Source organism: Peromyscus californicus, unplaced genomic scaffold (assembly GCF_007827085.1).
Source record: "Peromyscus californicus insignis strain IS unplaced genomic scaffold, ASM782708v3 Scaffold_3__1_contigs__length_106647218, whole genome shotgun sequence".
Taxonomy (NCBI): Eukaryota; Metazoa; Chordata; class Mammalia; order Rodentia; family Cricetidae; genus Peromyscus; species Peromyscus californicus.
The window spans coordinates 59954921-60026589 of record NW_026294551.1 but is presented as its reverse complement, the minus strand read 5'-3'; the positions used below and the strand labels follow the sequence as shown (position 1 = coordinate 60026589).

At 47.5% G+C, this 71669-nt stretch overlaps 1 protein-coding gene across 1 annotated transcript; it reads left to right on the top strand.

Annotated features, from left to right (window-relative positions):
• Nucleotides 1-16303: 16303 nt before the first annotated feature.
• Cdrt4 (CMT1A duplicated region transcript 4) lies at nt 16304-64668 on the top strand. Its single transcript, XM_052758220.1, has 3 exons — nt 16304-16422; nt 63074-63142; nt 64121-64668. Exons 1-3 carry the CDS (start codon nt 16304-16306, stop codon nt 64623-64625), a joined length of 693 nt encoding a protein of 230 aa, XP_052614180.1. The 3' UTR covers nt 64626-64668.
• The last annotated feature ends 7001 nt before the right edge of the window (nt 64669-71669 follow it).

Below are 71669 nucleotides of genomic sequence, written 5' to 3'. Positions count from 1 at the left end.
GGGACTCTAAGGCATTGATGAACAGACTCTCCTGGCTTTGCATGTAGTCATTTTTTTCCTGGGACATAGAGAGAAAAATGAAGACTCTAGTTGAAATTTTCCTGTGCTCGGCTGGCACCAAGGTCCCACAGCCACTTATAAAATTCCTGTGTCCCACCTGGTCCTGTAACTGCTCAGACCCAAGTAAACACACAGAGGCTTATATTAATTAAAACTGCTCGGTCATTAGCTCAGGCTTACCACTGACTAGCTTTTACACTTAAACTCAGCCCATTTCTGTTCATCTGTATGTTGCCATGTTTTCTGTGGCTTTACCTGTGTGCCATTATGTGCTACTCCCTAGACTGCGTGCTACTCCCTGGACTGCGGGCTACTCCCTGGACTGTGGGCTGGCGTCTCCTGACTCAGCCTTCCTCTTCCCAGAATTCTCCTCTTCTGCTGGCCCTGCCTGTACTTCCTGCCTGGCTACTGGCCAATCAGCATTTTATTTATCAACCAATCAGAGCAACACATATTCACAGTGTACAGAAAGACATCCACATCAGAAGAGTGTGCACACTTGCTCTGGCCTCTTCATCCATTCATAAGGGCCCAATCTCATAACCTAACTACCTCCAAAGCCCCATTCCAAACATCAGAAGTACTTGTTCCAGTGCCCATCAGAAAGGTACTGTTACTGTTCTTAAGGTTTTTTTTTTGTTTTGTTTTTTAAATGAGAAAGATGGATCTCAAGAAAGACAGTACTTCAAATTCCACATAGTCCCTTCGGGGGCCAGACAACAAGTCTCCTGAGGATAAGCAGAGGTTTTTGTGGTTCCTGTGAATCCGTCCACTGCCCCCAGTGTGTGGCTCTGGCCCAAATTAGACTAGGCACTTCCATAGAAGGTGCTGTGGGTTCTGCCCTGGTGCCCTTACAACTGGAGAATCGCTTCCACCAAAGGATGAAGCCTGGAGTTGAAACGCAGACAGACAGGTCCACAATGGCTGAGCTGTGTGGGCTTTAGCTCTGCAAATCTGCTCTTTTGACAAAGCTGGTGCTCTCCTGGCATAGCACAGCTCAGCAGTGAGAGCTGGCCCTGGGGCGGCTCTGCAGGGAGAGCTGGATCCATGGTGACTCTGCACACCATGGCTGGCTCCTTGCTGGCCGGAAGACACGCAGTTGCCCTCCCCAGCTGGCAGCTGTTCTTCTTCCAACTGAGTGGTTTCTAACTTAGCTGTGGGTAGAGGTGAGGGGTTGTGTCTATTCCTTCCTGTGAGAAGTTTTAGAAACATATGTAGTCTTCATTTCTCTCAGCTTTATTCTGTTGTTTGATCAGTTTGTTCCTCCAATCGTATCCATGCCCATTTCTCTAAGAGTTTGGATGTCCACTTGTGGGGGCTTCATGTACTGCTGCTGCTTTGAATAACCCCCGCCCCAGGACTTCCTAACGCAGGAGTGAGCTGATGGTTTCTCATCCTTACCAAAGACAAGATGGAGAAATTGAGGATGTAAAGAATTGAAGTTGGACTGTCTTAAAACTATTCTATATTAATTCCATTTTTGAAAAATCTCATCAAAGGATATAGTGTGTTGGTTAGGAGTATGGCACTTAAGTGTGGTTCTAGGATGGGAGGACTTGATGGGAGCCATTCAGGTAGCAGGACGGAAGTATGGTCCTTGCAATAACACCACTAAAATTGTTCTGGTAACATTTATTGTACAGTTACGATTCCAAGGTATAGTATATGTTTCTCTCATTTTTTCACACAATCCTGTTATCATCCCCACCTGACAGTTGAGGAGAGGGACCCAAGAGGTTTACCAGCTGTGAGCTATGGCATCCAGATGCCATGCATCCACTTCTCCCAGCTCCTGGAACTGGGGTCATGTGTGAAGGGTTATGACCTCTACTGACCTTACTTTTGCTCTGAAAAATATTCCTTTCTAATCTCTGAAAGTTCCTGTCCTTGGGTCACATCCTAAAATGGGTGAAGTAGAACCTTCTGTCTTTCTTGCCTCCCCTAATCTTCTCTAGGGCTCACTCCAGCCCTTCTGGGGGGGGGGGGGGGGCAATGGCTTTGCATAATTTATCGTTATTTCTGTCTTCAACACAAATCTGCTCAGATGATTTCCTTCTCCCCGAGTCAACGAATGATAACAACATAAGGCATTCATGTTCTGTCTGATGAGGGAACACCACTGGCCAGCAGGTAGCAGTAGGCAATGTTGGGGGCCATTGAAGGTGCTAGCATCATTCCAGTCACAAAAGCTGTCCCCAAGAGCCTGCCCCACCCTACCTTCACTCTCAGTTAAGCATGTGAAGAAATTAAGGCGCAAAGAGAGAGAGAGAGGTTCATTAACTGTGACTGTCAGTTCTTTGGAAATCTGGAGCAAAATTCTAGTTTTGGATCTTCTGTCCGGAAATCACACATAGGGATAAATAACTTGAAGTTGGCTCCCACCCTGGGAGTGCTCAGATTCTTGGCTCACAGTGATACCAGGGGCTTGGAACATTCCAAAGGAAACAAAAGCAAGACAAATAAAGAAACAAAGAGCTGTGAACATCAGACTGAAAGTGATTGGATGAGGGTGACCGCAAGCTACCCGAGCGAGGATTGGTGGCTACCCTGGTTAAAGGGCCCCAAAAGAAACACGCAGGTTCCCTGGCGTGACTGTGCCTACAGGCTACCCTGCTGTGAGGCCTCTACCGCTGCTTTGAGAGATGGACCAAAGTGACTCACACTTCCTGAGAAGTGTCTTATCTCCGCCAGACAGACATCTGTGCCTTCCTTGACCAAGAAGTCACCCATGCAGGACCACTCCCTCTTCGCCAGCTCTGTGGCTCTTTCATTGCCCCCTAGGGTGGGTCCCAAGAACAGTCTTTGGGACTGTTCTTCAGCAAAGAAGGAAGGAGCTTGCTGACTGTCTTTCTGGGATTTCTGTTTCTTTTGCTTTCTTGTATTGCCCCTCAGAAGCTGCCGACAGAGCAGGAGGAACTGACTAATTCTCCTCAGGAACTTCTTACCTTCAGGAGGAATGACGCCACCACTCTACCAACCACATTTTGCTAAAGGGGGGTAAGAGCTTTAATAAAGATGTACCCTCCTGGTTAGAGGGCCGTTGGTGGCTTGAGATTGCTTGAGATCGTCTTTATGGATGGGTTCCAGGGATAGGCTTTGCCCCCAGGGAGACAGCAGGGTGGGTACAAATCACGTGCAAGCTGTCCCTGGGCTGAATCACTTCTACTTGACTCAGATAGAGGCTCATGACACACGGGCTTCTTGAGAGAGCACGTGGGAAGAGACTAGTATGGGAGATAAACAATCCCATCTGAGTTTGCTTGTTGATGGTGGTGGGGACCATGGAGTTTTGTTGCCTGACACAACATGATACAGTCATCAGAATGGATGTGTGAGCGTGTTGAATGCCACACAGAGAAGGCACTGTTGCTACATGTAAGGGGCTCACAGTCTGGTATTGGAGGCAGACATCTGACAAGTGTTGCTGTGGTGACTGCGGCAGGGACTTTAAGGGTGTAAATAAAGTTCTGTTGAAACTTGAGACGTTGACTGAGATCAGAGGGGCTTCACAGACAGGTGGCAAGTCAAGCTGGCTTCTGAAGCAAGAGGAGGATTTCTGCTGTCAGGGAAGGGAAAGGATTCTGGGAGCTTGAGCTGGGGAGCATGCAATGACTTCTGAACTGCCCGGAGTCCCGTTTGATGAGGGCGGCGTCCTTAAGACATGTTCCATGGAACTCTAGGCCTTGGAGATGAGCCATTATAAAGGGATCTTGGGTCAAATTTTTCAGAGTTTGCCTCCTTTGTGGCTTTCTTAGAGTTGTGTGATTCATGGAAGCTTATTGAAGGCCATTATTGAAACAAAGAAAACAAGACAAAACCATTTAGCCATTTTAAAGGGAGATACTCCCTCTCTTTGCGTCAGAAAAGATCTTTCAATTCCGGGAACCAGAGCTTGGTTGGATTCCTTTTGGCCTAGGGCAGGACACAGAGAAGGGAAAAGAGCATGATTTCTGAAAGACCAAGCCTGCTCAAGGAGTCTCATCCTGAAGGTGATTGGAGCCGTGGTGGGACCTCTGCCTGACTCATAAAACATTTTTTTTTTTCTAGTACATAAGTAAAATATTTTAACATTAGGAGGAAGAAAGAATAAAAAAGCCTCAGAAAAGAAATCCGAGCTTTCCTACTGAGCAGGGCACAGAGGTATTCTTCAACCACAATGTATGCAGGTATCATAGAGTGTGTTCTGGGGGCCACGCCTACTCTAGGCACACTAAGTACAGCTGATACCAACTCCCACTCACCTTCAACTTACCATCTAATTGTGGACACAGACTATGAATGGACAAAATGAATACGTCCTCGGCAGAGTAAGTAACGAGGAGAAGGCAGAGAAGCATACAGGGCGAGAATAATGGGGGGTGTGCCTCCCTGCAGGTACGGGCTACCTGGACAAGGGACTGGACGGGTTTGGGACAAGGACCTGAGGGAGGCAACAGAGTGAAATCTGCATAGAAAAAGAAATAACACATGCAAAGGGCCAAGTGTGGGCAAGGAGAGATGTGGACCATGCACACTAGAGACATGGCAGAGGGGAGATGTGGACTATGTGCACTAGAGACACGGCAGAGGGGAGATGTGGACTGTGTGCACTAGAGACACGGCAGAGGAGAGATGTGGACCGTGCACACTAGAGACACGGCAGAGGGGAGCTGTGGACTGTGTGCACACTAGAGACACAGCAGAGGAGAGATGTGGACCATGCACACTAGAGACATGGCAGAGGGGAGCTGTGGACTGTGTGCACTAGAGACACGGCAGAGGAGAGATGTGGACTGTGCACACTAGAGACACGGCAGAGGAGAGATGTGGACCATGCACACTAGAGACATGGCAGAGGGGAGCTGTGGACTGTGTGCACACTAGAGACACAGCAGAGGAGAGATGTGGACCATGCACACTAGAGACATGGCAGAGGGGAGATGTGGACTGTGTGCACACTAGAGACATGGCAGAGGGGAGCTGTGGACTGTGCACTAGAGACACGGCAGAGGGGAGATGTGGACTGTGTGCACTAGAGACACGGCAGAGGAGAGATGTGGACTGTGCACTAGAGACACGGCAGAGGAGAGATGTGGACTGTGCACTAGAGACACGACAGAGGGGAGATGTGGACCGTGTGCACACTAGAGACACGGCAGAGGAGAGATGTGGACTGTGTGCACTAGAGACACAGCTGAGGAGAGATGTGGACCGTGCACACTAGAGACACAGCAGAGGAGAGATGTGGACTGTGCACTAGAGACACGGCAGAGGAGAGATGTGGACCGTGTGCACACTAGAGACACGGCAGAGGAGAGATGTGGACCGTGCACACTAGAGACACGGCAGAGGAGAGATGTGGACTGTGCACTAGAGACACGGCAGAGGGGAGATGTGGACCATGTGCACTAGAGACACGGCAGAGGAGAGATGTGGACCATGCACACTAGAGACATGGCAGAGGAGAGATGTGGACTGTGCACACTAGAGACATGGCAGAGGGGAGATGTGGACTGTGCACTAGAGACACGGCAGAGGAGAGATGTGGACTGTGCACACTAGAGACACAGCAGAGGGGAGATGTGGACTGTGTGCACACTAGAGAAACGGCAGAGGAGAGATGTGGACCATGCACACTAGAGACACGGCAGAGGAGAGATGTGGACTGTGTGCACTAGAGACACGGCAGAGGAGAGATGTGGACCATGCACACTAGAGACATGGCAGAGGAGAGATGTGGACTGTGCACACTAGAGACACGGCAGAGGAGAGATGTGGACTGTGCACTAGAGACACGGCAGAGGAGAGATGTGGACTGTGCACACTAGAGACACAGCAGAGGGGAGATGTGAACTGCGTGCACACTAGAGAAACGGCAGAGGAGAGATGTGGACCATGCACACTAGAGACACGGCAGAGGAGAGATGTGGACTGTGTGCACTAGAGACACGGCAGAGGAGAGATGTGGACTGTGCACACTTGAGACACAGCAGAGGAGAGATGTGAACCGTGCACACTAGAAACACGGCAGAGGGGAGCTGTGGACTGTGTGCACTAGAGACACGGCAGAGGAGAGATGTGGACTGTGCACACTAGAGAAACGGCAGAGGAGAGATGTGGACTGTGCACTAGAGACACGGCACAGGAGAGATGTGGACCATGCACACTAGAGACACGGCAGAGGAGAGATGTGGACTGTGCACACTAGAGACACGGCAGAGGGGAGATGTGGACTGTGCACTAGAGACACGGCAGAGGGGAGATGTGGACTGTGCACTAGAGACACGGCAGAGGAGAGATGTGGACTGTGTGCACTACAGACATGGCAGAGGGGAGATGTGGACTGTGCACACTAGAGACACGGCAGAGGGGAGATGTGGACTGTGTGCACACTAGAGAAACGGCAGAGGAGAGATGTGGACTGTGTGCATTAGAGACACGGCAGAGGAGAGATGTGGACCGTGCACACTAGAAACACGGCAGAGGAGAGATGTGGACTGTGCACACTAGAGACACGGCAGAGGAGAGATGTGGACTGTGTGCACTAGAGACACGGCAGAGGGGAGATGTGGACTGTGCACACTAGAGACACGGCAGAGGAGAGATGTGGACTGTGCACACTAGAGACATGGCAGAGGAGAGATGTGGACTGTGCACACTAGAGACACGGCAGAGGGGAGCTGTGGACTGTGTGCACACTAGAGACACGGCAGAGGGGAGATGTGGACTGTGTGCACTAGAGACACGGCAGAGGAGAGATGTGGACCATGCACACTAGAGACACGGCAGAGGAGAGATGTGGACTGTGCACTAGAGACACGGCAGAGGGGAGATGTGGACCGTGCACACTAGAGACACGGCAGAGGAGAGATGTGGACTGTGCACTAGAGACACGGCAGAGGGGAGATGTGGACCGTGCACACTAGAGACATGGCAGAGGGGAGCTGTGGACTGTGTGCACACTAGAGACACGGCAGAGGAGAGATGTGGACTGTGCACTAGAGACACGGCAGAGGAGAGATGTGGACCATGCACACTAGAGACACGGCAGAGGAGAGATGTGGACTGTGCACACTAGAGACATGGCAGAGGAGAGATGTGGACTGTGTGCACACTAGAGACACGGCAGAGGGGAGCTGTGGACTGTGTGCACTAGAGACACGGCAGAGGAGAGATGTGGACTGTGCACTAGAGACACGGCAGAGGGGAGATGTGGACTGTGTGCACTAGAGACACGGCAGAGGGGAGATGTGGACTGTGTGCACTAGAGACACGGCAGAGGGGAGATGTGGACTGTGCACTAGAGACACGGCAGAGGAGAGATGTGGACCGTGTGCACTAGAGACACGGCAGAGGAGAGATGTGGACCGTGCACACTAGAGACATGGCAGAGGAGAGATGTGGACCATGCACACTAGAGACATGGCAGAGGAGAGATGTGGACTGTGCACACTAGAGACACGGCAGAGGGGAGATGTGGACTGTTCCCATAGGCATTATATCGAGGGGACAGTGGTGGCTGGAATAGCTGAGGAGGATTGGATGAGTAGAAATGTGTAGTGGTATTGTGTTCCCCAAAATATTGTGCACCCTAATAAACTTATCTGGGGTCAGAGACAGAACAGCCACTAGATACAGAAGCTAGAAAATGGTGGCACTCACACCTTTAATCCTAGCACTCCAGAGGCAGAGATCCATCCGGATCTCTGTGAGTTTAAAGTCACACTGGAAACAGCCAGGCATGGTGACTCACACCTTTAATCCCAGGAAGTGAGCCTTTAATCCCAGAAAACAGAAAGGTATATAAGGTGCAAGGACCAGGAACTAGAGCTGGTTAAGCTTTTAGGCTTCTAGCAGCAGTTCAGCTGAGATCCATTCAGATGAGGACACAGAGGCTTTCAGTCTGAGGAAACAGGATCAGCTGAGGAACTGTCGAGGTGAGGTAGCTGTGGCTTGTTCTGCTTCTCTGATCTTCCAGCGTTCACCCCAATACCTGGCTCCAGGTTTGATTTTATTAACAAGAACTTTTAAGACTCATGCTACAGAAATGAAATACCAGTGAGATACTATGGTGATATTTTATTTGTGCTGAAATGTGATTTTCTTTGTATGTTAATAAACAAAGTTTCCTGGCGATTAGAGGTAAAAGTGAGCAGAAGTCCGGCAGTGGTGGCACACGCCCTTAATCCGATCACATGGCAGGCAGAGTCTCTGTGTGGTCAAGGACACAGCCAAGCGTGGTGACCCGAGTCTTTAATCCCAGTACCAACCATAGAGACCAGGAGGTCTGTATAGACAGGCAGTGACGAGGAAGTCATGTGGCTGGGCTTAGAGCCAATGAGAAGGCAGAACAGGAAAGCAATAAAAAGACAGGTCACACAGGGAGAAGCTTCTCTCAGGGGAAGGAAGGCAGCGAGTGGTAAGATAAGGTGGTCTTGGCTCCTCGCTAGTGCTCTGATCTCTTGGGCTTTTAACTCTGTAGTTGGCTCTGTGTTTCTTATTTACTAAGACCATTTAGAATTTCATCTACAAGATCCTGCGGGCAGGATGGGGCTTTTCAGGAGCAGGCTTTTGTTTATCTGATAGAGGATGCTGTGGCAATGCTTTTACATGGCTAAAGGGAGATAGAATTCATGCGCCACCGAATGTACTCATGCAAATTTCTCCAACCAGTGGTTTGTATGGAATTCATGGGGTTGTGCAGTCATCTGGAATGTAATTTTAGAAATGTCACCCCTCAGCAATCGTTGTCTCTCCTTCTATCCCTTCCCCAGCCCTTGACATTAGCAGTCTGCCATCTGTCCCTGATGGTTTACCTGTTCTGGCCATCTCACATAAATGTCGTGAATGTTGTATACTATGGTATGGGGTCTTTGGTTACTGGTTTCTTTCATAGCAGGTTGACAAGTTCAGGTTTCTTTTTTTCTTTTTCGAGACAGGGTTTCTCTGTGTAGCTTTGGCACCTTTCCTGGAACTTGCTCTGTAGACCAGGCTGGCCTCGAACTCACAGAGATCCACCAGCCTCTGCCTCCCAAGTGCTGGGATTAAAGGCATGAGCCACCACCGCCCAGCTGACAAGTTCAGGTTTCAAGCATGTTGTAAAGGATCTACGCTTTACTTTTAGAGCTTAAAAAATTCCACTGTATGATGTACCATAGCTAGGATTTTTTTCCATGGTGACCTCTGAGCAGAGAAGCAATGGGACCTGACTTTGGTGGGAACACTGTGGCTTCTTCATGGAGAATGGACTGAGCTGAGCAAGTGTGGAACCAGGGAAACTGACCAGGAGGAGGAGGAGGAATGTGGTTGGGGGTAATGAGCTTGGAGCCAGGCGATGGTGTTGGAAGTGATATGGAAATGGTAAGGGGTGGCACTGTCAAATGCTCCAGGGCTCAGTCTTGAGATTTTTTTTTCCTCTCTATTACATTTACTTCTTAGGTTATATTAGTTTCCCAGAGTTGTTTTGTTTTGTATGTGTGTGCATGCATGTGTGTGTGTCTGTGTAAAATGTATGCTTGTGTGTGCACAGATGCATGTGTGTGCAGACTAGGGGTTGATGTTGGGTGTCTTCTGTCAGTTTAGTTTAGTTTTAAAAAATAATTATTTGGTTTTATTTTATGTATGAGTGTCTTGCCTGTATGTCTGTGCACCACAAACATGCAGTGCCTGTGGAAACCAGAAGACGGTGTTCAATCCTCCAGGAACCAGAGTTAAAGAAGGTTGTAAGCCTCCACATCAGTGCTGGGAATCAAACCCAGGACCTCTGGAAGAGCAGACAGTGCTCATAACTGCTGAGTCACCTCTCCAGCCTCCTCTATCATTTTATCATCCGCTCTCTTAAGATGGGGTCTCTCTCTGAACCTGGAGTTCACTGACTTGGCAAAATTAGCTTGCCTGCTAGCTCCAGGTATCCCCCTGTCTCTGCCTCTCCAGTTCTAAGATTATAGGTATGTGTCACCTCTTCTGCCTTTTTGCTGGACTGCCGGGAATCCGAACTCAGATCCTCATGCCTGCACAGCAGCTGCTTTGCCAACTGAGCCTTCTCCCAGGCCAGTCTCCTCTTGTTATAAATACGATCTGGAATGGAACACTCGCCTTCCCCTCCTGTAAACCCATGTGCTGAAATCCTAGTGCCCAGGGGGATTAGAACGAGACCTTCGAGGGGGAGTAATTTGGTCACCAGAGTGGAGCACTCAAGAACGGAATTAGCAGGGTTAGGAGAGGGACCTCAGCGGGTTTCCTTCCCTGTTTTACCATGTGAAGGTGCAATAAGGAGCCAGCAGTCTGTCACCCAGGGAAGGGTTTCCACGAGAGTCATACTGTCACCCTGATGTCATGTATTCTATAGCTTTGAGACGTTCATTTCTGTTATTTATAAATCACCCAATTCATAGCTTTTCACTTATCACAGACTAGGACCTTGCTGTGGACCAGGGTACTTAAGTTTTTCCCACTCATGACCACTTTCAACCTGAGAAAATTTTGTGTAACCTAGGGTGTATAGATATGTAGAAGCAAACATTTATTGATAAGAAATCATAAATAAATATATTTGAACCCAATTGTTTGCCATAATTTTACCATTTATTAAAGATGAAAATAAATTTGCATACTAATGAGATGTATGCACTTATTTATTTTTACATAGAGAATTCAGTCTTGGTTGAATAGAACCACAGGACACAAAGCACCTTCAACACTTTTCTGAGCTAGTCAATATTTTAATTTGACAGTTGTCAAAGCCGAGGATGCTGCTTCATGTAAATACACAGCACAAAATGGCAGAAGCAGGTTTAGGGTCATTTAAAAAATTGTTGGGCATTCTCTCCTTATTTCAAGTCAAAATTCATTTAATGTTTTTTTTTTTGAATGAAACTCAAAACAGTAGTGACTCAAACAGTCTTTATTTTTACAAGTAATAAATTTATTGAGAGTCAAGCAAGTACACAAAATTTTATTCAATACTTTGGATTCCAGGACTAGCATTCTGGTAAAACTGGGACAGCAGAGGATGGATGTGAGGGTTTCTCTGAAGTGGGAGAAAGTGATCCAGGTTGAGAGATGCAGGGCGTTTACCCACCAACCCCACAGCTCCCCAGAGTTTTCTTGAGTTCGAGCAGCAGGAAATATTAGAAGGATTTAGATTGTGGAGATAAACAGATAGAAAATAAAGGATAACCTCAAGAGGGCCTGGAACCTATTTCAACTGGCCCTGACTGTCTGCGCTAGGGTATTTATAGAGACGCCAAGGGGTGGAGCAAAAGACCTCCCCACAGCACAGCCAAGTGCAGACCATCTCAGACACCTGCACTCAGGCCCGTGGTCCAATCATCCTCTCTATGCGGACCTGCTCAGTAAAACCACGAGGAACCTGAAAACGGGCTCCCACAGAGAGATACTGTTTCACTCTGTACATCTTGTCTTCAGGTGAACTTGAGCCTAGACTCCTAGAGGCTACCTTGTAGTGCAGCTCTCCATCAGCAGAGCTAACTTGACCTGGCTCATCTTCCTTGCACATCCCTCCTCTCACAGAGTTCTTGGCTGTTTAAGCTCACTCACTTTTAGCTCCCCACTCCTCAAATCTGTCATTTCTATGATCAGTAAGAGAATGGATAAACAAGCATTGATATAGCCACATGGTATGTTTCTCAACGATAAAAAGAAATACACCAGAAATACAGGAAGATCTAGAAATATCTTAAGAACTTGTTAATCAGAAGAGGCCCTTTTGAAAAGGTTTCCATACAATTTTTCCAACTATGTGACTGTGGTGGTTTGAAAGAAAATGGCCCCCAAAGGGAGTGGCACTATTAGAAGGTGTGGCCTTGTTGGAGGAAATGTGTCACTGTGGGGGTGGGCTTTGCGGTCTCTTTTGCTCAAGCTTCCCTCAGTGTGACTGTCAGTCGACTTCCTGTTGCCTGCAAGATGCAGCACTCTCAGCTCCAGTACCACATCTACCTGCACGCCGCCATGCTCCCCCCCATGATGATAATGGACTGAACCTCTGAAATGGTAAGCAAGCCACCCTGATTAAATGTTTTCTTTATAAGAGTTGCCATGGTCATGGTGTCTCTTCACAGCAATAGAAACCCTAACTAGGACAGTGACATTGTGGAAACGACAAAACTGTAGGGACAAGAAATATCAGTGAGTTGAGAGAAAGGGAGGAATGGATAAATGAAAAGCAGGTAATTATAGAGTAGTGAAATTATTTTGTATGGTGCTGTAATGGGAGGTGTGTGCCATCATGTATTGTCAAAACCCATAGTACTCAGGGATTTCACAGAGTGAGCCCTATAATAACCAGTGTTCTCTAAAGGAACAGAACTGATAGAATGGATATATATGGTTTATTAGAGTGGCTTACAGGCTGCCCAGAGGATTCATGGCAAGCTGCTGGTCTTCCATTATGTTGGAATCCCGAAGAAGCTGGTTCTAATATCAGCAAAGGAATGCTGCGGCAATCGGACAGATGAAGTTGCCAGCAAGAGTGAGAGCAAGCAGGCAAAGAAGAAAGTTTTCTTCTTCCATGCCCTTTTATCTGGGCTGCCTGCCAGAAGGTGCCAAACACGTTTAGGGTGGGTCTCTCTGCTTCAAATAGTCTGGTCAAGAAAATCCCTCGGGCTGGAGAGATGGCTCAGAGGTTAAGAGCACTGACTGCTCTTCCAGAAGTCTGGAGTTCAATTCCCAGCAACCACATGATGGCTCACAACCATCTGTAATGGGATCTGGTGCCCTCTTCTGGCCTGCAGTCATACATACTGTATACATAACAAATAAATAAATCTTAAAAAAAAAGTTGAAAAAGAAAAGAAAATCCCTCATAGTTATGGCCAGCAGATGCCATCAAGTTGACAGCCAATAGCAGTCATTACAAGCCCCTGTGTAAATTATTCACCGTAAGTGATAATAATACAACATTAGTCATTTGTAACAAATGTTACAAACTTGTGGACGACATTAATGGGAACCAGTAAGAGATGAGGTATGAAGGAACTCTGGACCTCTCAATCTTTCTATAAAACTAAAACTGCATTTTAAAAAAAGCCTATTACTTTAAAAAGATTTCTCCAACACATCAATACACCCTTGTTCTTCTTCCAGGATGCCCTTCTCAGTCAGTGGCTCCACTAAGTATCCAATGATGCAAGTCCAAAATCCAGGCTTTGACTTTGCTGCCTCCTCGTGCTCAACTCTGAAGCTAATGAACAAGCAAGAGCTGTTGCTTTGCCCTTCTAAGCAACACTGTAATCTTTCTCTGTCTCCACATCCTCCACCACCATCCAGGTGACCATCCCCTGTCATGGACCACCACAATGACCTTGTCAACCTGCTTCCCCCCTTGTTTTCCTCCATGCTGTATCCACTGGGGCTCTAAAACACAGACATGAGTGCATCATCCATTGCTTAAAACCTGTGATGCATTTCCTGTTGCTCCTAGGATGAGAACACAGCTATTCAAGTGGCGTGCCTTCATGATCTGTCTCACCGCCCTCTCCAGGCTCATTCCCACCATGTTGCTGTGGAATATTCCTTTACACTGTGTGAATAATATAAGTCACTGTGATTGGTTTAATAAAGAAGTTGACTCACCAATAGCTGAACAGGTTAAGGTTAGGCGGGAAAGCCAAACTGAGAATGCTGGGAGAAAGAAAGGCAGAGCTGGGGAGTTGCCAGCAGGCTCAGAGGGAAGCAAGATAGTCATGGCATACTGAGAAAAGGTACCAAGCCATGTGGCAAATCATAGATAAGAAATATGGGTTAATTTAAAATGTGAGAGTTAGCTAGTAACAAGCCTGAGCTATTGGCTGAACTTTTTCTTTTGTTTTTTCAAGACAGGGTTTCTCTGTGTAGTTTTGGTGCCTGTGCTGGATCTCGCTCTGTAGACCAGGCTGGCCTTGAACTCACAGAGAGCTGCCTGCCTCTGTCTCCCAAGTGCTGGGATTAAAGGCGTGTGTCACCGATGCCCAGCTTGGCTGAGCATTTATGATTACTATTGAGCCTCTGAGTGGTTGCTTGGGAGCAACTGGGGGTCTACACACTACCCTTATGTGTCTCATGCCTTTTGGGGTCTTACTGTCTTTACCATTGACGACTGTGCATTCTATTCCTTCTGGAAAGGTTCCCATTCCTTTTCCTCTACTCAACCCCCTAAGTTTTGACGTAGCAGTCACTTCCTCAGAGGACTCTTCTTTGACTTTCCCGACGGGCTCAAATCTCCACATTTGGGCTTCAAGCAAGCTGTAATGGTGTGAGATGGACTGAGGCCAGTCTCCAGGTTGTACAAACAGCAACTGGGTGCTTTAGTTACTTTTACACAGTGATGAACAAACACTGACAGAAACAACTTCAGGAAATATTGATTCTGGCTCATGGTGTCAGAGGGCTCAGAAATGACAGCTCACAAAGGAGACGCTGACTAGTGAGGGTAGCAGCTAACACTGAGGTCTCTGGAGTGGCAAATGTGCCTTAGAGCCACTGTCCCTCACTTTGCCTTGGCACAGGAATCTTTCTCAGTGGCTCAGAGCCTCCTTCCCAGGGAGCTTGTGTTCCAGAATTCTCCCCCGAAGCTCATCAGCTCAGCTGTAAGCACTCACTGCCTCTGTGATCTCATCCAGGGAGGGAGCACTTTGGAGCCGAACACATTTGGCTGTTGCAGGATCCAGATTGCAAAATCTGGTGACTTCATGCTCCTTCCTTTCTTCCTTAGAGTAGACACAGTTCTCATCACGTTGGGGCAGCTTTACAAGAGCTTGTGAGGGTGATAGAAAAACAACATTGAAGAGACATTCAGTTTTAACTTTGTAAAAAGATTAGTGTCATAAGGTTCTTCAAAAAAAACCACTTTGTATTTATTCTTTGTGGATTTCACATCATGTATCCCGATTCCACTCATCTCCCCTCACCTCCATCCTCTGCCTTTATCAATGCTCCCCATATACAAAAGAAAATAAAAATCTCAGTGTGGAAGCTGTAGTGTGGCCCAGTGAGTCACACAGTGTACCCCTTAGTCCAGACATCTTCACTTGGATGTGTTCATTGCAATGGATCATTGTTCTGGCTCGAGGCCTCTGACTTCTGCTACACCCTCGGTAATGGGCTCTCACTGGGACTCCTCCTGGATATCCTGTTGTTGTTCTGTGTCGTGGAGATCCTGTAGCTTTGGATCTGCAGATCCAGCCCCTTCAGGTACTCCAGCAGTTCATAGATGAGGTGGATGCTGGGGTAGGCTAACTCATAGCCCTGGTTCTGTGCCTGAGTGGTAGCTAGGTTGGTCAGCCTGCCAGCTTTCCCTCATCAACACCACCAGAGTGAGAGAGTTCTCCAGCACTGCCCTGGCTAGTTCACCCAGTGCAGCAGGCAGCAAGGAGCAGGGCAGTTCTCCTATTCTCATGCCCTTGGGTCCCGCTCTCCCACACTCTCACCACCAGGGTTGGTTCTACTGTTTCACCCAGGTAAGGTGTACGGTCTGCTCTCCTGATTGCTGCACTTGGTGAGGGAAAGGGTCAGCTCTTCCATTCTCATGCCCGCCTCCAGGCTGCCTGCCACATTTGGCAATGCGGGGGGGGGGGGGGGACATATTTCCCTCACCCATGACACGACATGGCATAAGAGGGAGAGGGCATGTGCCACTCTCATGCTCTCATATCCACAGGACCAGCTCACCTGTGCCCCCGCCAACAGGGTCAGCTCTAGTGTGTACACCAGGCTCTCTCTTGTGCTGCAGTTGGTGAGGGGCAGGGCCGGCTCTCCTGCTCTTGTGACCCAGGGGCCAGTTCTCCTGTCCATCGCAGGTGGCGATGGGGAGGGCATCTTTTCCTCACCCGTGCCACCACATGGCTGGTCGGGTGGGGGCAGGGTCAGCTCACCTGCCCTCACACCCTCCAGGCTGGTTCACCTGTGCCCTCACCAAGCCAAGAGGGTCAGCTATACTGTGCTGCCTGGGTGAGGTGCAATGCCAATTTTCCTGTTCCTATGACCCCAGGTCAGCTCTCCTACACATCATAGGTGGTGAGGGACAGGGTTCTTCTCTCCCTTGTTCACTCCACCATATGACAGATGAGGGGTAGGACCAGATCTTTCATGGACTGTCATGGGGGTAGATCACTTGTGCTACCATCAACAGGGTCAGCTCTACTGTGCTGCCCAGGTGAGGTGCAGGGCCCCCTCTTCCAAGTGCTGGCAGGACCAGTTCTCCCTAGTGCTGCAGCTGGTGAGGGGTGGGACCAACTTTGTGCAGCCTATTCTCACTGCTTTCAGTGGCATGGACCTCACCACGGATGGTGGCTGCAGCAAGGCCATGGACCCAGATATGGCCCCTGGCAGCAGCCCAGGCTTGAGTGACACCATGGCTCTGGGTGGCAGCACAGGCCATTTCGATCTGTATGGCTTAGCAGAGGCCTTGGACACTAAGATGGCCCTAGGTGGTGACCCAGACCCCTGTCATTCACGTGGCCCTTGGTGGTAATACAGGCCATGAATATCCACACAGACCCAGCTGTAGTTAGGTCATGGACTCAGACATGGTCCTTGGGAGCAGCCCAGATCCTGTTGCCACCATGGCCCTGGTTAGCAGCACAGGGCACTCAGACTGGCATTGACCCTGATTGTTTTAATAAAAGAGCTGACTGGCCGGTAGCTAAGCAGGAGGTAGGACAGCAAGACACAGAGGATGCTGGGAAGAAGAAGGGCAGAGTCTTGGGAGTCTTGAGCAGATGCAGAGGGAAGCAAGATGAATATGTTGAAAGAAGGTACCACCATGTGGCAGAGGGTAGATAAGAAATATGGCTTAATTTAAAATGTAAGAGTTAGCTAGTAACAAGCCTGGGCTATTGGCTGAGCATTTATAATTAATGATAAGTCTCTGAATGGTTATTTGGGAGCGGCTGTCAAGACACAGAGAAACTCCACCTACAGACCCAACCACAGAGTGGCTCTTGAACACCCAGCTGACCCAAGGTGGTAGCTCAGACTCTGGGTCGCCACACAGCCTTCGACGGTGACAGGAACCTCAGACATCAACACAGACCCTGGCTGTAGCAGGGCCACAGACCCAGACATGGCCCTTGGCATGGCCTCAGGTACCAGCAGATGTTACTCAGGTCTGTATGGGCCCAACAGCAGTGCAGCCCTCTGACAGCAACATGGCCACATGTGGTGGTCCAGATCCTGGGCATCTGTGTGGCCTTTGGCGGCAACACAGGCCACAAACATCAACATAGCCTTAGGCTGTAGTAGGACCATGGACCCAGACATGGTTGGTCCTTGGTAGCAGCCCAGGACCAGACGTCATTGTGGCCCTAGCTGGCATTGTAGATTGCCCAGATTGGCATGGCCCCAGACGGCAAGCAGGCCATCTCTGTCAGCCTGCTCCTCATGGGCCTCTCTTCTCCAGATCCACCTCTCTCCCCAGCACATGAATCATTCTGCGCCCCCCCCCCCCCCCCCCCGCATCTCCTCTATCTCTCTCCCATGTCCGCACTGCCTGGTGGTGGGCTCCTGGCCGATTCTGTCATAAGGTTCTACATACTTGTTTTGAGAGTGTCTCCTGTGTTTGTCAAGGAACAACACATTTGTAGACAGACAGCAGGCTCTCCGCTGAGAATGAAGTTATAGTCACCTTCCTGAGGCTCAGAATCCAGCTTCCTCTTTGTTCACTGATGTCCCAATCTACGGAGTATTGGGAACCTGTCACCCACCCCACTGTCTTCACTTTTCTCATTTCTCTTTGTTTATTCATTCAGTAAACCTCCAGAACACATAAGATGGCAGGCCCTGAACGGCCCTCGTGGCTCCCTGACCTTTTGTGACGTATTCTCCTTCTATTAGAGTGAGAGTTCCAGGGGTGCACTGGTCTGTGCCTTTTCCTCACTAGAACAGTGATTTACACTGAACAACCTAGTGACCGTGTGGACACCGTAGACGACTGTTCAGGGACCTTCTTGATTGCCTGCCTAGCCCTCGGCAGCCACTTCCCTCTGCCTGGCAACGGAACCCTGGTTCTCTGTCTCTGTCTCTGTCTCTGTTTCTTTCTCTGTCTCTCTATCTCTCTGTCTCTGTCTCTGTCTCTGTCTCTCTCTCTCTCTCTGTGTGTGTGTGTGTGTGTGTGTGTGTGTGTGTGTGTGTGTGTTATGATGTGCTGAACATGCAACCCAGGGCCTCAATAACACTCAGTAAATGCTCTAGCCATATAGGAAAATCTTTATTGATTTCAGGTCCTGTGGCATGATGGAATTAATTCAAGTTCAAATCAGTTGACTAGATCCCCAGCCTAGGGCAGAGCAAACTTGGGTAAAAGAGATGCAGGCAAAGGCAGAAGACAGGGTGATCCATCCACAAGCTGAGAGACGGAAGAGGTTCCCCCAGAAAACCACCAGAAGCAAGGTGAGGGGCAGGGGAGTACGCCTCTTTCACAGCCTTCAGAAACCACCAACACCCCTCCCCCAAGAGGCCCTGAAACTGGAGGCTTGTAAGGCTGGCACTGCTGTAGAACACCATGTCATGGCTGCTTGCCCATGCTTGAGTGGAGCCCAGAATCAGGAAAGCAGAAGTTAGAACACTGGGTTGGACTAGATGGACTGGGTTCTGATGACTTTGCCTTTTCTGTATAAAAGATCTGTTTCTTGGATCAGCTGCTGTACCGTGTACTACAAACTGAACATTTTGTTTTGTTTTGTAGCCCTGGCTGTCCTAGAAGTTGCTATGTAGACCAGGCTGGTCTTGAACTCATAGAGATACTCCATCTCCTGAGTTCTGGGACTAAAGGTGTGCACCACCACACCTGGCCAAATAGGACATTGTAAACAACAAGAACATCTTGTTCCCCGTGAAAGCAGTGCACTGTCAAAATCTGCAGGCTTGGCGGCTTCTGAGGGTCCAAGGGGACTCAGTCTCCTCCTTCCTCTTGCTTCAGATTTTCTGCAGATGCATCACTCTGTCCGAGGTCCCTCTGCCCTAGTCACACTGATTAGGACTGTCCTAAGGATCTCACAGATTGCAAATAAGGCCACACACACAGGAACTCCACTCTGTGACGTTCTCTTGTGGTTGAGAGCCTTCTCTACTTAGGGATTAAGTTCCTTAAAACAAATCGTATATTTTGCAGAAAGCCATTCAGTGAAAGGTTGGGGGGGGGGGAATTCCACTACTTTCTACATGATCTTTCCATATGATGGGAAGCAGGAGACCAGAAACAGAACAAATTGTGTATGGAGGGAGGGCAGCATGGTATTTGTCTCCAGGTACATACAACTCCAGCTGCCCTGCAGGGGAGCTCATCTCCTTGCTTGGTGTCTTCTCTGACTAATAGTCCAGGTACCTAATGGGTGAACAGTTACTGTCAATCCCACTGGGTGAGAATAAGATCACTACTGCAATTTTTGAGCCACATTTGAAGCAAGTTTTATTAAATACTGACCAGGATTACAAACCCTGGCCAGGTCCATACCTGGGATTGCCAGAGTATGGCCATGAATTACATTGGTCAGGGGCTTACAAAGGCAAACCCCACAAGGCTACACACTTCCCACCTTCGTCCAATCTGGGGCAAGCATACATCCCGATGTGCTTCCTGCCTACGTACCTCCCACCTACATGTGATCAAGCACATCCTGTGCAGTTGGGCAAGCAAGCTTGTTTACAGAAGTGAAAACACAGGGCTTGTTATCTGACATGAACAACAGCCCCCAGCATTCTAGGAAGTCATCCATCCTTGGGCAAAGGGGGCTTACAGGTTAGAGGCATTTTTGTTTTATAGACCTCTTAAGCACAGGAATTTAAACTTAAAACATAACGTTAGCCCTCACGGTATTTTCGCTTCTCTCAATGGGCTTCTTTGTGAGGGAACCAGAGAATAGCTGGCATGGTTTCTGATCAGGCCTTATTCTAGGGGCTCAGGAGGCAGCTAAGGGACTTGTTTTCTTTCTATTTCAGGATGGAGAAGCCAGTCCTGTTTAGCAGAGTCCCAGTCCCACATGGTTTCAGGGAGGAAGCAGTGTGGAGAAACCTTGCTTGTCCTGTTGATCTCAGGGTTCCAGGTCCACTCTCCCAGCCTGGTCTCGTTTTCTTCACCAAGAAAACTCCAGTGTGTGAAGCTGCAGGCCCAGCCTTGTACATGGAGAGGGTATAGGTGGCATCCTTGCCACACTGGGGCCTCGTCTGAGCCTGTGAGCAGGAGTGAGTATTTGCTATAATATGTATGGTTGGAATCTGTCATTTCCTCTGTGGGTTCATGCCTTGAATACCTGGTCCCTTGCCCATGGCGTTAACAACTGGGAAGCCTTTAGCAGGTTAGATCTGGCCAGTGGAAGGTGGTCACATTATTTGGGCCTTCGAAGGTTTTATTTAGTCTCCTTTCTCTGGTTCATCTCTGTTACCACGGGAACAAGCTGATTCCACCTCATACCCCTGTAGCCCTGGCCTGAGCGGCCCCACTGCCAGACCTTCACTGACATAATGGATTGAAGTTCTCAAATGTGAGCTGAGGTAACCTTTTCCTCTGCTAAGTAGCTCCTCTCAGGTGTTTTGTCAGAGCAACAGCTTGTGAGCAGGGACAGATGTCTGCTCTGGCGTCCCTAGCCCATGTGCTCTCCTCTGGATTCCACTTCACCAAACACTTTTCCAAAAGGCCACGAAGCCCAGGAACTGTTGTTTTCAGTTTTCAGCGTTGGTTGCCATGGTTCCTACGCTCCTGACAGTTCAAATTATTTCCGGTGTTTCAGTACCTGAATCAGCATTGGTCAAGAGAGTCCCAGGTCCTTTAGCTCTAGCATGTTTCACTCACTAAGTGGAGAACAAATGTACATGCAAACGTAATGAATGTTTTAATCTAGGGCGTTTTCTAAGGCTTTCTAGAAAGTGTTTAAAGCGTCAGGCTGGGTGGAGGCTGATTCCTCAGAAGGGAGTTGGGCTTTCAAAAAGTAGAAATGACCTCGGTTCTGTCCCAGAGATGAAGGCCCTCAGCTGCTTCCCACCCAGGGTGGAGCAAGGTCATCCCGGGGGAGTGGAGGCTCTTGGGCTCTCAGCTCGGTCTGGGGTGTGAGAAGGTGAAGGGTGGCTTTAGGGCAGACTGGGGTTTGGAGCTTGGTCCTGCAGCCCACTTAGAGGGTCAGCAGTTATTGAGATAGTATTTGTAAGGTGTTTAGCATGGGTGTTAGCTCTTATTATAATAACTTCATTTGGAAATAAAATAAAATAGCTTATGACTGCAAGAGATCAGACAAAGGGTCATATTGGATCATGATATTCAATATTTTTATCAATTAGAAACCTCAAAATAGCATTAAAAATGAGTAATATATTTGTACTTTTTTCAGAAGGAAGATGAGTAAAAAAGAAAAAGTCACAGAAGCCAGCCTATCACACAGTAAAATCGGCTTGCCTCTTGCTGTGTGCACCATCAACTCTTGCTTGCTATAGCAGTGACCATGTTCTGCGTTGACTCTTTTTGGTACAGAAATGGTATTGTTCTTTGCACCAAGACAGGCTCCATATACATGGTGTTATGATTTATTATGCCGGGGGGGGGGGAAGGGTGTCCTGAGAGTGCAGGGAACCGTGCTGGCATGCTGGGCAGATGCAGCGTCGGGCTGGCAGGTGACCCGCTCCACGCAAGCATGGTGGCGGGGCAGCGAGTGGACACTCACAACCCAGACACTACATCCGCGTGGAGAGTTTATTATAATCGAGAGATAAAGAGGCAGTGAGACAGAGAGAGAGAGAGAAAGAAAGAGAGAGAGAGAGACAGAGACAGAGACAGAGAGACAGACAGACAGAGGGGAAGAAAGAGGGGGCGTCGAGGGGTGCACACCTCCTGGGAGTGGAGGGCAGAGCTTTTCCTTAAAAAGAGACTTTTACGTCAGGGCACAGGGTGGCGCCAAGGGGCGGGATCAGAACATCAACACACAGTAGAAGCTAAAGGCAGAACTTGTCCATCTGTGTGGCCTGATAGGATGCAGGAGCATCCTTGCTATGTGAATAGTGCAGATGTTATCCCAGCTCCCTTTAGAAAGGAAAAAGTCAAGCTCCCCCAGAGGAAAGAGATTTTCAGAAGGCTCAAAGGTTTTAAGAGGGGGAAGCAGAACTGGGTAGCCTGCTGCCAAGTTCTTGGAACGGGCTATGGAATGCCTAGCCCTAGCAGGTACTCAGGAAGAGATATTCTGAAGAAATCACTGCCGTGTGGTGGGTCAGAAGGCAGAAATCTGCTCTGTGGGGTAGGTATTGTGTCTTCTAATGGAGCCAGCAAGGAAAGAGAGAAACACCAAATTTATTTCCCATAGAAAGCCCACTAGCTTCTGGCATGACACCATCCTGAAGGGCTCGTGCAGTGAGCTAGCCATTGATCGGTAGTTATTTCCCAGGCATTTTCTGTGTAAGACTTGGGTGTCCACAAAAGCAAGAGCATAGCAGGTCACGTCAGGTTCCTGGAATTGCAGAAAACAGAAATGAGAAGATTCTAAATACTTGGTAGTGTTCTTTAAAACATTTTAAAATTTTATTTGCATGTGTTTGTGTGAGTATATTACGCTCATGCATGTCATGCATTCGTGTGTGTGTGTGTGTGTGTGTGTGTGTGTGTGTGTGTGTGTGTGCACGTGCGTGCATGTAGATCTCCTGGAGCTAGAATTACAAGAAGCTGTGAGCTGCCCACGTGGATACTGGAAACCAATCTTGGGTCCTCCAGACGAGCAGGAAGCATTCTTAACTACAGAGCCCTCTCTCTAGCCCTTGTTCTGGCATTCTTGATGCTCACGCTGAAAAAGCAATGCCTATCAAGATATGCAGATTGCCTTGCCATATAATGGCATTATTTTGCATGAACTGTGGGCTTTCAAAAGATGAATCATTTCATAGCACACAGCAGGAGGGAAGCCAGGTCCCACACCAACCTTAGACAAGGCAGTAACTAAGAGGGCACTGACCCACTGGCACAAACATGTGATCCACTCACATAACTACGGGATAAGAAGGAAAAGGGTGTTAGGGAGGCTCCCCTGAAGGACAGGTCACTGTGCCGGCAGGACCTGAGAAGGCCGTGTAGAGGGAAGAGAGTCTTGACCAGAGGGTCCAGACTCCATTCTGCCTTCTCCCCACTTCCAGTCTCTGCTCACATTCATCCCACTGGGCCCTTTCTCTTTCCTAGGCTCCAGTCTAGTCTTGGTGGACAGAAAAATGTTCTTTGTTGACTTGCTTCCAGATTTCTTTTTCAACTATGGAAGTGATTTGGTTTCTTTGTGGTTTCTTTGAGCCACTTTACATGAAAAAGCATCCTGTGGGAATATGTAGGAAATAAACTAATTAGCACTTTAAAATTCAACACCACTCCTGTGGCCTGGCTGCTGTGTGGGGCATGTGAGAGTAGCGTTGAGGGTGAGGGAAGCTGATGAGATGGGGTTCTGCATTAAGGTGGGGTGTGGGTGCCTCCCGAATGCTGGGACTAAAAGTGTGCGCCACCACCACCCAGCAACCTTTCTGCTATTTCTATGAAGTTGACTATCTTATTTTTTTCGATCTCACATTTAAGTGAGATCACATAGCATTTATCATTATCTACTTGGCTTATTTCATTTAACACAATGCCTTCCAATGTCATTTTGTCATGAATGGCAGAATTTACTTTTAAGGGTTGTATAGTAAAGTGTTTATATGTATATATGTACATGTATGTAGAAAGGAAATGTCATTGTGTGTGTGACCACATTCTTCCATTGATGGACTCTGACTGCATCCTAACTCGTGTGTGTGTGTGTGTGTGTGTGTGTGTGTGTGTGTGTGTGTGTGTGTATGTGTGTGTGTAGTGCTTTAGTGAAATGGGAGTGCAGCTATCTCTTCCACAGGCCAATTTCAATTCCTTTGTTTGGCTTTGTATTTAAGAGTGAGATTTCTGGGTCATAGGGTGGTTTGGTTTTGAGTTTTTTGAGGAATCTCATTACCTCCCCAAATGACTGTCCTGATGCACATTTTCATCGAGAGCTTACAAGGCTTCCCCCAACATCTTTTTGCTAGCTTCCCACCATGTGTCTTTTTGAGAAGAGCCATTCCAGCGGTGCTAAGTGTGAGCTCACTGTGGTTTTCATTTACTTCCTTGGTGATCTTTCATGTCTCTACTGGCCATCTTCCTTCCTTCCTTCCTTCCTTCCTTCCTTCCTTCCTTCCTCCCTCCCTCCCTCCCTCCCTCCCTCCCTCCCTCCCTCCCTCCCTCTCTCTCTCTCTCTCTTTCTTTCTTTCTTTCTTTCTTTCTTTCTTTCTTTCTTTCTTTCTTTCTTTCTGTCTTTCTTGTCTTCCTTCCTTCCCTCCTTTCTTTCTTTCTTTCTTTCTTTCCTTTTCTTTCTTTTTTTCTTCTTTTTCTTTTTTTGAGAAATAGCTGTTCAGACCCTTAGCCCATTTGAAGATAGTCTCACTGCAAAAAGCAACAAATAGATGAATTGATGGATAATTGCTGATTGGATTTTTGTATAGAGTACACATAGATCAAAAACATCAATCACGCTGTACCCCACAGGCAACACAATTATTTATCAATAAAAAAAAGTAAACAAAAAAAATGAACAAAGGCACCAAGCTTCCCACACTGTACCCCAGAGCTAATGAGAGCCATTGCTGGTGCGGACTGTGGAAATCTGTGTGTGTGTGTGTGTGTGTGTGTGTGTGTGTGTGTGTGTGTGTGACTTTCCCTGTTGTTCGGATGAACATTTGATGGAACTGGGAACACAAGACTATATCACTGAAAGGAAGGACTGGAAACACCAAACAAGAGTCCAAGACATGAGACCTGGGTAACCATCTCCTTTGAGGATGTGCACTTTTTTGGACTGTTTGACATGTAATTGCATGGCCACTTTATGGACTTGGGGAAAAGAACTGAAAATCTCCCGGGTCTTCCTTGAAATCTGTGTGCAATGGACTGTAAGTCAGTCCTGTTTTCCTGTGCGCTCCCCACTGGCCGCAGACACACCAGGGCAAACGTTCCCTCACTTCCTGGACTCCTCCAGCCGTGGTACTCTGTGTCTTTCTTCAGAGCTGTCCCGGGAGTGGAACCTTATAGTAACTTGCCAATGGAAAATGGAATTAATTAGCGACGAGACCGTCTTGCAAAATAAATGACGTAATGTGTTCCAAAGATAAAAGAAGCCCTATGAGATTGTCTGCAACTCTGGGTAACGACACCACAGTGTTCTTTCTGGAGCTGAGAGCTAAGGGTTGGGTCGGGAGCCTCTGACTTGGCTTTATCAGGACAGCATAGCTTGAAGCTGGGGCGTTCGTTGTATACACAAGAGAGGTAACAGACAACCCAAAGGATTAGGGCTGTCAGGGCTGAGGACAAAGTGTGAAGCAGTCAGGGGAGGTAGCCCTCGTGTGTGTGTGGGAGGTGCTCTGCTGTTGTCTTGAAAACGTAGTCACCTTCGTGGTTTGGAGTCACAGGCAGTTGTGAGCTGCCCAGTGTGGGTGCTGGGAACCAAACCTGGGTCCTCTGGAAGAGCAGCCAGTGTTCTTAACTGCTGAACCATCTCTCCACTTCCAATAGCTAGCTTACACTTTTTTCCAGTTAGTATGAAAGATGATGGGTTTTATCATGACTTTTTCACACATATCTATCACTGTTCCTGGCTCGTATCCCTCCCCTCAATTGCCCTTCCCATTTCTCCATCTGACCTCTTGCTGGTCTCCTTCCTCCCTGCTGAGTGCTCCCCCTTCTGCCTTCATGTTACATGTATGTATGTATATATATTTAAATCTGGATTCCACACATGAGAGAAAACATGCAACATTTTGCCTCCCTCATAATCCTGTTTCTACTCCCTTCCCTTTAGAACTCTTCTTCCCCACACACAGTCTACGTCTACCTCCCCCCGACCCCCTGCCGTGTGTGTGTGTGTGTGTGTGTGTGTGTGAGAGAGAGAGAGAGAGAGAGAGACAGAGACAGAGACAGAGACAGAGAGAGACAGAGACAGAGAGAGAAACAGAGAGAGAAAACGAACATGCCCTATTCTGTATTTCTGAGTCTGGCTTACAGTGATCTCCTGGTCACCCATTTTCCTACAAGTGACATAATTTCCAGAGTCACCTGCGGATGGCCCTGCTAGCTATTATTTGTTTGTTTGTTTGTTTTTCGAGACAGGGTTTCTCTGTGTAGTTTTGGTGCCTGTCCTGGATCTCACTCTGTAGACCAGGCTGGCCTCAAACTCACAGAGATTCGCCTGCCTCTGCCTCCCGAGTGCTGGGATTAAAGGCGTGCGCCACCACCGCCCGGCCCCGCCAACTATTATTAACTACTGATCAGTGATGTCTTTCATTTACCTCCTGTTTGGCATATGTAGCTGGAGTTTTCCTGCCTGGCCCACAGTCAGGATAAATCTCTGTCACCTGCCAGTCTCACAGCCGCTCAGACCCGACCAAGTAAACACAGAGACTTATATTGGTTACAAACTGTATGGCCGTGGCAGGCTTCTTGCTAACTGTTCTTACAGCTTAAATTAATCCATTTCCATTAATCTATACCTTGCCACATGGCTCGTAGCTTACCGGCATCTTCACATGCTGTTTGTCATCGTGGCGGCTGGCAGTGTCTCTCTGCCTCAGCCTTCCACTTCCCAGCTTTATTCTCCTCCCTGTCCCGCCTACACTTCCTGCCTAGCCAATGGCCAATCAGTGTTTTATTTATTGACTAATTAGCAACACATTTGCCATACAGAACATCCCACAGCAGGCATATATTAGAACACGGTTCAGTCGGTTTCTTAAAAAGCTTTATTGAGATAAAATTCTCATTCCATATAACTTACCAGCTGAACACTTACATTCGACTTTTTATATCCCCACAGGTGTGATAGTCATCACAACCAATTTTAGGATATTTCTGTCACCCCAGCATGAACCCTGTACCCTTTAGCCATCATCTAGCATTCCTGTGCCCCCCCCAACCCTATAGAAGTGTCTACACTGAACATGTCATGTACATGGAACCCGAGGCTTTGTTTGGGTGGCAGGCTTTCACTTAGCCTAATGGTAGAGCGTAGAACACCAATCCTATCTTCCCAAAACAGTGTGCTCATCAAATGGGTAGATTCTGGAGCCAGACCACCTGTGTTCAAATCCAGCTCCACCCACACGCCCCATTGCTCACTGTCTGAGCCGAAGCAAATGGTTTTACCATCATTTGGATTCAGTCTCACTAGGAAATAGAGATAAGAAATCTGTATGTAGCTTGTTTCCAGGGTGCCCCATGAGATCCAAATGAGAGGGAGCATGGCTGTAAAACTCTTGGCCTATTGCCGACCTCTGATAGGCCTGCAATAAGGCTGGCAATGACTGTCATTAATTATTCAGAGAGCTGGGAGCCCCAAAGGCACATGAATGACTGTAGTACATTGTGCCTTCGTGAGAGGACTATGACAAAAAGGCCATGGAGCACAGCAGCAGGAGCCCTCAGGTCTGCATAGGAGGGAGCCTTTTATTTTTTATGATGGCAACTAGAGCCTATATCCATAACCAGGCCACTACTGATTTTTGGGACACTGCTGTCCTCTTTCATAGACTTTTGAAATTCATCACTTTAGGCAAACTGAAACCTCTATCATTCCCTAATGATTCAAACCGGCTTGCGTGGGATATTTATACCATTGTTTTAAGTTCTGGGCCATGTGTGGGAAATGACCTTTGACCTAACACTTAAAGATTGGTACAGAATGTATCAGGCGGGGAAGGAGAGGGGCAGCAGAGGGGTGGGGAGGATTCACACTTGCTGACTTCCTTCAGTGTGTGCACACTTAACCAGATGTCTGGTGTCACTTTTCAGGGACTTCCTCCTCGAGGTTAGTTTTTCCATAAGGAGTATGTTGCACTGACTTCTGGGAACATTCTTGCGGGGTGAAAAGCCTGCCTCCATCTCTGGTGGTCCTCCATTTATTTCCTCCTCATTAGTGACATTGGGGTCTGTTCTCATTCCAAGAGTCAACTTATGGATTCTAAATGTGTATTTAAAAGCTTGTTTCGGTGTTCAAACGTACTCGTCACCCTTCCTTTCACAAGTCAAATATTGAGGACCCCCCCACCTTTGCTTTTTTTCAATGTCAGGAATGAAAGACTGAACTTCTTGGGCTAGGCTGGGGTTTTACCACTGAAACGTATTCTCAGTTCTGAACATGCTTTTAATAGAAAGCTATAAAATAAAACACATATTAAATTAAAAACAAAGCTTGAAATCACGTGGTTTGATTTGTCTTTTCCTTTTAATACCAGAGTTCTCTCAAAGGAATGTGAGCACAGAGAGGCCAGTACAATGAGTCCTTATCCAGCCGCCATCTAGATTCCAGGGTCGTCCAGTTTTACCACCTGCCTTCATTTGTGACCTGCTTTATTTTTATGTGGCTTTTCTTCGGGGCTGTAGTATTTTAAAAGCCGTGGCATTTTCCTCTCCCACGCAGATGGCTTTGCCTTATTAGATAAGAGGCACAGAATTTCCATTATGTAGGCATTTCATACTTTAATCACCCTCCTCTTGATCAGTGTCGCTATTTCCAGAATCTTGAGAGTATTTTCCGGGCTACAATACACCTTCGGTTTTATGTGGCTACATTCGTTTGAGGTGCCCATTCTCTTGATATTGGCAGTCTGGTAAAATCGGTATTTCTTACCAATGCCTGTCATAGCATTGGATCCAGTGTAGGTTCGCATAATTGGTTTCTGCGCATCCTGATGGTTAAGGGGTTCTGTTCCTGTCTTTGGTTTGGAAAATGTTTACACACCGCCTGTAGATGGGGGAATTGTTTACAGAGGCTCTGGAGATGTGAGGAAGGACAGCGCTGTGCTCCATCAGCCGGGATTACACTCACTTGTGAGTGGTAGAAGTCCGGCTGAAGCCAGACAGAAGTTAACTTGATCTCATGTAAACATCTGTCTATCGATGGTCCAGTGTGGGCCTGGCCCTCCATGTGTGAAGAACTTCAGCTCTGCATGTTCTCTGCAGTTTCTCTTCTGAGTCAGTGTACGGTAGGGACAGATGGCTCTAGCTCTGGCCATGGGGCCTGCATCCCACCAGCGAGAAAGGAAAGAGACAACACAAGGTGCACACCCTCTGTCTTTAGGAACCTTCCCAGAAATTGATCTCTTTTACACCCCAAGGCTGGATCTGAGTCTTGAACCAGCGACTGGGCATGGTCTAGGTTATTGTCTTTATACAGGATAGCTGTGAACTCAGCTATAAACCAGACTTCTGCTTCTGGCTGCTAGGTATCCAAGACTTAACAGTATTCCTGAGGAAAGGCTGTGAAGTAGTTGTGAGATTTATGTAAAATAATCAGGCAATAAGGGGGGAAATCAATAGAAAAAAGTTGTATTTTTCCACATCTCTCAAATTTTGAATAAAGTCTTAGGTCAGTTGTGAACCTCCTGAGGATGCTGGGAATTGAACACTAGTTCTCTGCAAGAACAGCAAGAACTCCTAATCACTCAGCCATCTCTCCAGCTCCCTGTATAAAGCTTTAGGAATAATTTAAGGACAGCAAGATTACCAAGGAGAAGTGTGAATCTGCAGCAGAGCTCTGTCACCCACTGACAGTGACAGATTGGATTGATCAACACGGAGAGACCCTTGGTAGGGGTTAGTTTGTGGGGCTTCTTGAGTGGCAATGTGTCTAGGTTCATTCTACTGTCTACACCATGTATGGGTTTGATTTGGTTTAGTTTAAAGGTGCTGAAGCAAATAGCCTTTCACAAGCAATTTTAAAGCATTACTGGAATTGTTCATTGAGTAGATGAATGAATAAATGACCCGGGAGCAAGTGTTTGTGAGTAACAGTGCTTTGTGAAGATCCTCAGAAGTGCGAGAACGGTTAATCTCCTATGGTGCTTACCTTGCCAATTTAACTGTACTGTTGGATATAGGAAATAGCAGTGTGGGGCTGGCTGAACGCTACAGATCCTAAGTGCTTGGGAACAAGAAGGGTTTTGGATTTGGGTTTTCTTTTCTGATTTGGGTGTATTTGCATATATAATGAGTTCCTAGAAATGAGTCTAAGCACAAAGTCTGTTAATGTCCATACACATTGTATAAGGACAGACTAAAGGTAATTTCATGCACCTGCATTTTGACTGTGGCCTTTCACATGAGTTCATGTGTCAAATCCTCTACTTATAACATCACGTTTTCTCTCAAAAAGTTTCAGGTTTTGGAGCATTTCAAACTTTGGGGTAGGGCCAGTCTACCTGTCTTAGTCACTGTTCTATTGCTGTGAAGAGACACCATGACCAAGGCAACTCTTACAAAAGAAAGCATTTAACTGGGGGTTCGTTTCAGAGATTTAGTCCATTATTATCATAGCAGGGAACGTGGTGGTATGCATGGCACTGGAGCAGTAGCTGAGGGCTACATCCTGATCCACAGGGAGAGAGAGAGACAGAGACAGACAGACAGACAGACAGACAAACAGAGACAGACAGAGAGATAGACAGACAGACACCGGGCCATGTGTGGGCTTTTGAAACCTCAGATACTACCCCCCAGTGACACACTTCCACCAACAAGGCCTTTGATAAGTTTTCTTCACACCCCAATAAGCCTCTCTGACGCAACAATCCAAATCAGACTGAATCAGGAAAGCCATGGTCATGGTTTAATGGGTAAAGCATTCCCAGATGATTCTCCAGCCCCCCAGAGAGGAGACAGAGATGAAAGAACGGAAAACCATGTGTCTGTTTTCGGGCATGCAGCTTATATACCCTGTGGGAATGGTCTTGAGCCTCTCTGGGGGAGGAGCTGTGTTTGGCGGGCTTTGAAGGAGCGGGTTTGGGGAAAGAGAGAGGGGAGGGGAGTTGAGGTGGATCTTCCACCCAAACAGCCATACCTCCCAATCCTTCTAATCTTTTCAAACAGTTCCAATCCCTGGTGACCAAGCATTCAAATATAGGAGCCTATAGGAGCTGTTCTCATTCAAACAATCACATCACCTTATGTAGGGTCTGTAGCTGCAAGTGTTTGGAGGTGGTGTCCATGGGGTGTATTTCCTATAGACACTACAAAAACCCAACAATTCTGACTGCTTTTCGAGTATTACAAGTGCTCAATTTGTTGTTTTGGAAATTAGTAAATAAAAGGGGAAAACCCAGCATTTGTCTTGTTTTTCTTATGAACCATACTTCTGTGTAGCCAGAGTTGATAAGATGTGTCACTTTCCAGAAACATTCCAATGGCTTTTTAAAAAGAGGGCAAAAATACTAATAATCTCAAATTGTTAATAAGATACTTTTTCTAGTCAGCAGATCAATAGCTCTTTTTTTTTTTTTTTTTGGTTTTTCGAGACAGGGTTTCTCTGTGTAGCTTTGCATCTTTCCTGGATCTCGCTCTGTAGACCAGGCTGGCCTCAAACTCACAGAGATCCACCTGGTTCTGCCTCCCGAGTGCTGGGATTAAAGGTGTGTGCCACCACCACCCGGCTGATCGATAGCTCTTAAGATCAGGAAAGGAGCCAGGCGTACCTGGCCTTTTGGAGGTCATGAGATGCCAGGGATGAGGCCAGTTCATGGTGCACCCCTACTCGGCTCGACCCCTCTCGCAGCCGATAGAAGCATGTGGTGAGGCCACACACACAAGCATCTGACTTGTGAGGAATTTGCTACCCACAGAGGAAGGAAAAATGCATCTCCCTGGAGCCAGTAGTCAAAGGCCAGGCAAGCCCGTGGGAGGTGAACAACTCAGGCTATAGATTTCTTTTCTTGGTTTGGAGTCTTGCCAGAGGTAACAGAGACACAGACCAGATACGCATCATGGTCCCCTAAAGCACCATGTGCACAAGCAGGCACCATTCTGAGTGGTTCTAGCCTATCCAGTGGTCTGTCTGCCTCTAGGCCCTGGGCCATTTCACGCGATATTTATCTGTATAGACATCTGGACCCAGATACAAGCAGCTGAGCATCCTTCACTCTACAGGAAGCTCGTGGATTGTGCTTTTTGAAGTTTGTGGGAATCCTAGGACAGTTATCTGCCTGTCTGTTACACTTCTAATCCTATCTCTGCCAGACCTTTGAACACAAGGCTGTCCAGAGACTTTCTCAGCCTTGCCAGCTCAGCACAAATCTCCCATCCTTGTCTTGACATCAGCATTTTTCCAGTTCCTAACATCTGAGCCTCTCTGGGCCCCTCCACACCACCACTTCACACGATCCTTCCCTTGTTGGAACATCCTTCCTCCGTGTGAAAAGGAGCTTGTTAGAAATACTGAGTGAATGAAATCGAACAAACAAAAAACAAAAATGAAACCGGGCAGTCACCACTTTAATCCCAGCACTCAGGAGGCGGAGGCAGGTGGATCTCTGTGAGTTCCAGTCTGGTCTACAGAGCAAGATCCAGGACAGCCAGAGATACACAGTGAAAACCTGTCTTGAAATGTGCACCCCCTCCCCCCCCAAAAAAGGGAACACTGAGTTAAGACCTGGAACTGTGACATGATGATCCACAAAAAAGAGAGCGCTCAGTGAATCCATGGTGTAACTGACCCAGGAGCTGCCAAATGAGAAGGCACTGAGGAAGGACTGGAGTCTAGAGAGAGTCCAGACATGCAAGCAGAACAGTGAGAGGTCTGCACGGGCTTTGGTTGCAGATGCTGGCGCTGGAAAATCCTGGGGATTGTGAGGAAGGCCAGGTGGTTGCTTTGATGGTAGATCAAGTGCTTGTTTGAGTCTCGAAGGGCAGCTTCATCCTCCTTCTGGACAAGTTGAGGACTGGCCTGAGAGTAGTGGGAAGGATGAACAAGAATATTTCCCAGTGAGAAACCTTCAGCGGAATTGTGACTGGGGTAGAGGAGTAACTGCAGAGCAGGCCAGTCTGTCTCTCAAGTGTTGTCCAAAGACTTTGAAGATGGAAATCTCTCTACAGCTGCACTTAGAGTACCTTAACAGGTCAGCTCTTTGTTCCACCCCAGGTCTGAGTCAGCCGTGTGCATCCTTACTGGCTTTCTAGGTGATCCTAGCACAGAGGAAGTGGACTCTTGAGCTCGCTTGTCTTTGGAACCGGTCAGGTCTGGTTCAGAGTATCTGCTTGTTGGAGGTGAGATGAAAGCCAGTGTCTTCCTCATTCTCTGAGTCTGGACATCCTAAACGAGGTCATTTTCAGCGTGCCTGGCTTCAGACTTCCTGTCTAGGACAGGGATGGTTACCCTAACACTCACCTTTAATGACCATCTGCAGCCAGCTGGACCCCGAGGAAAGGCATAAGGTTCAGGGCAGGAAGCATGGCAACTGTCGATGTCACAATGCCTCTCCTCCCTTTGGATGACCGGCTACTAGACCACCTCAGGCCAGCAGCAAGATCATGGCTGGCTGCAACAGACAGAGGACCACAGGGGACCTGGGATCTAGTGTTCAGGGGACAACAGGAGACAAAGAAAAATCCCTAGGCCAAGAAGCAGCCAAGATATCAAGACGAGGATGTGGAATTTCAGGGACCTTTCAGGTACCATTGACCGGGCCCTCCTCCTAAACCAGACACTTGTGTTGATAAAGAGAGAAGGCTAGGCACAAAGTCAAAGGCACATATCCAGATTCTATGGGTCATGCCCTTTTCAGAAGGACAGTTCTGCCACTTGGTGAAAGGAATGTCAAGTTCTCAGCATTCCTTACCTTCTCCGGTTCACAGTCCACATCACTCGTCACCACTGAGACGTCTAGCCAACATATACTGATGTTTAAAGTCTGACCCTGTCCTCAGGATTCTGACTGTTGCAGAGACCCGAGGCTGGAAGTTTATAAAAAGTGCCAAATGAGAGCCGGGTGTGGTGGCGCACGCCTTTAATCCCAGCACTTGGAGGCAGAGGCAGCAGATCTCTCAGTCTGAAGCCGTCTGATCTACATACCGAGTTCTAGGCCAGTCAGGGCTACATAGCAGACCTAGTTTCAAAAACAAAAGGTTCAAGTGGCTGTCCTATACAGTCAGGGTCAACAACTGCATGTAAACGTAAGTACAAACCAAACCAAAGCACATAGAATCATGTATGTGTGCATGGCTCCTGGAGTGGCGGAGGCGGGGGGCTTCTATCATTTAAAAAATGTTTTATTTTCCTACTCATTTTAGTCTTTGGCTAGAATACAAAGAGATGGGTTTATAATGATACTTTCATACACATACACATCTGTCTCTACATCTGTACATTTATACTGATACATCATTATACTTGATTGTTACTTGGAGGGGCATCTACTCTGATGTCCCCACAGGTGTGTGACTGAATCTTGACAAAATATAGAACCCCCCCCCCCCCCAAAAAAAAAATGTCCAGCCAGACCTGGTTCATGCCTTTATTACTAAGTATCTCTAAAACTAGATATGGTTGTGTACATCTGTAATCCCAACACTCTGGAGGTTGAAGCAGGAGGATTGCCATGAATTTGAGGCCAGTCTTATCAACATGGTAAGTTCAAGGTCAGCCAGAGCTACATAGCTAGAGTTTGAGGCCAGTCTGAGCTACATAATGGGGAACACTGTCTAATCCCCTAACCCTACCCTCAAGATAAAGAATCCATAGGAAAAATTAAGAGCCAGCCACACATCCAAGAGAGTTTCTTCAAAAGAGTAGTTAATATTCAGTTTGCTTATTTAGAAATAACTCAAAGCAAGGATTAAAAAGCAATGATAAATCAAATGGAAAAAATGAGTGAGAAACCTTATGATCAACCAGGTACCTTAATTTGTAGATCAGGATAAGGAAAGATGAAGGAGAAAAGACTTCCATCTGTGCAGATGAGGAGACCTGCCTTGGGTTAGGTGAAGGCAGGGCCTTGCAGCCTACCTCAGGGCAGTGTTTAAGGGGTCCAGAGCCTCCCCCAGAACCACCTCTCCAGGTCAACAGCTTCTCTGTGTGTGTACTTGAGCTGTGCTGAGTTAGTGTGAGAAGAGTGGGAAGCAGAGCTGGCCAAGAGCCCAGGAAGTCAGAGCTCTGAGTTCAAATTCAGATGCTGCAGCTTCTCGGGGAGACGCCCCTAGCTGGCCTGGGGTAAACAAGTCCTGCAGCCTCTCTTCTCTCTTCTTGCCTGGAGATGTAATGCCGAGGGACCATCCAGGTGCTTAGACCAGTGGTGAGTGCTAAGCCTCCTGTTCTGGGACCTGCGCTGGGCAGGGAAAGGCCTTTCTTCTTAAACACATCAATCTACAGATCCTGTGAGACCTGCCCCTCCCCAAGTGCAGCGATTCTGAGGTCGTCCTTTCTTCTGTGCTGCCAATATCTGGGGTTGTGGCCTTAGTGGATGGCCCTGGGGTTCCTGCCTCTTGTGTGTGTGTGTGTGTGTGTGTGTGTGTGTGTGTGTGTGTGTGCTTGTGTGTGATTGTGTGTATTCCAGTGTGGTGTGTGTGTATGTGAATATGGGAGTTCTCTGCTTGTCTGTATGTGTGTACATGTGTGGTGCATGTTGGGGTCTGTCTGTACATATTTCTGTTCTGTATCTGTGTGTGTGTTGCGTATTTCTAGATGTGTGTCCATGTTCGTGTGTATCAGGCTGTTGGTGTGTATGCTGGTATGCCTGTGTGTGCCCATGTGCACTTTTTCAAAATAGTTCTGCTAGGAAAGTGCTCTCTCTCTCTGAGCTGAATCCTCAGTTCACCTTTACCTTCTGTTTTCCACAGTTTCACTAAGTTGGACAAGTATCCTTAAACGCATACTGTAGTTGGGATCCCAGACCTGTGCCTGGGAGGGAAGTTGGCTCCCTTCTCCGCTTTCCAGGGCCCTCAATGGCTGTCTGTGCTCTCTGTTTAAGGAGCAGCCTGTCAGCCGTGCCCTGAGGATGGACAGCCGGCATGGAACCTTGGTGGCTGTGGGGAAAGCTAGCGGATGATTTAGCCACCCACTAGTGGGCTTGGGACAGAGAACAGGGGAAAACATGGAAGGAAGGCTTGGAGAATGTTTTAGAGGTGACACTTGGGGATGTCTGAGTGGAAAGGAGGGGCACAGTGGAGAGGGACAGAAATGTTGTTGAGAAAACCAGCAGGCAGGGTGATGTGAGAAGTTGAGGATCCTGTGTCAAGAGAGCAGGGAAAGGACATAGAAGATGGATGCTGGTAGCTCCTCCTCTACCCAGGACCTGTTCTTCAACCATAGTCAGCTATTCCCATAAGCTATAGGACTGCCACTCAGGAGAACTCCCATTATCCCAAAGCACAGGAAGGGAGAGAAACTGCTTAGAGAAGCAGTCAGTCTTTCAAGAGACTGATAGCTCAGAGCACAGGTGTGAATGCTCATTTCCTTTTGGGTACCAAGAACCAAGCTTAGGCCAGGAGGTGGCTTCTACCTTTGAAAGGCTCAAGAGCTGTTTGGGACATAGAGGATTAACCCTCTTAACCCTGTAGGCTTGCCTGGCCTGGGACCTTCACCACACCCTCACCTCCCCCATGCCTATCCCGAAGCTCACAGGCATATCACTAGAAAAGAGTGAGGCCAGAGAGGACAGGGCCTTGCCTAAGGTCATACAGCTGGTGAATACTAGAATTGGGACTCGAATCCAGCACCATCTGATACCAATATCCCAGCAGAGAGCTTCTGTGCCATATCTTGATATCCTGTGCTCTGACCTCTGACTTGGGCATATTTAAGCCGGAAATATGGCTTGTCCTGTCCTCTTCTGCTTGTACCCTAGCTGATCAAGCCAGCCAACTTGGCATCTCAGCCTAGACTTTGCTCTGGCTCCCACCCCCAGCTAGACACAAGTCCTTCTGATGCTTCCCAGTCCTGACTGTCCTCAGGCCACTCATATGTCCCCTCTGACAGAAGAACAGTTTAGGAAGGGAGGCAGGACACAGATGCCAGGGGTGGGAAGGAGGCATTTCAAGGTGGAACGGGCTTCATGGCTTCAGAGGGGCTGAAGTCACTAGTGTCACGGGGCGGTCACTGCGGAGGAGACAGCTGGAGAACTTACAGGGCGAGGCTGAGTGGAATGTACCAGGAAGTCACTGAGCCTGGAGAGAAGCAGGGCCAAGTTCTAGCAAGTGCCTGGTGGAAGCCAGACAGCAGGAATGCACTGCCGGCTGGGCCCATGCTTGCAAAATATTTGCCTACTCAGATTCTCAGTTTTATTGTTTATTTCTAAAATAAATGTTTGCTTTACCTTTGTAGTTGTGAGGTCTTTAGGAACATGGAAAAGAATGACTTTGTTCGGGGTGCAGAAATATGCTCAGAGGCACTTTCCACATTGTGGTCCACATCCTTGCGTCAGCAGGTACCTATGGTCCATCTGGAGTCTTTGTAGTCACGCCCACAAAGGACCTTCCCTCAACCTGGATCCTCCTCCTCTGTGGCCATACCTGATCTTCTCCCTCCCCTCCATCCCAGGACCTCAGACACGCTAAATGAGGCTAGCCAACCACACTAACTCCCACCCCCACCCCCTGTAACTCTGTCCTGACAAATGGTTGTGGGTCCTACATCACAGTAGCTTTTCTATACACTCTTTCATTTCTCTCCTCTTAGCAACTTTGATTCTATTCTGTCCGCTCCACTTTTCCCACCTACTCTGCCATCCTCACATTTTGAAAAGGAAAACATTTTAAATTAAATATTTGGGCCAGCAAGACGGCTTAGAAGGCGGAAGCACCTGTTGCTGAGCCTGGTGACTTGAGTACGATCTCTGGGACCCATGTGGCAGAGGGGAGAACTGACTCCTAAAGTGTTCCTTGGCCTCCTCAGAGGCTCATCTACTGTTACTGAGTTGGGGTTAACCTGTGTCTTAAAGTCTAGGAGAACGAAACAGCAGAAGAAGCTCGGACAGGTGTTTAACGCATTTTCATATTGATGGTCAAGTGATGTAACAGCATTTCTTGGCAGTGTGAGCCTGTGTCCACAGCTCTGAGGTACCTTTAGAGCTGGCATCTTCTGGGCTCTCTGTTCAGTGACCTCTGTCTGTTTTTATGTTCTGATACGTCGGTATCTAATTACCCCAGCCTTAGAGCAGAGTTTGAAAGCCACGCACAAGTTCACTCAGCCCCTGACCCCCCATTACCTTTCTACTCTCACTCTTTGCCATGGGCCATAAAAAGTTTTAATTAATTAATTAGTCAGTTTCTCCAAAAAGAAAAGTAAGCCGGGTATGGTTTTGGCTGGAGTTGCACTGAGTCTATGGGCCACATGCAGGAGACATGACATTGCTTTGTATTTGCTGTTGTGATTTTGCAATGAACATGACACATCTCTCTATTGAGAGCTTAATTTTTTGTTCTTGTTTTTAATTCAGTTTTAGTCCAGTTTTTGAATGCCACACTATCATTGAATTTCTTTTTAGAAATTTTATTTTCTTTTTGTTGGTGGAAGTTGGAAAAAATTCAAGCATTTTTAGGTGTGTGAACCTTGTGTCTACTAGCCTTGCTGAACCAGGCAATTCCATTCATAGATTATTTTGGATTTCTACACAGACAATCACAGTGTGTAAGTTGAAAACACCGGTTAAGAATCAGATTGTTCTGGGTCTGAACTTTAATCTTATCATTTACTAAATGTAGCACTTGAAGGGAGGGACTCATTTTCTCCTGAAGCCCGTCTCTCTGTCTAAACAATGTGACTTGTGAATCTGAATGAGATGAAACACAGGTCCTCATCAGCATTTGGATTCCCACTCAGCGTCTTTGTGACCTCAGCTTCCCTGAGCTCCACCAGCTTCGGCTCTGGCTTGGGTCATTTGTGAAATGCCCTAGAGTTTTCTAGCAGCACTCTCCATGGATGACCCATCATCAGCTTCCGTGACACGTCTGTCTTTGGGTTTCTTGACAGACAGTGGCCTTTAGCATCCGCCCCCTCGTGTACCACTTTTGCTGGGCTTCATGAGAAGCCCAACTCTGTGGTGGGCCCCACTCCATCTTTCCTTAGATTTCTCTTCGTCTACCTAACAAACATTCACTTCTGATCCCTTTGCCATGCTCATCCTGTGAAAAGGATGGTCTTTGGTTTCTACCAAGTTTCTATGTCTGGGACTATGACCACTATCCCAGGACAGCTGCCCACTAGGGGTTGCTACTTGGATATTCCATAATGCCCAATAGTACCTTAACATCCTGTCTTTGAACCCACCTTTTCTGATACCTATTCCATCATCTAAGTCAGAGACCCGAGGCCTTCCCAGATCTCTCACTCTTCTTTCCCTTCCTGGTTAATTGTGGCCACACTTTGTGCCCACCCTTCTCAGTCTCTTGCCCTCGTTGGGAAGTAGCTTTTCAGCAGCTGCCCTTCTAGCCTTGCTGAAGTCTCGGTTTTACTAAGTTGAGATTGCATTGATTTTAATGAGACCTCAGAAACCCTCCAAAGGTGCTGTGAAAACTTCCCAGACCCCAGGGACTTAATGCAAGAGAAATTTATTTCTCACCCTCAAATTCAGCTGGATGCTTTGGGATGGACTGCCACGAGATAACTTGAGAGTCCAGTCCCCTCCCTTGTGTGTCTCTGTGACCTCTTGGGGACCTGGAATTCCTTTGCTTCTAACCTATGAATAGAGAAAGAAACACTGAAGGTTAAAGATTTTATTGAGATGAGTCTACACGGAGGGAGAACTCGACACAAAAGCTCTAGTTGGTTAAAAGGGAAGGAGAAGGGGGTGTGCTGGGAAACAGCTCTTAGTTTCCCAGTAAGATACTGGTGGAGTTCAGGAGACAGATGCTCCTCTTAGACGAATAGACAGCTATAGGTCTCTATGACAAAAATTTTTCTAAAGAGAGCTGATAATGTTAGTCCCTACTTAAATTCGTTCAGCCGTCTCCACAATGCCTGCAAGATACAGACAGAATTCTTGAGTGTGAATGGTCCAGGCCATTGGTTCTCAACCTGTGTGTCATGACCCTTTTGGGGGGGGTATCAAATGATCCATTCATGGGGGTCACATATTAGATATTCTGAATATTGATATTTATTGTGGTTAATAACAGTAGCAAGATTACAATTACGAAGTAGCAATGAAAATAATCTTCTGGTTGGGGGTCCCCACAACATAAGGAACTGTATTAAAGGGTTGTGGGATTAGGAAGGTTGAGAATTACTGTTTTAAGCAGAGGAAACACACAGCACAGAAGTCCAACACCCTGAGACCCTGCAGAGTTGACTTTCACTTGCTTACACCCCACTTTGTAGCACAGCCCTCTCCCACAGCACAGGGGCGCCCCATGTGTGGGCTGTCACTTTTGAGCTCACTGCTCTGTCCTTTTCTTCAGCCTTTTCATTGTTTTTTTTTTTTTTTTTTTTTTTTTTTGCTTTTTCTCAGTCACACCTGTTCATCATTCAAAAGTAAATCATGCACCTGTTCCTTCAAGGGTTCTCCTCTTGTGTCTCTTCTCGGTGCTGTCCGCTCATATCCTCGGAGCAAATGGCACCCTGACACTGGGAGCTGTGCTCAGCTGCCTTTTGGTGTTCTAGAGTGAGGAAATGGAGTGTTTGTGTGTGTGGGGTTCTCAAGGGCTTAGACCAATGACACTGGTTTTCACCTGAGAATTTGTTAGAGATGCAAATTCTTGGCCTTTGCCCCAGATCTACTGACTCAGAGATCCTGGGGACCCAGCAGCCTGTATCCTCATAGGTGTTCAAGGTGGTACCAACACTAAGGAAGCAGATCACTGGTCACGTTTTTCTCGGAGACTGGTCAGGTGTGTGCCAGAACATCTGTTACAATGACATGAGCGTAAGTCATCTACCCCAGGAGGCTTTTTAACTTCCTTGGCTGTGTGAGGAGTCAGTCCTCGATGCCTTCATGAGACCTTATGTCTCCTTCTGCCTCCCTTGTCTGGTGGCTCTCAATTGCTTCTAACTCCAACTCCAGGGGATCTGATGCCCTCTTCTGACCTCTGTGGGTACCTGCATACACGTGGCACACACTCCCACAGACACACTTATGCATAAGCAAAAGTAAAACAGAAAAAAACCCATCCAAACACAGTGATATGCACTGTACGACAATAACGTGAGGCGACAGGACAGTGGTAGTGAGCCGAATAACCCTAACTAGCCACGTTGAAATCCGCAGGGTTTGGTGAGTTGGCGGAGGATGAGTGGAAGACCCGAGAAGCGTGAACAGAGGCAGTCATGGATGGAGTTTGGAGCTCCACTCCGAAGCGTCCTGGGGAGGTTCCTGGGTCGGGATATGTAGGTTGAGGAATGACACACACACACACACACACACACACACACACTGGTGCCTGTTTTTGAAAGGTCACTCTGGCTGCCAAGTGTATAAAATATGCTCCACGGGGGAAAGACCCGAAAGGAGGAAGCCAGTTTGGGGGCTGTGGACTACCTGAGTGGACACTGAGGCAATAATGGGAACACGTGTTTGGCCACACGCTCTTGGTGCCAGCTATTTGGATTTGAGTCTTGGTTCCATCGTAATAGGCTTCGAGCAAGTCACTGAACTTTTCTCTGCCTCGACTTTATCATCTGTAAGAGGGGATCATATTGGTACTCAACTCTTAGTTTGTAGGGAAGACCCAGTAAGCTAATGCAGATAAAACGGAGCCACCGTGGTGTGTTGTTATTCCTATGTTCTGTTAATAGCAGCAGCAACACTTGTCACTATCAATAAAACAACGGATTTAGGCTGTGTTTACAAGCTGATTTACTGATACATTGAGTCTTGAGGGAAATGGGAAGGAGAAAAGACTTCTAGGTTTTTACCAACCGACTAATTAGTGGTGTTGAATAAGAGCAAGCCACAGGAGGAGCTGGTTTTGTGGTGTGATGGGATGAGGGTTACCAAGAGTTCAGCTGAGTGGGGGAAAGTCTGAGGTACACGTAACACACTTGAGGTGTCTGGAAAGTGGATAAATGGATGGGCCTGAAGTCCAAGGAAGATCTAGTCTAGAAGCCCAGAAACACACCTCTGGAAGAGTGGGCAGACGGGAAAGCCCAGGGTAGAGATGGGCTAGGAGAAGAAGCCAGTTTGGATCCCAAGATGACCAGCCTGGGAGGTGAAACCCAGTAGGGGCCCACATGGGCTCCACAACGAGCACGGAATGTGAAGCAGATGGGTGAGCTCAGTCAGCATCATAGACGGTATTTGTCGTGAGTGAGTGGAGTTTGACATTGTCAGCTGGTGCTTAGAAACCACTCAGTTAGACAGGTCTGCTTCTGGACACTTCTTGATGCCAAGAATTAGAGGGCTGGGCAGTGGTGGCGCATGCCTTTAATCCCAGCACTTGGGAGGCAGAGGCAGGCGGATCTCTGTGAGTTCGAGGCCAGCCTGGTCTACAGAGTGAGTTCCAGGAAAGGCGCAAAGCTACACAGAGAAACCCTGTCTCGAAAAACCAAAAAAAAAAAAAAAAAAAAAAAAAAAAAAAAAAAAGAATTAGTAAGTGGAGAGGGGGTATCCCTGAGGGCAGCAGGACAAACAGCGTTCCCAGCACTGCCTTGGAACAGGCAAAGCATCTAGGGCAAGCTTGCTGCAAGCCGAAATAAACCCCGCCTGCTTTACTACTCAGAGTGAAGAAAAGCCTCCTGCCTCCTTTTCAAAATAAAATTCGAGGAATCACCACTAAAGGCCGACTGAACCGAGGCAGAAAATGTCTAAAACTGAGTGAAGAGTTCCCAGTGATGTCATAGTTTGGCACAGCTGCTCTGGGTCCTGGAGCATTTAGACACTCGCTCCTGTGACCTCCCCACACAGGCCATGTGCATTTTCATTGACAAAGAACTTAAGTTACTATAATAAGTGATGGGCTTCATTGTGACATTTAAAATTTTTAATTAAAACATAATTGCATCACTTTTCTCCTTCCCTTTCCTCTCTCCAGCCCCTCCCATGTTCCCTTCTTCCAGCTCCTCTTCATGTCCTAGTCCTTCAACCCTTCCTGAGTCTCCCTCACTCCCTCTCAAGTCGATGGCCTCTTTTTCTTTGATTATTGTCGTATAGATGCAGAAATATATAAATACAGTCTGCTGAGTTGCTTAGCGTTGCTTGGTGTATATGATTTCCGGGCTGACCACTTGATGTTGGATGACCAATTAGGTTTTATGAAGTCCCACCTTTCAACTGTTGGCCTTAATTCTTGAGCAAATCATGTCCTATTCAGAAAGTCCTTTCCTACACCTCTGTCATGTAGGTTACTGCTTATGTTTTCTTCTAGAATCTCCGGTTACAAATTGAGGTCTTTGGTCTACTTGGAGTTCATTTTTGCGCAGTGTGATAGATATGGGTCTAATTTCATCCTTCTACAAGTGGACATTCTTTTCCCAGGACCATTTGTCGAAGATACTGTCTTTGCTCCAGTGTGTGTTTTTCCGTCTTTGCCAAATCTCAGAGAGCTGCAGTTATGTGTACTTCATTTGGATTTCTGTTTTGTTCCATTGGTATACACGCCTCTTTGGGTGTCAGTACCATGCTATTTTTATTACTGTAGATTTGTAAGATACCTTAAACTCTAGAATGGTAATTCCTTCAGTATTATTTTTTTTTGGTAAGGATTGTTTTTTAACTATCTAGGGTATTTTCTAGTTTCATATAAATTTTAAGGACTTTTATTTCTATTTCTGTGAAGAATGTCTGAGGATTTTTTATTGAGATTGAATTGAATCTGTAAATTGCTTTTGGTAGGATGGTTATTTTCACAATATTAAGCCTACCAATTCATGAGTGTAGTAGGTCTTTTTATGTTCTAATGTCTTCTTCAATCTCTTTCAGAAATTTGGAATTTTCATTGTAAGATCTTTTGTTGCTTTGGTTAGGTGTATTCCAATATATTTATTTGTCTTTTAACAAATTGTCTTTCAGTCTGCAAATGGAAGCGTGTCTATGATCTCCTCACTCAGCTTGTACATTGTTGGTGTGTAGAAAGGCTATTGATTTTTTGGCTATTATTTTTCTTAGGGTCACTCTATGTAGCCCTGGTTGTCCTGGAACTCACTATGTAGATCAGGCTGGACTCAAACTCAAGGAGTTCTTCTACTGTTTTTTGAGTGCTGGGATTAAAGACATGCACCATCATGCCTGGTTAGCTACTGATTTTTATAAGTTGACTTTTGTTCTGCCACTCTGCTGAAATTAATAGTTGTTTCTGGAAATTTTCTGCTGGAATTTTTTTTACAACTTCTTATGTATATTATCATATCCTCTGCAAATTGATTTGACTTCTCTTCCCATTTGCATCCCTTTAATTTTCCTTCTCTCGCCTTATTGGCCCAGCTAGTACTTTGTACACTACATTGAAAAGGAGTGAGGATAGTGGACAGCTCTGTCTCATCCCCATGCTGATAGAATTGCTTTGAGTTTTTCTCCATATATAAATGATGTTGGCTCTGGGCTTGTCATATACAGCCTTTATTATGTTGAGGTATGTTCCCACAAGCCCTACTCTCTCCAGGACTTTTAACATGAAAGCATGTTGGATTTTTGTCAAAGGCTTTTTCTGCGATGTGATGATCATGTGATTTTTATAGATAACACTACACGTTGCTCTATTAATCTCCAGTCCTCTGTCTTGATGGTCCCCTTCCTCCCTGCAAACAGTCATCTTGTGCCTTCAAGATGACTGTTTTTTTTACAGTCATCTTGAAGGCACCTCCTTCCAGTTCTGCCCCTTTCTCCCTCTCCACCTGCCTTTAAGATCTCATCTTCCCTTCATGGAAGGGACCCTTTATGATCCCCTTTGTGCCTACATGCACACATTGCACACATGAGCACACAATGTATGATATATGTGTGTGTGTGTGCATCTGTGCATATGCACAAGTGTGAGTGGAACTAGGTGTGTGTGTGTGTGTGTGTGTGTGTGTGTGTGTGTGTGTGTGTGTGTGTGTGTGACATTAAAGGACAATCTGGGGTATTGACCCTCATCTTCCACGTTGTTTGAGATAGGGTGTTTGCCATTGCGTAGTCCAGGCTAGCTGGCCCAAGGGCTTTGAACGATTCTCCCGTCTCTGCCTTTTACTTTGCTGTAGAGTGCTGGGATTACAGCACTGTTTCCATCTGGTAATTTAAAGTCTTCATTAAGGCTTTTTGAATGTATTTTTACACACAGATCTACTTTCATTCTTTGAGTGTGGATGGTCAGGTTCCCCAGCACCGTATGATGAAGAGGCTGCCCTTTCCCCCCAGTATATTTTGGCAGTCAAAAGCCAGGTGGCTGTGTCTGTGTGGGTGGATTTCTGGACTCTCTATTCCAATGGTGTGAGTGTCTGTTTCTGGTTCTGTGCTCACACCAGTTCCAGAGCACTGTTCCATCACGGCAGGGGAGTTATGGCCACACACACACACACACACACACACACACACACACACACACACACACCTAGTTCTTCTCACACTTGTGCATGTGCACAGATGCACACACATCGAATCCACAGTCAAGCAGAGGCAGATGAGTGCCTGTGTTCACCTTGCTTCCTTCGTTTTCATTCAGAGGCTCCAGACCCTGAGCTGCCCACAGTGGGTGTGGGGGGGTGTCATGTCACCCCACCCCCAATTAATCTAATCTAATCAAGAGGATCCTTCATGGGCATGTTCTGAGGCTGGACAAATCTAGGCAATCTCTCACAGGTGTGCCAGAGGCATGTCTTCTAGGTGATTGTAGATCCTGTCAAGTTAAAACATGAACCATTACAACCTCATAATGGGGATTAAAAATTTCCTCCCTCCCTCCCTCCCTCCCTCCCTCCCTCCCTCTCTCCCTCCCTCCCTTCCTTCCTCCCTCTCTCCCTTCTCTCCTTCCTTCTTCTTTTCTTCCTTCTCTGCTCCCCTCTTTTCTTCCCTCTTCCCTGCCTCCTCCCTTATTATTTCTGATGAGACAGGGCCTTACTTCCAGAACTTCCTATGTAGTCCAGACTGGCCTCTTAACTGACTGCTACGTTGTCTTAATCTCCCAAGTGTTTCATGCCCAGCCCCTCAGGGCTTGAATTTCAATTTGAGCTTTATGAAGACTTTGAAAACCCAACGACGGCCACTCGCAGACTTCTTGCATCCCTCAAACTGTTCCTCACTCAGGATTTCTCCTCCTCCTGGGGCTGTGAAAAATCTTGCGACCATTTGTTCCAGCCCTGTGCATCTATGTGAGGGGAATGTAGGCAGCCCTTCAGGCCGAGGGACAGAGGGACACAAACGATTAAACATGAACCGACTTTCTGGAATCCATTTTACAGCCTTTGGATAAAGCAATTCTTTCTTTCCCCTTTCCAGAGTCAGCGGAAGCGGGGCGAGCACCTTGGCTCAGGGCTTTGGAGAAATGGAATTCGTTAAGGAGCAGGGAAAGGGGAGCGCATGCCGTTGGCCCTGTCCTGTCCAGGGAGCACACACACACACGGGCAGGAGGCAGCTCCTTCGCGTCCACAGAACCTCCTTTCTTCTCCAGGAAAAGTGACTCTTTCACAGCCCTTGGAGGGAAGGAAATGGAAAGTCCCACAGCATCAGGAGCCCCTCTCCCCTCAAGATTGCTTTCTGCTTCTCAAGGTCAGGGGCGGAGCTTGCCGTTGCTTGGAGGCTACAGCAGAGGGTCCCCCTGCCTGTGCAGCCTGGTGCAGGGCGCGGGCCGGGCTTAGCAGGGGCTTTTCTGAGAAGCAGCTGAGCTCAGACTCTGCCGGCTCCACATTCCTGCATGATGAGGGAGGGATTCCAGTGTTTACTTTGAACAATGTTTTCCTGTGTCTGAACCGAACCCACGACGTGTTAAATTCTTCCAGATTTCTGGCTCCATACTGCAGCTCCAGCGGGACAGAAACAGGTTTACGGCCGTTGGCAGAGGCGCGAACGCAGGGTTGGTCTGGACACCTTCTGCGTCTAGAATTTCCACTCGGTGGATGGAAAAGCCCATCAGCGCCTGGGAGGGGCGTGTGGTCTGGATGTAGCAGCACGCTTGGTTAGGCTAGTGCCTTTCGCATTTCCCACCCTAGAGGGCAAAAGTTAGCTGTTCTGCTTTGAGTGGCATCCGGGAATGAGAACGAGAGAGTTTTGAAGCGTTTTCCTGGGTAGGGTAAATCCGGAAGGAATGCGTTTGGTGGGATGTTAATGACCTACAGTACCTTCCAGTTCCTGGGCCTGCTGCTATGTGAGGAAGGACAGGAACACAGGGGTTAGAGATGGAAGACAGGCAGGTGCAGGGAAGCCCAGTTCTTCCTTCTGGAAGCACAGAGAGGCAAAGTGACATGGGGTAGAAAGCTGGACTGGAAGGGTGGGTCCCCCACCACAGCTGAGTAAGAGCATTGGGGAGGGAGTGCGGCGAGGCCCAGGGCCTTCTGCGCAGTAACAACTTCTTTGCTCTTGTGTCTGGGACGATGAGTGATTCAGGGACATTCTCATGGGGCCCCGTGAAGATTTGGGTGGGATCTGTTGTGGAGCTCCACACTCCAGGCAGGTGGATAGCTGTCCGCCCCAACAGCCTAAGTCCAAGCAGGGCATGTGTCAGGCAGATCTTTTAAGCCCACCCTGTTCTAGAACCTGTGCTCTCAGATGATGGAAATTTACTCCTAAGTCCCCTTCATAATAATGTGTGTGTCTATGTGTACATGTGTGTTCATGTACAAGTAGCAAAGGAAGATGGACTCTGGTCTTGAAGGCCTAGGTAGAACCCAGATAGTATTTATGTAGCAATATTGAGAAAGTAGTCCTGTGATAAGACCTAGTGTTTTGATCTTGACATTTTCATAAAACCGTTTGGATACCATGTATGTTTACATGATCTTCAGAAAGAAAAAAAATCACAAAATTTCTCCTTTTTGTATGCATCAAGGCAAGTGTGAGGCAAGCACCTTAACCATCCAGAGCTTTCCTCTTACACCTGGCTCCATCCCTACTCCAAGCCTGGTCCCTTGGGTAGCATCAGTGCACCTACTGTGTCCACATGGCCATGTCGAAAATCAGCTTTGCTAGAAGGAAGCCCAGCTTCCTTCCTGGAGCAGCCCATAGGCTTCAGTTCCTTACGTGCACATTAGCTACTCTTCTCATTGCTGTCAGAAACTACCCCCAGAAAAGCATCCTAAGAAAAGGGCTTATTTGGGCCCTCGGGATGAGGGTACAGTCCATCATGGCAGGGAGGCATGTCGTGAAGTGAGGTGGCTGGTTTCATTGCGTCTCCATTCCGAAAACAGAGACATGAATGTTGGTGTCCGGTGATTTCTGCTTTCAGCCTCTTTCGTTCAGTGGTGACCCAGCTTACCGGATGCTGTCACTCATACTCAAGGTGATCTTTTTTGTTCCTCAGTTAAATTTCTCTGGGAATGGCCTCACATATGTGTACAGAGGCGAATCTCCTAGGTGATTTTAAACCCAGTGAAATTAACAGTGAAGACTGAAACTATCACTCTTACAAGTTCACTTCTTTTGGTAGGAAATTCTATTGTCCCCTAGAGATGGGAGTGGATGAAGAAGGAACTATCCTATCAACTCTCTCCCAGTGCTGCCGGAGTAGGAAGTCTTTCTCTGTCTCAAGGTCACTGGCAGGATGCTTTTCTTAGACCGCCTGGTAAAGGGCCTTGTACTGGCTATTTCTCACTGTGTAACAAGTTACCCTAAATTTAGTTACTTAGTATTTTGTGTTTCTCATTCTATACTTGCAGGGATTTGCAAGATCTGGGAGAAGTCAGGGCAATGGAAGGTTCGGGTAGAATTGTTCTACAAATAAACACGTACATTTGACATTTGGGTTTATACTTGACGTTTGATGAGTTATAGAGCCAAGTAACTGTGGATGCCACGTTGAGGGTGTGTGGAGATGAAACGGAGAAAGACCACAGGAATAACCAACGGAGACTGAGGGGGAGGGTACCGAGAGATTCGGGAAGAGATTGGGTCTGCGTGCTGTCATGAAAACTAAGTGGGAAAATGTTCCCAAAGTATAAGAATGCTCAGCTCAGCCGGGCAGTGGTGGCGCACGCCTTTGATCCCAGCACTCGGGAGGCAGAGCCAGGCGGATCTCTGTGAGTTCTTGGCCAGCCTGGGCTACAGAAGGAGACCCAGGACAGGCACCAAAGCTACACAGAGAAACTGTGTTTCGAAAAACCAAAAAAAAAAAAAAAAAGCTCAGCTCTACCCAAGCCCATTATGTTTTGGGAGATAAGAGGACAGAGGCCTGGGGCATAAGTGGAAAGTCATTCTTCGATGACAGCGGGGCCGCTTCACCCACCTAGTGAAGGAAGGCAGAGTGGGTGGGAGCACCTGGGGGCAAGTTGGTAGGAAATTTAGAGGGAGATGAGAGCATTCTTGGATCATGGACTCTTGGATCTTTCTGGAACTAGAAAGGACAGTAGCTGAGGGTGAGAAGGGGAAGCAGGCAGCAGGAATTGGAAACCATTTCTTGGGAAATGAGAAAGTGCAAAGAGCAGGGAAGGGGAGGCCCTGGGGTGGGCTAGCAATGGGACACTTTCGAGACTGAGGCAATAAGAAGTAAAAGCTTTGGCAGCTCGACAGCCTGAGTGTCAGTCCTAATTCCTGTCACTTAGTAGCTGTGTGCCCTTGGACACACAGGCTACTCCATAGACTCCACAGGCTCTAGTTTCTTTGCCCGTGAAATGGGGGATAAAACGGAACTTTGTCAGAATTAATTAGTTAACATAAGATGTTTAGAGGGTGCTTGATATGTGGTATGGCGTAGAAACCTCAGTTACTCACATTTCATGGGAGACCTGAGCACGCAGCCAGATTAATCTTCCGGCAAGTCTAGTGGCTGAGGAAAGACGAGTTTTTGTTCAGTTGGTGCTGGGACTTAGTCATGCAAACATGATAGACAGAAAGGGCAAGGCGGTGTGTTAGTTCCTTTCTTATCCATAGAAAGGCAACGTGACAAGGGTTTGCTTGGGCTTATGGCTCAAAGAGATGCCCTCCACTGTGGCGAGAGGAGGCCTGGCAGCAGGAGTGTGAGACAGACAGCTTGTCTCATTGCACCTACAGCCAGCAAGCAGAGAGAGATGGATTCTGGCATCAGCCTGTTTTCTGCTCTTCACTTAGCGGAGGATCTCAGCTCACAGCATGGTGCCTCCCACATTCAGAATGGCTTTTCCCTCCTCAGCTCCTCCTTTCTGGAACCACCCTCAGACAGACTCAGAGGTATGCTTCCATATTGACTCAATCCAATCGAATTGACAACGCTGATTAACCATCACAGGTGGGTTGCTAAGAAGAATCATTTGGGACCACTGGAGTTTAAACAGGATTTAGCAGGAAGTGAGGAGACTGTGGCGATGGATAGATAGGTAGACCGACATGGATTGTTGGAGGTGAGGAGTTCCAGGGATGTAGAGGCTAGACGTTTGCATGGAGCTCTGACATGAAGCTCTACTCAGAGTGACAGCCGTGGGCCAGGAGCTAACATTGTCAGTGACTGAGGAGCAGGGGCCAGGTCTCAGAAGCTGCCAGTACCTGGTGAGGGGAAGGCTGGTGTAGTCTGGTGGCTTGGCCTTCAGAGGAGGATCAAGGAAGGGAAATGACTTGGAATCACAGGGGAAGAGATCAAGGACCTGCTTTCCAGCAGAAACCGGTGGACTTGGGGTGCAGCTGGGGCAGGGGACATCCTGGGCTTCCCTTCAGGGCCTCAGGGGACTCTGTTTTAGGGCCAGGAGACAGGGTGCATTCTTGGCCTTTTTCCAATAAAACAGTCCTGGCAGAACTTCTATAAATTGGTGTGTGTGTGTGTGTGTGTGTGTGTGTGTGTGTGTGTGTGTGTGTGTGTGATATGTGTGTGTATGTGTGTGTGTGGGCTGTGTGTGTGTGTGTGTGTGTGTGTGTGTGATGTATGTGTATGTGTGTGTATGTGTGTGTATGTATGTACGTGTGTGTGGTGTGTGTGTGGGCTGCATGTGTGTGTGATGTGTGTGTATGGTGGTGATGGGGAGCGTCCCTAATTTCAGCCCCAGCCTCAACCTCAGCCTCACTTTTCCAGATCTTGAATGTAATTTGATCAGGTTATTCATGGCTTCAGGTGAATCCCAAGCCTTTTGATCTCTGATGATCATTCACTATCATATGGTAAGTGCTATGTATAATGGGGTCATTTCTCCTGCTGCCAGTGACAGGTAGAGTGTGAAGTATGTGTGTGTGCATGCGTATACATGTCTGTGTGCACATACACGTGCATTTGTGTATAAATGCACCCATGTGTATACATGCTTATGTATATTCATGGACACAAGTCTGTACCTATTTGTGCACCGGTATATGTTCAAATACATATTTTCACCCATATGTAGATACATGTGTGCATGTACATGTGTAGTGTGTGTGTGTAGGGCACACTTAATGAGTATAGAAGCCAAAATGGGGATTGTCTTAGGGATTCTATTGTTGTGCTAAAACACCATGACCAAAATCAACTTAGGGAGGAAAGGGTTTATTTCATCTTACAGATTGTAGTCTATCATCAAGGAAGTCAGATCAGGAACCTGGAGGCAGGAACTGAACAGAGGCCACAGAAGGATGCTGCTTATTGGCTTGCTCTCCATGGCTTGCTTGCTCAGCCTGCTTTCTTATACAAGCCAGGACCATCTGCCCGGGGTTGGCACCACCCACAGTGGACTGGTCCCTCCCACATCAATCATTAATCAAGAAAACGCTTCACAGGCAAACTTGTGTATAGGCCAGTCTTCTGAAGGCATTGTTTCAAACCGAGGTTTCCTCTTCCCAAGTGATTAGCTTTGTGTCAAGCTGACGTAAAATTAACCGACATGGGGATACTGATGCAGTATTAGAGTTTGGTATTCCAAAGCTAGGAGTCTTGCCTTTAATATTTTAGGCAGTGCATAATGAGTTTTAAATAGGAGGGTGACATAATCAGATCTTGCACATTTTCTTTCCCTGTTTACAGTGTCACACCTGTTTAGTGCCGCAATGAACCATTGGCACATATTTGTTGAAAGAATGAATGTATTTATAAATGTTTTTACCTGTAGCTCTCAAATGGAGACTAGACCAGAAGAGAATAAAGTAAGAAGACATGTTAGGGGAGCAGATCTTGAGGTGCAAGAGGGGAGGAGGGGTCTAGTTTCCATTTCCACTTGGGTGAGCAGGAAGGATGGCTGTGAACAGAAACTGGCATGGAGACAGAGGAGATCTTTCCAGAAGTATTGTGACAACAGATGTGGACCTGGGTTCCGGACAGGTTCAGTCTGATGAAATGCAGCAGCACGGGGAGGAGCTTGTTAGTGAGCAGGAGGAGATGGGAATCCACTCTTAGAAAAGAGACGGGTCGGAGGAATGTATGTACTTCGGTAATTTTTAAGGCATTAGCGGTACTGAAGACAGGGAGTGAGAAGGCTTTGGCAAAGTGGTTAATTCTGACCAAGCTCATTTCAGAAAAAGAATTTGATTGATAACTCAGTATCCCAATATCATAATGTGCATATACCTATGGGTTACTAAATGTCATTTTCTAGAAGATTGCCTAGTGAACAATAGCAGAAGAGATTATTTTCATCAACATGAACAGATGATGGTTTATCCTTTGTGTGTGTGTTCATGTGCACAGGCATATGCACATGTGTGGCTGTGTATCTACACACCTGGGCTTGTGTGTGGAGATCAGAGGGAGGTCAGTCTCAGGTACTGTCAATAAATTGTTTTGAAACAGCGTTTCTCGCTGACCCAGAACAAGCAGGCCAGGCTGCTGTCCGGTGAGTCTCTCTTTACTTCCCCGAACCGCCTCTGTACTCAGCTTTTTTTACGTGGTTCCTAGGGATCAAACTCTCCTTGTGTTTGCAAGTCAATCTTAACCTACTAGGCCTTCTTCCCAGTCCACAGTGCACCCTTTTTATTCCCTTCCTTCTCTGGTCAAATACTGATGTTCTCGCATCTATGGTATCTTCTCCTGATGGAGAGCTGGATAAACTTCACAAACCTTCCTGTACTTCTTTGCTCTCTCCATAGGAAATATGGGACAGAATTTGGCAGTCTCCTCTTTAAGAGCATCTTTATGAGCTATAATGGACAGACAGAAGTTTGTACCTGTTCTTGTGCACACACCTGTGATAGCCTCACTGTAGGAAAGGCACTCACCCATTGGAGCATCCTTGTGCCCCTTGATTGAAATGTGAGATCTGCCCTCAAAAATTTAAGGGAATGAACATTGTGTTAGCTGTGGGTACAATGCATCCAGCAGATCTCTAGGATTCACTCCCTCACATGACTGAAACTCCACTGCCAACGAACCTCTACTTTCCTCTCCCCACGGCCCTTGAAGAACTGTTTCCATGAGCGAGGCTTTCAAATACCACAGAGTGGAATCCTACAGTGTCATTTCTGACACCGGCTTATTTCACTAACTGTAACTTGAGTGACAATTTCGCAGAGACTCGGAAGCTTCATTAAGGGCCTCTGTGACATGCATTCTGTGTGACAGGGCTGGGTTGGCCTCTGTTACTGTGGGGACATGTGAGGCTGGTGGCCTCTTCACTCTAAACAGCTCGTGCCCTCTGTGGTTTTGGTTGGCTTCCCGTGGGTCTTTGGCCCGAGCAGCAGCCACTTGGCATCTTGTCAAACGAGACTTGCGTAGGCTGGGGTCCTTTGCACCCGGTGGTTTGGAGATGGCTTTTGGTGGGCTCCGTGTGGCTCCTGCAGTTTGAGCTGTCTTACGTTCTCACTGGTCCTGTTGCTTTTCTTCCTGTCATATCGTGAAGGCCCCAGCTTTCCTGTTTACCTCATGAACCATCCCCTCCATCTGCAGTCTCCCTGTTCACGGTAGACACAGCTACATGAGCTGTCTCTTGGGGTACTTTGTTTATTGATTGATTTTGCTTTGTTTATTTCTTGGTACCAGGCATTGAATGTAGGTCTCTGTGTATGCTTGGCAGAGCATATAACCTCCATGAGCTATAACCCCTGAACTATAACCTCCATGAAGGTCCTACTTTCAAATACTTTTTATTGAGTCAATGCCTTTCTCAGTTACTAGGCTGACCTTGAAGTTGTAACGCTGCCTTAGCTTCCCGAGGAGCTGGGATTATCGGCCTGAGTCACCAGGTAAAGGGGATCTTCCCAGCTCTTTCTTTGACATGTCTGTGCCAGGAATGCCAGCTGGGGGCTTCTGCGGACAGCCCTCCAGCATGCAGATCCTTCCTGGAGGCCTCTGCCTCGCTTCAGTGGTGGTCACAGAATCTGTCGTGTCTCCTATCCTTACTCTTGTTATGGGCTGTCCTGCAATGAGGAGGAGACCTTGAACTGGTGATCCAGAACCCTAGATCCACCCGGCAGACATCTCACCTGGTTTCTTTTGTCCGTGAATATGAGGGAGGAGGAGGAGGAGGAGGAGGAGGAGGAGGAGGAGGAGGAGGAGGAGAGAGCTCACCTCAGAGTGGAGGAGAAGTGACTCTGGGCATGTGGAAATCTTTGCCGAGGAGAAACCTTGGGCAGGCAGCCTTAGCTGTGCAGAGCCTCATAAAAACCAGAAAGCTGTTTGAGTTCTGCGTTTTAAAAGACACTGCGCATCATTTCTAGGGGCTAAAACTGGAAACACCTTAACATCCCCAAACAGAGGCATCATGAATAATGATTCCTTCCTTGGATGGATTGTTGAGTAGCCTCTGAAATAATTATGAGGGATCTTTAACATTATGAACAAGTGCAATATAATGGCTGAGCAAAAGTGATAGGCTGAAAAGGTTATATGTAAGGATGGGTGGGACGAGAGTTGCATAATAACATTAGGTTTGTGAGATTTTAAAAAAAAATATCATTCAAATTTAATTTAATGTTGATATATAATGTCTGTTATAAGAACCCATACAAATGCTTTTGACAAAGCATATACTTAAATTTGGGAAACATATACAAAGAGATAGCCTTCTTCCCCATGGCACGCGTCTCAAATTGCTTTCCTAAGGGGCTGGCAATTTGTTCTACTTCCTGCTCACAGTTTTCTAGTGACCACGGTGGCAGGCCACAGATGGAAAGCAACACGGTACTCCACTCACAAGGTAGAGTTTACACACAGCTTTGAACCCCACGTGCTTCATTCTGTTTCCTGATTTGCACAATGCTCAGGTTCCTGATCTAGCTTGCCTTCCTTGCCAAGTGCTCCATCATCCTTGGGTTTAATTTCTATTCTGTAAGTCGTGTTAGGGTGACAGTTATTGCTGGGTATGCATGAAGGGCATTTGTGACAATGTGCAAACTCTTCCGTTGTCAGTATGACAGTTTGGACTGTTGTTCAGTTGTGGGCCATTTCACCCCCAACTACGGGGAGATTGAATCAATTGTAATTTGGAGTCATCTGTGGCCAGAGAGTTGAGTGCATGTTGTAATACAGTCTTTGATCACATTCTGGCATGAACTGGGACCCAGCTGTCAATAACAATAGAATAAAGGAATCTTACAGGAGTGGGTGATTACCTTAACTCTTTGCTTCTAGAAGAGTCTCAAGTGCCAATCACTCTCTTCAAAGTCTGGGTTCCTAGCCCCCACTCCTAAGCTCTGAGCATTTGAGATGAGATTGCCTGGGCTGCTGATTGAGATCAGCCCTGGGAAATGCTGGCTGTTTCCCCGTGTGTTCTCTGGGTTCACAATGCCCCATTGTTTCAGTGGGAGCAGGACTTCCTCTTTCTGATTGATTAGTCATTGTGCGGCCATGCATTTTCACAGCTCCATTGCTCAGGAGCCAGCTGTCAGGCCATAAGGGGGTCTCTGGGCACAGACTGCCTAAATCTTTTCATGTTTGCTTTCCTGGGTATGGGCTGTTAGGGTTGTTTCTCCATATCTTTCCTATTTGACTAGCTGATTAATGTACAAGTCTACCCTAAATGTCCATGCAGGAAAAAGTAGAAAGGCTCCTTCGTGCCTGTTTGGTTTGTTCTAGAGATTTATTTTTAAGTGGGAACGTGATGTATAGATAACACAGCCCACATGAACTTTATGCCTAATAGGTCTTCATATTACATCTTTCAAAATGAACAGTATGTTAGATGGAGTATTTCTTGAATAAATATAATATTCAGGTTCATGGTTGTTCCTGAGAGCTGTACAATGCTCAGAACTTCTTCCGGTAGGGAATTTGGGAAGTATTGCCTCAACCAGCTCAGCATAACAATTCATGGGCAGGAAGCAGACCGTTTGGAGACAGTAGCAGTGTTCGCCTGTGGGAGGAAGAGGGAAGACACCAGGGCTGTCATTAAGACTGAGATCTGGCCATCACTCTCCTTGTCCTTCGGGATTCAGCAGAATCAGTTTGCCTTCCTGATTCCTTGATTCCGTTTCTCCCTTCCCCACCCAAGGCGGTCTGTCTTCCTCACAGGGCGATGAGCAGTTTGCGCTGTCGTCTTCTGCTCAGTATCTGGCTGCAGACTGGCTGATGGGATATGTTTAGACTTAGTGCAAGGCTTCTCTGCTTTCCTTTCTGATGGCACGGATAGCATATATTAGTCTTGTTTGGTCTCTTGTAAGTATGGGAAACCTGCTTTGCAGATCCTGGACACTGAGAAGGGTAGACACCAGAGCAAGAGGTGAATGAATGTGTGAGTGTGCTCTGGTTCTGGGGCTCTGAGTGAATGCAGGACCCATGCTGTTCAGTACGGTATATGACGTGCATTGCGGATTCAGTGAAACGAATAAATGCTGTGTGTCTGCAGATCCGCAGACTCCGTTTCCATGCTGGGAAAACAAAGCCCTGGAAAGGTATGACGTTAATCGTTAGAGAACATATGTATCTGATAGCAGTATTAGCCAGAAGCTTAGCTCCTCCCATATATGGTAGGTGGGATTCAGGCTGGTTGTTAGATGGGCAGCATTGATGAGGTTTGCATGGCAACACCCCAAATGGAGTAGTGATCCCTGGTTATCCCAAAAGAGGTCCGTGCCAGAACTTAGCACTGTCAAAGCTGATCTGTAAGAGAGTGTAGTTATGACCTTGTTTCTCTTCTTGAGAATGTGTGTGGGGAGAGGAAGAGGAGGTGACCATGCATTGCCACACAGGGAGAGGAACAGACAATGTTCTTCTTCCCTGAAAGACCAACTTGTCCCTCCCCACCCCTCTGTCTTCATAGTTCTAGGGTTCCTGATGCTCCCCAGCATATCTAGCGACTCTCCGGTATGCCCCTCCTCCAGAGCCCACTGGGGTGGGTAGGGGGTGCTCATGGGACGGGGCAGGTGGGAAGCAGAGGGAGCTGTGACAAGGCAGAAGTTGGTCTGATGTGCCCTCAACATTTCCTCCAGGTGTGAGATGCAGGGACTCTGTGAGGGGCCTTGTTCTGTACAGGGGAGCATGGCAGGCTCCCCGAAGGTCACTCTGGCTGGAGACCAGCCCCTGGATGCGTGCACTGCACTGAGTCGATTCCCACCCTGGTACATCTCGGAGATCAGCATTCCAAGACACTTCTGCTCTTAATGGCAGCTTCCTCCTCTGCCAAAAGTAAATGGGCAGTGTCCAGACAGCAGAAAAAGAGCCAGGCCAGGGAAGGAAATGGACAGCTGAGGAAGATAAAATGCAGACGGGGGAACGAGCCTTTGTGCCAGGCCTCGGAGAATACCAGTCTCCTTCCGAGGAGGACGAGACTTAGGGACAGCCCTGGGAAAGAGGGTGAAAATGAGCCCAGCGAGATAAGCATGCAGATGACAGTGGGAAAGAGAGAAACACTGGGTCCTCATGCTGCCTTGCTCCTCTATGTCTGGATAGTTCTGGGGGCCTCTGAGGAGGATTCCAGAAGGCTGTAGGAAGGACAGAGCCTGCTACGCCCTGAGCATCTTTACCGTTCTGTGCTCTTACACTGTAGCATTCTCTGAGGCATGCAGTCCTGAAGGCTGGGAAAGGACCTTGTTTAAAAATCCACATGAATGTTTCGTTGATTTCCTAGCTCCATGAGATTCCCTGTCTAATGAATGAATGATCGACATGTCAAGGGCGATTATTCTGCATGTTCACTCTGCAGACAAAAAAAGCAGGTCAACATAAACAAGCCCCCAGAAGTACGGCTGGGAAGGCATTTACTGTGCCGTTTAAACAAACCTGCTTGGCCACATGCCTGCAATCTTGTGTAAAATAGGTCCTATAAATGGTGGCTCTCAGGCTAAATAACCTATAGAGCTGTATGGGTGGCCCTTGTCCTGGACTTTACCCCCTTCTTCTTAAACAGTGCCTAGTAACATTTTGAGAGATTCTTACATCTTATGGGACACAATTCAGGCACCATCAGGTAAAGCTGGCACCTCACTCATGAGTATACACTATCTTACAGCGTCAGGGAAAAAGCCTGCGTGGAATTGACTTGTATCAATGTACTAATCCATTAATCCTGCCTGGAACCACAAAATCCTTTTGTAAGATGGTTTCCTGAGATAAGGGCCCAGCTTGTGGCAGACAGAGAGTGAGGTAATGGGTTTTGGAGAATCCCGTCCACACGCTGTTCCCCCATTTGCAGTGCTACTAAGCCACGGGCTTGCTTCCGCCTTTGATCGAAGTCCATCCACCATTGTCACGTGGTTGTGGCCCCATTAAGTGTTTTCAAGGACACTGACATACAGCCCATAGCACGTAAACACAGAAAGAAAGCTGGCGACATAGACAGGCTTCTGGGTCCTGGGTCCTGTCTCTAGGTAGTTAGTGTCACCTGAGAAATCGACAGTGTTTCACAAGCATCCAGTCCTAAGCCCTACTGTGTGTTGGAATCACCTGGTGTTCACCTCATCACTGTTGCTGTGAGAAAATACTGACCCCAAGCAGAAGTCTTTCTTTGGTTTACCCGTCCATCGTCGAGGGAAGCGGGAACCACAGAGGAGTGCTTGCTGGCGGGTTCATGGGGTCATACTTACCTAGCTTTCTTACCAGCTCGAGACCACCTTCCCAGGGATGACACTGCTCTCAGTGGGCTGGGCCCCCCATACAAGTTAAGACAACACCCACCCCCATACTTTCTTCTAGGCCAGTTAGATCTAGGCCGTTCCTCCATTGAGGTTCTCCTCACAGAGGACTCTAGGCTGTGTCAAGTTTACAGTCAAAGCTAACTCTCTTGAAATGTTTTGGTTAATAAGTAATACACGCACATGTCTTATTTGTGCCTAACAATGGGGTTCGATGGCATATTTCAATACAACTATATAATAGTGCACTGATCAAATCTAGCCTCCCTTTACCTACCCACCTTCCTCAAGGCCTTTGCCCTTCTGGGAAGCTTTAATGCCTGCTCTGCCTCTCCTCCAGGCAAGTCCCAAGGTTGGGAATGAGAGTCGGCACCATGGTTTTAAAGATCTGCAGTACTCCCAATGTGCAGAAAATCTGAATTGTGCTGCTTTAGAAGTACTTCACTATCCAGACACCTCAAGACAACTAGATCTCCCTGTGCTGCCTAGTCTTAGGTCAGTTTGACACAGCTATAGTCCTCTGAGAGGAGGGAACCTCAGTTGAGAAGATGTCTCCACAAAACCCAGCTGTAAGGCATTTTCTTAGTGACTGATGGGGGACAGCCCAGCTCATTGTGGATGGTTCCATCCCTAGGCTGGTGTCCTGGGTTCTATAAGAAAGCAGGCTGAGCAAGCCATGGGGAACAGCACTCCTCCATGGCCTCTGCATCAGTTCCTGCCTCCAGGTTCCTGCCCTGTTTGGGTTCCTGTCCTAACTTCCTTCAACAATGACTAGTGGTATGGAAGTGTAAACCAAATCAACCTTTTTCTCCCCAACTTGCTTTTTGGTCATGGTGTCTCATCATAGTGATAGAAACCCTAATGAAGACACTCCCTAAGAGAAGCAGGGCAGCAATTCAACACTGTCTCATTTCATTAGTAACAACAGAGGCCCTAACAATTTAAGGAACACCATCCCTGCCACAGTTACATCACATTCCAGGACAGTGTCACTCCTTCGAGTCTGAACTCAGCATCTCAGACTAGATTCTAAAAATGTTGTGGTGAGAAATTGAGCGGGGACTGGGGGGCACTCGCCTTGGACACCCAGTTGCCTGAACATGGACCTTGGTGTCTGTGGGAGAAACAAGAAAGCTACTTCAGCGTGGCCTCCCACCCCTCCCATCAATGCTGTTTCTGTCTGGGGACCGTGGCTTTGCATGGCATTTACAGGAGGACAAAATAGAACCTTTGTGCTGGACTTGACGGAGATCGTGAAAGGCCACAGCTTGTCTTCGGACTTATGTCAACTATTTATCTCTTGTTGTTTTCACCAAGTCCTCCCCATGCATTTTGAGACTGTCTCAATCACTGGTTTTCTCCAGTGTTCCCAGTCCCTGTTGCAGCAGGTGTGAGAAAAACCTGCCGTCCTCTGTGCCGTGGCACAGAAGCCCAGTGAGATAGTGTGAGGCACCGGGTTACACAGCACAGTAGTGCTAGGAGAGTGTCCAGTAGGAACCAGCCTCCATGGTTGCTCCAGATTTCTTAATCAGAAATTTAGAAGCAAGGATGAAAGGAATTATTCCCAGTCTCCTAAATATCACCATCTCCAAGTGTGTTTCCACCATCAGGCACTGTGTGTGGGAGCACAAATTCTAATAGCTCTACAAACACTTGTGCTAAGTTGAGTCCCTCTTTCACTGGAGGTGGACAGTCAAGAGCTGGGGGGGGGCATTTGGATGCTCTCTGTTTAAGGAAACTTGGGATGGATGACTGTAAAGTTTGAGAACCTGGGGCTGGTCGTAGAAAGAAAACTAAGATGCCTTAAAGTTTACTTTAAAATTATCCCAAGTATCTCTTTCTAGGTTAGAGGACTCTCTGAGCATTATTGGTTCTGTAACCTCAAAAAACTATATTTATATTATTTTTTAAAGTGCCTTGCCACTGAAATTCAGTGGAGAATCCTACAAGACCTGGATCTAAAAGGTTTGACAAAAACTGGCTTTTGTCTTCTCTTCCTCCCCCCCCCTTATTTTTAATATGAACAAATCTCCACGATGCTATCATGTGTAGGTGTTTTGAATAAAATGCTGAAATTCATGGGTAATTTATTTTATGAAAACATCAGAATTTAAAGTTTCTGTTAATGACTTACTCAAATCCCATAACAGTTCCTTGACTGGGAGGACAAAAGGTGTTGAAACGTGGAACCCTCCTATGTTAGAGGTGGGTGGTCCACATGTGAGCAAGTGGGCATACCACAGCTCACTTCTGCTGCAGCTCACCCCTGCACCAACCACTCACGCTGGGCACAGGGTGGTACTCAGTGTGGTCTGTGAATCAAGAGCATCATCATCATCATCATCATCCTTTGGAGTTATTTGTGGAAGCAAATTCTCAGGTCCTCCAAACAGATCCACTGGATTGGAACATCTGGGGTAAGGCTTAGCCTCAGGCTCTGCAGGTTATTCTCGGGATTATCAGATTTGGGAAGCACTGACCCTAGGCCAAGAGTTCTCAGGCTGTGGTGCCCAGTCACACCAACAACCCCCAAGAATGCATTAAAAATCATGTGCAGTGCGTTTTCATGGGTCTTTGACAGGTGAGGGCTGAAAGGCTCCATGACCCTTTCACATACTTAAGGACCACAGAGATGGAAAAACTGAGTAATAAATAATGAATTCTTGGGGCAAAGGAGTGATGGCTCAGCCAGTAACCTGCTAGCCATGCCAGTGTGAGGACCTGGGTTTCATCTCCAGCCTCTGCTTGCTTGGGCAAGCTCTCCAGGTAGATGGACTTGTGAGGTTGAGAACCACTGACCAGGGTGCCCACCAAATCCTCCATCTTCATGAGCACACAGAACATTAAGGCTTTCTGATTTCTGCCCCTCCTTGGTGACCTCCTAGGTGTCTCTTGGCAGCTGCCTGACCATCTCTGCCACTTCTGTCCCAGCTGCAGACTGGGAAGTGCAAGTCAGAGGGTGGGGCCCTGCGGTACTTGTAAGAACCAGACCCGGACTCTCCAGGACTGCCCAGTGCTCAGACTGTAAAGCCAGGGGATCTGAAAGCAGGACTCCGGAAGGACTGATCATGGCAACTTAGGGAGCTGGAGCAGGGCCACACTAGCGGGCATCAGGACTCACCCCGCTCTCCCTGAAGGGACAGACCACAGGACTTAGGATCCTCAGAGTGGCTACTGATCACTTTTCGGGTCAGCTTTAGGAGGCCCTGGCTTTCACATTTTCCCAAAGCCACTTGGACCTGTGATAGAAAGAAAACTCTAACAATGAGAGAGAACTGGGGCGGAAGAATACAGGAGGAGTCAGGGGATGGGGAGAGGGGGTCTGCTGTTGAGCTGGTAGAAAACACAAGATACTTAGCAGACGCCGTGGCTACTGCTTACTCTGCTTCTGCCACGGTCATGTGAAGATCTTTGCATTTGCTTTGAGGCTATAAAGAGGAGCTGGGGAGGAGGTGACATCCAAGTTTGTACTTGGAGCTTCCATAGGTCTTACTTGGTAAAAGGCGATGTCAGGTGAGTTCTTCACGCAGTGGAATACATGGCACATTCTTTGTTGATAGATCTGTTCCCAGACAAACTCCAGCTGCTCAATGTCCCCAAAGCAGCATGGGAATAGCTGTGCACAGTAGTTCCTGTTCCCCAGGGGATGTGTCCCAAGACACCTATGAGTGCCTGAAACAGTGTATAGCAAGAAACTTCGTATCTCCTACGTTTTCTTCTATGTATGAACACCCACGATGAGGTTTATAAATTAGGCTCACTGAAACTAGTAATAATAGCTTGTAATAAAATAGGAAATTATAATGATATATTATAAAAACTGATGAATTATTTTTTCCTGGACATTTCTGCTTAATATTTTCAAGTATTGGAGAGTAACACGGGGCTGGGAACTATTTCTCTCGACTACCACCAATTACCATGTCTGTTTGTCTTTTCTTCTGAACTCAGGTTAGAGATGGCAAGATGAGTTTGTTTAATTCTTCTGCCTCCCAAACTCCCACTGAAATGACCTAAGACTATAAAACCAGGGCAAGGATGCGCCACCAGGGAAAATGGGGCAGTGGCAGATGCAGGGGAGGTGCTTGTCATTTCTGGTACACAGAGTACAGCCAAGATTCGAGAAGGAAGGCCTGTCCTGCCCAGGACTCAGTATCTGCTAAGGAACTAGCAAACGGGTAGGTAGAATTCTCCTCAAAGCTCCCACGCACGGTCTCAAACATCAGGACTTCTGGACAGCTGGACAGCAGCCACAAGGAGGAACATGTTACCATTGAGTTCAGACCCACCATCAGAAAGCTGTACTAACTTACAAGCCTCAGTTCTGTCCTTTGTCAAATAGGGAGAATGTCTACATCACAAGACGCAGTAAGGATGAGAAACAGTACGCGTCCAGAGACACAGCCGGAAGGTAACTCGTCCAGAGACTCAGCTGCTAAGGGTTTGATGCAAGTTATTGCTAATCTGCAAGGAAGCCTTCGGAAAGTGGTCTCATTCTAATCAGGCAATGCCTCTAATGAGGCAACCAGAGTTCTGAGAGGGTGAGACACTTGTTCAAGGTTCATGCTGTTTCAGGTAGAGTAGGCTGATGCTCCAAGTCCTGAACCTACTTTGCTATTGTTTCTGTCCCCCGCCCCGGTCCCCTCGCGCCGTCCTGTTTGGCAGTTCCTCGTGTACCTCAGGCACTTGTCTCTACTAAGTTCGGGGGTCATAGGCCTAAGCTGCCACACCCAGCTAACACTTCTCTTTTCAGCAGCGCTGGGTCTCAAACACAACACAGTATAATAACCACTCATACAGCATTGACTGTACTAGCATTTTGTTTTCTAGAGGTAATTTCAAAGCACAAAGGATGACTACTCAGGTTTTATGCAAATACTGCATCGTGTTTTTCCTACTGAAAAAAAAAATCGTCTGTGTAGCTCATTCTGTCCTCAAACTTGTGATCCACCTGCCTCAGCCTCCTGAGTGTTGATTTCACAGGTACGCATCTCCATGTCCAGCACACAGCATTTTTAAATATGGAGCTTAAACACATATCGAGGTTGGTAACCGTGAGGGCTCTGGAATGAACCTCCTGTGAACACTCAGGGATCATTCTATGACAGTCCTTCAGCAGCTTTCTAAGCAGACATTTAGTTGAAGACAATAGAATTTGGGGCTCAAACCCACAATTAGATAAAATCATTCGAAAGTGAGCCTGGCTCAATCCAAGTCTCTCTCATTAGTAGCATTCTGCTGTTCTTTAATTGATGTCTGTAGAATATCATTCGGTTTATTATCTTTGGATTGGGTTTTACTCCCAGTAGATAAACGGGGGGTGGGGGGTGGGGGGGATGGGGGGAGACTTCAAACTGTGGTCCCAGACCCCGGGAGTTCTTTGATGAAGTGAATTACTGAGTGTGCAAGTGTTTCTAAAGCACTGCATTTCTTTTCCAGTGGAACACACAGAAAACACCGAACTCCCTCTGACACTACTTGAAAAACACAACCCTTGGCCAGCCTATGTCACACACACCTCCCTGGCAGTCAGGCGGCTCATTGACAAGAGCAGAGTCCGCGAGCTGGAGTGCATGCGCGCTGCTGAGGAAAACCGCAAGTCCGTGAAACAGAGCAAAACCAGCTTCATGACGCTGAAAAGGAAGAAGTCATCCAAGTTCTCGGAACTCGTGCTGAAGGACGCCCTGTCAGGATCCAGGCTATCCACGTGGGACCATTTCTCTGCAACAAACGTGAGTCCCATATTCTTCCCAGAATCTGAGCAACTGCAAATGGAAGCCAGAGAGGGTCCCACGTTCAACTACAACAAGATCATTTTCTCCAAGTGGCCTGCGATGAGGAAGCTCCCATATGGCTTATTACAGGACAGCAAGGAGACAAATGCCAAAGGTTAACAAAGAGCCAGCCCTGCGGCCATCCCCTGAGGATGTACAACAGCCACCCTCCATTTGCTACAAATTACACCATGTCTCTGAAATTTGCACTTGTTCGTGTTTCTACACAGCTTGGCAGACAGGACCTTATCAGAAAGTGGGCTCTGGGTGGGTGGGTAGACAACCCCACCACTGGAGTTGGTTGGGGTGGGATGGGGGCTGGCTGTAGCTGCTGAAGGCCCAACTGCACATGTTTGCCCACACCCAGACAGCAGACAGAAACCACAGCAGTGACTTTACCAGTTCATTTAATAGGCTCTTAAACCCAGTGACTAAAGGGGATGGAAAGGTAAGAGAATCCAGCTATCAACAGAGGAAGCTCCTGAGGGGAGCCAGTGCTGTCCCTGGAGTCACCGGAAGTCAGAGGCCTGCAGAAGAGGTGTGCAGGGAAGCTCAGACTTTCCAGGGTAGGGGAGGGGGTTTGGGCCCAGCTTGTGTTAGGGACTCAGTGCTGAGGAGAGAGCCCCTGCAGGGTGGTATCCCCACCTCTGAGAAGGGGTTCCTCTTCCCTGGTATCACATCTGTGAGGCTGGTTCAGGGAGTGGTAGAAAACTCAAAAATTGGATTCAAATGCTGGAAGGCATTGCCACTGCCTGGCTGACAGGCAGGAAGGGATCCCAGGGGAAGCTGCCAGAGGCGGGAAGGGGACAGTAGGAACCATCAGGAAGCAGCGAGTGAGTTCTTTCTGCCCCCCACCCCAACACTAACAATGCAGACTTCTGCTAGCGCCCTCTGTGGGCAGGGCGTGGTAGGGCATAAGGAGGAACGCTGTCAGCTGATTCCCGGCCCTACCATCTCTCAGGCAAGTACAAGAGGATGATCTTTGAAGCCAACAAAAAATTAGCCCAGGGACTACCACTGGGGTTCTCATGCTCCCTGTGGCTCCCGAGGCTGGTATTGGAGTGCTTTTCCCTTAGAGGGCTTACAAAATGGTGTGTGTGTGTGTGTGTGTGTGTGTGTGTGTGTGTGTGTATGTGTGTATGTGCAGTGCGTGTGCTGAGAAATGGAGGATACTCCTCCATTTAAAAAAAAAAGATATTTTTTACTTTACTGTGTGTATGTGTACAAGTGTGCCATGGTGAGTGTGCCATGGTGCGTGTGCCGTGGCACACATGGGGAGATCTGAAGACAGCTTGGGGGCAGTTGGTTCTCTCTGGCCCTCATGTGAGTCTTGGAGACTGGCCTCAGGTTGTCATACTCAGCAGCAGACATCTCCACCTACGGAGACATCTGGCTGACACTCTCTTGTACCTTTTCTTTTTTTTAATCTGGGGGAGCAGAACTGATGTGAATATGGGGGAACGATTAGGATTCGGGGGTGAGTTCCAGGCTGGACACTAGATGTTACTTGTCAGATGACAGCTGGAAATGGCCCCACTCATGCTCTGAACTGGCTCCAAAGTAAGTAAATCCTCCTCAGTCACCAAGTCACTAAGCTTCGTCTTCAGGCGCAGACAGCCTCCTATTTGGGTTTGCCTGTTATCACGGATGACCCTACCCATACTTCTGTGTGTTTTCAAGGCAGCTAGTGCCTGTCTCCTCCAGCGCCCGGTGCACGGGGTGTGAGGTACTAACAGTGGCAACGGCCTTGTGAAAAAGCCCAGCTCTCCTTTGCAGTGCATTTTCTCTTGATTGTAAACGCTCGGCATGACTCACGGGTGCAGGTTTTTAGTCTCTGGCTCCTGTGCAGGGTCTGTCTGAACACTAGTTAGAAGCTCCCAATCCAATCCTGGGTTCTTCACCCTCGGCCAGTATGAGTTCTGCAAAACCATAGCTATTTCCCAGTGAATCTCAGTAAGTACAGTTTGTGTCCTGGAGACACAAAAGAATTCTTCTAAGGGGAATTTTTATCTAAAGACTGTGATGTAGTGGTAATTACATCTGTAATTCAAGCACTCAGGAGACTGAGGCAAGAGAATGATGGGCTACATAGACCCCCGTCTCCAAATAAACAAGTTAAAAACAAAAAGCAACACAAAACAAAACAAAACCCACAAAAACCTCTTTTATCCCTTCATGGGCATTTCTGCCCGGGTCCGTCTGGGAGAGCGTGGGCCACAGCATCTCTTTAAATGTTAACAGGGGTCTGAGGTCACTGTGATTATTTCTCCTAATTCCTTTAAGGACAGAGTGATGTGGCATTTCATAGGCATTTCAGGTTCGTTTTCTTTGTGTTTAATACATTCTTTAACCACGCACTCTATAGTAGTTGATTTTTAGCTAGCACGATTTAGAATAATTTCACTCTCAGTCTAGTGTAACAACATAGGCATGATCCAGGGATGTCATGCACAGCTTCTGCCCTGATGGAAAGGGCCTGGGCTTTGGGCATGCAATGTCTCACGGGGCAATTTTAAGACTGAAAAAAAAAAATCAATTCCTTTTGAAATGGAGGACTCAGGTTAAGTCTAGGTTGGGGACACATGGGTCTGGCCACTTGCTATATTTACAGGAGAACTGGGGTTGCTGCTGGGAAGGAATTACCCCAGGGAGGAAACTGAGCAGGACTAGCTGGGTGTGTAAGGAAGCTTTGGCCACTGGGTGCAAGACGATCCTTACCCTCAGTGACTTACAGTGTGCCATGCTTTGATGTGTCCACTGGTTCAGACTTTCCTGAGGGCTGTGGGCATGAGGACCAGTGAGTCCTCCTCCAAGGATGGTTTGGCTAAAGTCCCGGAGGCCCTGGAGTACCAAGACAAAGAGAAGATGTCTTTGGCTTCACAGCCCACCAGAACACAGGTCCCCACTGCTCTCGGTCTGGCCTTGAAATCTCCAGGTCTGGGAAAGCCCAGAACATACTTGTTGGGACCAGCTTTGTTCATCCCTAATGTTTCCAGAAATAAACATAGATCCTTTCCAGGACCCTGACATCCATCCGGAGCAGGCAGGGCATGCATGAAGTGGAATGTGGATTATTTCCACGTAACCTTATCTGCTTGTTCAAACCAAGGAATCCCGGAGTATCTCAGGTTACTCTGAGCAAGCGAATGCCACTCTTGAAGAAGGAACTGGCTTTCTCTGATGTTGCACAGCCTATAGCTTCCTCTCATTTATCTCCTCTGTACGAGGTATTTTTTTTTTTTTTTTTTTTTTTTTGCTTAGAGTTTCTGCTGCAATGGGTTTGCTTGCTTTTGTAGTCTGTGTCGAGCCAGAATGTGTACTTTGTCAGCCGTCTGTGTTGCTGGTAACTAAGGCCACATTCTGACACATTTCATTCAGCCGTTTTACACAAATTCCTTGGCTTCCTGTGCACAATGTGATATTTACCATTTGCGAATTCCAAACGGGTGTCAGACAGTTGATGTTTAACCTCTGTGGCCTATCCGAGCCTCTGGTCAGTTTCGCTTTGGACACCAAGCAGTTCTGCATTCTGCAGCTTCCTTAGCGGGGGGGCCTGGGGCTCATCTTGATGGAGATTAGGCCTGCTTCACTGATAAGAGGCTGCAGGAATCTTCAGGGCAACTTCCAGAACAGAGGTCCTGGTTATGGGTGTGGCAAAGCAGACATTTGGGGGGTCACCTGAGATCTCTCTAACTGGAATGGGAGGTAGAGGTGGGACCTAAGCAGATATGATATATATGTTTTGCGGCATGCTAAAGCGAGGCGGATGCGGCATGCTCAGTGTGCGTACTCTCTTTTGTGGTCCAGTGTCCTTATGCAGGAGGACTATCATACAGTTTTGTAGCTTCCCTCTTTAGGATATGGAGAATATAACAGGCAGAACGTAACTCAGGGCAGATGATTTCTGGGCCTTGCCAGGGCTCTTTCAAGGGATCTAAGCAGTCATGGGAAGTAGAAGACCCAGCGTAAGATAGAGACCAGGTCCCTGCACTGGAATCCCAATCAGCTACTGACATGCATCTGTGGAGATAAAGAAGAAGGCTTACATGATGCCCCAGCACTCCAGCCACTCCCTCTGTGTGCCGGCAGCTGTAGTAAAAAGATTATAAAATGTTCTGTAAGCTGTGTCCAAGCAAACAGGGCCATCCACACCACATGGTTCTTTTCGGCTTTAACTCATGTTTCCCCCACCCCCACCCCCGTGTATGTACAGACCAAAGGGCACATTTTTAGAGGCCTCAAGTTATCTGTGGCAGATAGAGCATAGTCTGAGAAAGCCACAGAAAGGGTGTTGGGGAAGGGAAGTAAACAGAAACCTGATTGGAGCTCAAAGCTGAGTTTCTGTTTGTTGAAAAATCTCTTCCTACCTCCTACCCCTCCCTGGCCCATATCCCTTATCTGGGACCCAGGGCCTCAGTCAACTTCTTGGAAACCACAGGGTGACATTACTAAACCTGTAGGGCATAGCTGGGTTCTTGGGAAGAGCCAGGAGGCAGTACAGGGCACCTGTATTACTGTGTCCTCACGGGGCCCTGACGCTTGGTGCACGTTGGTAGGATTCCTGGCAGCGCACTACAAACATGGAACAAGAGAAAAAGTTAAGTGTGAAGTTATGTTCCTTCTGGTAAAGGCCACAGAATGAAGGTACACTTGGAATTACATCACCCCATATTCTATGCCACCCTTCATTCAGGCCCTCACTCTAACCGTGACTGATTTCTCCACGCCACAGGGTGAGAGATGTAGATGTGCAGCTACCTCCTGTGGGTACACAAGCCAAGTGCATGACCTTAACTTTATATTCCAGAGGCAATAAAAATTTCTACCCCGCCTCTGGCGTTTCTAGGCAGTTCTTTCACCGAGGGCCCAGCGCAGCTTACGTAAGGCATGCATTCACTTCCTGTCTCTCTGTTCAGTTTTTCAGCGACCCAGAGCAACCCATTATTTTTAGTAGCTATAGGGACCTGAGAAGACCCAGAATTTCAGACAAGTTGGGAACTTCTGGCACTGTTTCTGCACACGTGCCCAGTGGGCGTACTCTTCATAGAGAACAGTTGATTCGAGAGCCAGCTGCAGCTGGAGGGAAACTGGCCTCAGTGTGGCTTGACTGGTCACACTTTGGGAACCTGTCTGTATCCATTTTACTGTTCAGAATCCTGGGGCAAGCTTACCTGGGTTAGTGGATGATGACTGGAGTAGGAGACCCTTGGCTGGCCCCCAAGCCATTTAACACCCAGTGTGGGATCACTTCTGTAGTTAGTACTTACCCTGCCCTCAGACTGCCTTGGAGTTTTTCAGTGACAGTCCTGCTGGGGTTTGGTCTGTGACTGCTGAGCTCAGGGTACATTGTAAAGCAGTTTTATTTGAGACCTTTCTTCACGTGGTCAGCTTGCTCTGTGCCTGTGGCCCCACAGGTATTGGACAAGCCTGGCCATATTCTCCTATATTTCCCCCCGGAGTCTGGTGTGTGATCTGGCCCGGAACTGGTGCTCAAGTATTACTTAAGTAAGGTGTTTATAAGAGCAGCCCTACGACTCAAAACAGAAGTACCGAGAAGAGAGTTCTTCAGGGACAAGAGGCTGGTAAACAACACATTTTTTTTTGCAGGCAGGAAGAGGCAGCCTTGCTATGGAGTTTACTCATCTTAATACTATCATTCCAGCAAAGTATACAATGGACACCTTTTATGTGCTTTTTCTTTTTTAGGAGCCTGGAAAAATAGAAGGAACACGGGACACAGAATCATAAAACATCCGGTTATTCTGTTCCTTTAAAACGGACCAGCTCAAGCCCGTGTGACGAAATTCCAAGTTTATTTTTTTTTCTCTAGCCTTTATCAGAAGGGACATAATTTCACAACCCTAATGCAGCATGTTGACAGGCATCCAGCAAATGTGTGCTGAGTGCTTCCTTGTGCCAGGCAGCATGCCAGGCCTGGGGTGGACACGGCAGACATGGAATTCTATTTTTGTGGTAGAGACACTGGACAAGCATACCATCCCGGCACAGGGGAAGGCGTGCTATGCAGGAGCTCGGGGTGCTGGGAGAGTATGTTTGCTGAGGGCTCGTGACCGCCCTTCCTCAGGCAGAGGGGATTATGGAAGGAGGCAGGATTAGCGTCAGGACAGCTGCTCATAAAAGAGAGTGAGGTCATGTCGAAGCTGCGGCCAAATTGAATTTTCGTGGCTGGGTGAGTTTTTCAAACTTTGCAAAGCTGTCTTCGGTTTATAGCCAGCCCTGGTTTCCATGTTTGTTTCTGTAGCACCATGGAGCTGATCCCTAGTTCAGGCTGACTTTCCGAGAGAGCATCTCACTTTCTGCTCCTGGCGACGACACAGAGGAAGTGCCAAGCGTTTGCAGCTTGTCCCAGGGCTTACTCTCTGCCTCATTTTCTGTCCTGGAGGCCTGGGCTGGGCAGCAGCAAAGGAGGCTCTTGAGTGCTCGCCCCAGACCTGGGAAGGTGCCAGGCCCCAGCCTCCAGTGTCCTTCAGAGTCCAGCCTCCATTTCCCTTGTTCTCTCACACCAAAGGGCCAGTCCTGTCCTTCGTGTCTTCTCTGTGACAGAAACCCTGCAGCCTGCCTGCTTCTCCAGGTCTCTGTACCTGGAGCCTGGGGTGCGCTTCAACCTTGACGTTACTACCATGGTTCTTTCCTTTTTTTTTTTTCTTTGTCCCTTCCCCTTTCCTTTCTTCCTTCTTTCCCTTCCTCCTCATCTACTTCCTGCTCTCCCTTCCTTCTCCTTGTCTACTTCCTGCTCTCTCTTCCTTCCTTCCTTGTCTACTTCCTGCTCTCCCTTTCCTTCCTTCCTTGTCTAGTGTCTACTTCCGGCTCTCCTTTCTCTTGTCTTTTGATCTCCATTGTCTTTTTTTTTTTTTGTAATTGCAAAATAAAACGATGCTGCTTGTAAGTAACTGGTTTTCTTACAATCTGGCCAAGAGGATTCTGACCTCTGCAAACTTGAGGAGGGCATGTTGTTTTCATGATCAGTTTTTAGGCGTAGGAGTCTTCATCCTGAGGACAACAGGAAGTTCCCAAGCACTTCCAGCGAAGCTCTGAGAAATGCTTGCATATTAGACAAAACTTGTCGCCCTGGCAACCTATCCCCTCCTAGAAAAAGTTATCTTTCTTTACCTCAACATAGCCGTTGGGGCCCTTGCAGCTTCC

Coding starts and splice junctions, on each gene's coding strand:
- Cdrt4 (XM_052758220.1), top strand. CDS start 16,304: ATGGACCTCACCACGGATGGTGGCTGCAGCAAGGCCATGGACCCAGAT. Junction 16,423..63,073: donor AGCACAGGCCATTTCGATCT/GTATGGCTTAGC, acceptor TTTGTCAAATAG/GGAGAATGTCTACATCACAA. Junction 63,143..64,120: donor TCCAGAGACACAGCCGGAAG/GTAACTCGTCCA, acceptor TCTTTGATGAAG/TGAATTACTGAGTGTGCAAG.